Source organism: Chenopodium album, chromosome 3, assembly GCF_948465745.1.
Source record: "Chenopodium album chromosome 3, dcCheAlbu1.1, whole genome shotgun sequence".
Lineage (NCBI taxonomy): Eukaryota > Viridiplantae > Streptophyta > Magnoliopsida > Caryophyllales > Amaranthaceae > Chenopodium > Chenopodium album.
In genome coordinates this window covers 47,453,755-47,525,843 of record NC_137836.1, presented here as the reverse complement: position 1 = coordinate 47,525,843, position 72,089 = coordinate 47,453,755, and the positions used below count along the sequence as shown (strand labels likewise).

Here is a 72,089-nt window from a genome sequence, read left to right as displayed (position 1 = left end):
TTAGTCCTCACAACCTTTGATTGGCATGCTCTTCCCAAGTTGTTTCAATTGACGTGATTACTTGTTGATCCCCATTCCTAGTGTTTTATTTCCTTGGTTACTTGTTTTGTTAGTTGTTAGTATTCTCTCTTACCTTCGTCTTCGACCTAGCTTAGGCGCATAATTAAAAGTGCTTGAACATTACTGTTCCTTTAGGTTCGACCCTTGACTTGCCTCTATACTTGTATTTAGGTTTGTTAAGTGTTTAAAAATTTAGTTTGACCGAGGGAAGATTAGATAACGACCTAGTTTTCCCCTCGTCATGCATCCATGGTATCAGTTGGCTCCTATTATGATAAAATAAGTTTTTTAATTTTAGATAACCATGGAAAGACTATGGTGTCATTTTCATTATTATCATTGCTTTGAATACTTTTACTAACCTTCCAATAGGTGCATGTCTTTCGACTGTTGGACGTACTAGACTTTTTATTGATCCTGATATTGATGAAACTGATGATCTACATGGCTGGTGAGCCTAACAACATCATATTATACAATGTAAGTTTATATTGCATACTTATATACTTATATATATAACTCATATAGGTATGCGGATGATGGATATGTCCAAAAACATATCAGCTGGAGTCAGATATTAGGCAATAGTATCTCTGAAATGGAAATGGTGTTTAATGCAAAAAGGATAAAGTTAAATCAGTTTTCAGCGGCTCATAATGTATGTGTATCAACAATTATTGACTTCATTTTCTTATACATGAGGTATTTAATATTTGATGTGTGTTTCAAGGTAAAATACTTTCGAGTAGTAGCAAAGGTGTTATCATTGATTCTTCTATGCCTATTTGGTATGAATGATCGACACTTAAGGAGAGCTGATATGTGCGTGGAGTGTGACCCCTCTTTTAGTAGGCCAAGGTATTTTCACTTTTTTATTTTATTTAAAAAATATAATTATAACCTGCTTTACATGTCACTACACCTAATTATATCATATCAATAATAACAGATACAGAATCAATGTAAAAATTGGTGACGCTACAAATACAATAATGTCTGTTACACTCTTTGGCCAATATGCTGAGATGATTATAGGTTGTCCAATATCAAGTATTCAAGCGATGACAGATAATGTAAGTATATCCTTTAATCATATATATTAAGGAATTACTTACCGGCATAATGGCTACATTTGTTATTTATGATCAGGAATTTGGAGTCTACTTTCTAGAGGAGTATCTGAGTGAACGATTGATGAATACATTCACTTTCATACTACATGTTCCTAAGATAGGAAATGATGATATCATAGTTGCATCTGTTTTACAAGTAAGATGGGAGGAAGAATTTTATTATCTTAAACGAGAGATGCGTGGACAATCTAATTGAAGACTTAGATTCATTTAGCATAATATTTTAAGACTTTAATTTTTTTATTTATTTATTTTTTATTTATTTTTTTTATGAATTCAACACATAGTTTTTTTTTAATTTTTTTTTTTAATTTTGTAATTTGTAATCAATTTGTTTTTATTTTTTATTTTTTGGGTTTTTGTTGTTATTATTTTGGTTTTATTAAATACCATTTGTATCTATATACTTTTTATTTTTTTAATCCTATCTTAATTATAACCCGTGCATTAGCACGGGCACATTCTAGTCATCCCCAATCGAGCGGTCAAGTGGAAGTGTCTAATCGTCAAATCAAACTCATCCTTGAAAAGACGGTTGCGAGAAATCGAAAAGATTGGTCGGAGAAATTAGATGATGCTCTTTGGGCTTATCGAATAACTTTCAAGACCCCCATAGGTACGACTCCATACCGCCTAGTATATGGCAATTCATGCCATCTCCCGGTTGAAATTGAACACCGTGCTTTGTTGGCAATTAAGATGATAAATTTTGACTTGGCAAGTGCGGGGGAGAAAAGGTGGTTGGATCTTCATGAGCTAGAGGAGCTTCAGCTTGATGCTTATGATTGTGCTAGTGTGTACAAGGCTCGTTCCAAGGAAACACATGACAAACTTATTGAGAAGAAAGATTTTTGTGTTGGTGATAAAGTTCTTCTCTGCAATTCAAAAATGAAGTTGTTTCCTGGAAAATTTATTTCAAGATGGAGCGGTCCCTATTTAGTGAATAGTGTCTTTCCAAGTGGTGTTGTAGAGGTTTCGATGATGGATTCTTCTTCTTCGTTTAAAGTCAATGGCCATCGCCTCAAGAAGTATTTTGATGGTTCTTTTGTTGGCCTTGATCACTCATTGCTTCTCCGACAACCACCTTAAATGGGTGGTAATCATCGAGCTAACGACGTTAAACAAAAGCGCTTACGGGAGGCAACCCGGATTTTAAACCTCTCTTCTCATTTCTTTCTCTCTTTTATTTTTGTTGTTATTCTTTGTTTTTACTATTTTTCTTGTTTTTGTTTGTTTTGTAGGTTGTTTTCTATCATGAACTATGGATATAGGGTGAATGATTAGAAGAGTGCAAGAAGAAGAGTTTGTGATGCAGGGGAGAGGGCACCCCGCAGGCATGGAGAGGCTGCGGGGGTTTTGAGCTTCAAAATGACAAATTTTGCAAATTTCAAACAGTAACTCTTCGCGGTTGCCCCGCGGGCTGAAGGGAGAGGCCGCGGGTCATTCAGAGAGGGTGCGGCTCCTAGTTGAAGCAATTTTTTAAGAAAAACATTCAGTTTGTAGCCGCGGGCAACCCGTGGGCTCCCCGTAGGCGCGGCCATTATGGAGTGGGCGCGTAAAATTTGGGAGAGCACGCGGACCTTTATTTAGGTAAAATTCATGAAACTTTCCAGGAACTTGCCGCGGGCTCCCCACGGGCGCGGGTTCTGCCCCGCGGGCGCGGCGATGTCAGGCGCGGGTGCAGCCAGCTGGGTTTATTTTCTCTTGGCCGATTTCTTTTTTCTCTCTCCTCTCTTATTTTTACTATCTCTCATATTTTACACTCTTTCTCTCTCATCTTTCCTCTCAAACCCTAACCCCCAATTCATAATTTTCACATCAAATTTCTTGATTTTACTCAAATTTTCACCTTAATCTCTTACATCTCTCAATTGTCATCAATTTTGGAACATTTTTCTCGTGATTTTTCAGAAAAATTCGGGTTTTTGAAGCATTTTCAAGCTTGCTTGGTGCTAAGTCCGTTATTAGAGTTCTAGTGCTTCATTGTGTCTATAACTTGGTATAATCCTAATCCTTGCTCTATTTTTGTTGATTTTTATTGATTTTATGGATTTATTTTGGTATACCTTGGTTTAAAATGCATATGATGATTATGGACAATTGTTTGTTGATTTTGAAATTGTTTTGAGTGAATTAAGTTTACTTTTGATATTGATTGTTAATTGTGTTGGTTGTTGTTTGTATTTTGGTTGTTTTGTTGTTTGAAACAGGTACCTTGTAATATTGGGGGTGTTGTGTAGTTGTGTGGAGTATTGGTGGTGGAATTGGTGTTGAGAAGTTGTTGGTGTGATTTCCTTTGAGCTATTTGGTGTTTCTGATTAGGTTATCATGGATTTGTTAAGGAAAGCCAAAAGTAGCAAGAAACATTCCCATCAATCACCTGGCCAATCTTCTCATGGCCAATCTTCTCAAAGCCAACCTCCTCCTAATCTCTCTACTCAAGATACTAACCTACCTCCAGCTCTTCCACCTCTTTAATTCTACAATTGGTCTAAACAAGCTCCCAAATATAATAAAATGAAATCTCGAAATTTTAGACCGACTCGGAATTACTATTGTGATGATATGGTCCAGTTAGGAATTGAATCCGACCTTAACATCCTCCTCCACAACCTCCGTTTGACTGAGTTTGTTTGAATTGCTCCTAGAACATACTTGGAACCCACCATTGAATTTTTCTCAATATTTGAATAAAATCGGGTGGGGGATTCAAATTATCTCATTTCATTCCAGCTGTTCAATGTCAAACATACTTTAAACCTCTTTGAATTCAATGAAGCTCTCAGGTTCAACCCTCATGCAGATATTCATGAGCCACTCCTTTCAAACCCGACCACTTATAATGGAGTTTTGTGGTGGCGAACCATTGCTCATAAAAGAACGTTTGATTCCAAGAACTCAATTGCGAGTAATTCATTCATCCCGGCCCTTAGGATTCTTCATAGGGTCCTTGGTTATGTCGTATTTAACAAGCAAGATCTTGGTAAGCTTTTAAGAGAAGAGATCATGGTTCTCTGGATGGCCACCAAATCGGATCTTTGGCCACGGGTTAATTTTCGATACATTTTCATGGAGTGTTGTCGGGCGATTATTGGTGGGGTTAAACCGGTGAAATTCATTGTGGAGGGATGGTGACGAGGTTGATAAATCATTTCAAGCAAGACGGGTTCTTGAAGTCTTGCACTTAGATTGGAGGGAGTGAAGACACGTTACTAAATGTGAAGCAACTTGGCACCCTTCGCTTCATTAAGAGTACAAGGAAAGCCGATATTTATTCTTTGCTAGTGAGAAATGGGCACCACTGCTTGCTCCCAAACTAGCGCCCTATACGATGTTAGTGTACGTAGGGGGGAGGTCACTCCTCCGGTTAACTACCCATATGAGCCAGCCCAACTAGGGCACGTGCCATCTTGGGGTGGTGATTACATCCCTACATACACTTATTTGCAAGGGGTCTCAAACCCGGATGTGCCCGGGCGTGATTTCCCTGACGAATTCGGTCATTATGACTACCGGGTTTTGGGGGGGAGTGACTATTGGGGTGATCCCAACTACTCCTAGGTTCACCCCACTCACCCCGAGCTTTGCATCCAACTCGAGCCATATGAACAATTGTCCGCATCCCAACTCGACCTTTTTAAAGGTCATTATGGGTGGCCACCCGGTTACACCGGTGGTTTGGATCCCTATGCCCCCCCCCCCCATCGGGTTTCTCTTATGATGGGGATGCGGGTGATGGTGGTGCCGGGCCTAGTGGCCATTAGTCCCCCTTGGGTTGTTTATTTACCCCTTTTAGATACCTCTCCTATAGTTGCCTTTGTATGAGGAGAGGTGTCCAAAAGGATGTTTTAGGGTAGGTTTGGGGGAGGCACCTTGGACTTGTGGGGTATGTTTGACAAGGTTTTGGTCGGTTTTCTTGTTTTTCTTTTGGTAGTCCACTTGGTATGTTGTCTATTATGTTGTCTTACCTTTGATGTTGTTGTTTTGGGATTTCCACCATTGATGATGATGATGTTTTTCTAGGTTTTTGTACATAGTTTTCTATTGAGTTTTCTTTTGTTTGCTTTTATTTGGAAGTTACTAATAATTTTCTTTGTATATAGTTCTTTGTTTCTCACCGTGCTCTATTGCTTAAGCTTTGGATTTCAACGATTCGTAAGGTGCTCTTACACCTTGATTATGTAGCATAGCTTTGGCGCCCGATGACATCTTTCTATATCTCTTCTTTTTCTTTTCTCTGATGCTTAGTTTAGGATTAGCTTTAGGATGAGTTGAATGGTTCGAGGATGTTTGCTTTGTAATACCTAGCGTGTTTGGGGTCATTGACGTTGTTGCCGAATGACCACTTATTTGGCGATTGGGTATTACTTGTATTTTCTTGCATTCTTGTGCTTTTGTCTCTTTATTTTGATTTTTAATTCTTTTCTTTCTTTAAAATAAAAATAAAAACATTTTTTAGGCTATTCATTTTCTTTTTGCTTGTTTAGCTCTTTTCTTTGGACATTATACAACTCGGAATTTTGCCTTTGCATGTATGCTTTCCTATGTTTAATTGGTGTGCGGTTGACTCTAGGATAGGGTATGCTAAGGTAGCGGTTTAGACCTTTTAGGGCCTTGAAGCCGGATTCCGTTGGGTTTGTGGTAAGACGGAGTTGCTTCCTTTAATTGATTTGACACCTTTAGTGAGTTTTTGCTACATCCATGTGAGGTTCATTATTTTTCAAGCCTTCAACATATATTTGCATGAGTGGCATGGATCCTTGACTATTGAGGACCTAATCTAGAATCTTGACTCATAATTCTCAAACTTGAGACCGAACCAACTAGGAAGGACAAAGGCATCTTTTCAGGGTGGTAATTTTTCATTTCTAGGATTTTTTTTTTTTTAGTTCATTGGGTTTACATTTGCCTTCTTGCTAACCATTTGAGCATTTTCCCTTCTTTTCAAGCCAAATCTTTAGATCTTGAGCCTTTTGTTTCATTTTCGTTTCCTTTATTGGTTTTTGTGAAGCAATTGATCATTATTGTTGGAGTTTGTGGTGTAGAAGTTTGGGTATTTGGTTCTCTTGAAAGCAAGTTAATGTTGTGATATTTGTGTGAATAATGGCAAGTGAATAAATTAAAAGCCGTCCAAGTAAAACACAAGGCAAGGACAATGCAATTGCATATTTGTAAAATCCATCCTAAGTTTAAGAGGCATGGAAAATTGTTTTGATATAAATGAAAATACAAAAATAATACAAAGAAAAAAAAAAGAAGTGAAAATGAGAAAATCTGAAAAATATTTTGATGTACTTTCTTTTCCCTTTTCAAGCATTGAGGACAATGCTTCCTTTTAGCTTGGGGGAGAAGCGATTACGCTTGTTGTATATATATGCTTGTGTATATAGCTTTGAATAAGCCTGGGGGTGTTAGTTTGTTTTTGTTTGGTGACTACTTGATTGTGATTCTAAGAAAGGGCCCGTTCTTTGCTTCACTTTTAGGGATACCACCAAATTTTAAAATTTCAGCCTACCCCTAACCTTTTGCCCCTACATTACAACCTTTGGGAAAGTCCTTTCGACCTAGTGGTTGAGTCATATACCGAGGGAGGGCATTATGAGTTAAAGCCTAAGGAAAAAGGATGTAAGGTCAAGATGTCGAGAAACACTAATATTCTACTCTTTTTCCGGTTCCTTCAAGGAATCATAGAGACGCTTACTAAGGGAAGATTTGAAACCATAGGGAGAACGCGGCTAGATTGGTTGGGATGAAGGTGGATTGTGCCTCATTAGTTCTCTACGCTTAGCATACCTTATGTTTCAATCAACCGTGAATATCTTGAAGCATGCATACCCATTCCATATAGAAAATTTTCATGCATTTGCATTTGACTGTTTGTGAAAGTCCTTGTCAAGAGTTATTGGTTTGAATTTTTGTTTTACTTTCTTTTCTTTTTAAATGATTTTGCCTCATTTTATTTCAAAGAGTTGTGGGTTAAACTCTTAGGAAACCCTTACGAGACCTCACTCGTCCCCATAGGCGACTTTGGGATTTAAAGGGCTTGTTGTAGCTAAAAACAACCATGATTCCTACGTTAGTGAGTCTTAGTGTATATTCTTCTTCTCTCTTGTTATTTTCTAAATAAACCCTCCTTATTCCTTTCTAGCTTTTGTTTTCCTCGGGAAGAGAAAAAGTCTAGCTTGGGGGAATTTGATGAGTGTCATTTATGGCACTCATAGGGTAGTGTTTTAGGATATTTAACCTTATTTTTCATACTCTTCATTTATCATTTTGGTCATTTCTCCTTTAGTTTCTCTATTTCTTCTTCGTTCGTGTTTTACTTTCCTTTATGTGCTTTTCTTCGTGTTTTCCTTTTATATTGCTCTTTTTCTCTTCTATTTTCTCTCTTTGGTTTCTCTTGTAGGTGCTTAAGGTCTTAGCTTCGCAAAGGATTCAAGAGGAGCAAAAAGAGCTAAGAAAAGGAGATTCAAGATTCTTGGAGAGGGCGCTCTACATCTTCTCATTGCCGCGGGCGCGGGTTATATGCATCATTTTGGGCAGGAACTCTCCGCACCCTGGCCGCGGTCTAGCCGCGGATGCGGAGGATCTACATAGACCGCTCCAGAATAGAGAGACCGCAGCCCCCCTGCTTCACCTGGAACAGGGCATCTTCCGCGCCCTGAGCCGCGGGCGCGGGCTACAGTACCCGCGGGCGCGGGTTTTGCCCAGATATCCCGCGGAATTAGTTATGGGTTCCGTACCCATTCCTGCGCGCCAGCGAGGTCTTCTTAGAGAGGGCGCGACCGATCAGTTTTTCTTCTTTGTCTATAAATACTCTTGTAAATACTTTTGAAGGCTAACTTTTAGATAATATTTCATTTTCTTAGTTTTTAGAGAGAGATTTAGAGAGAAGTTAGAGAGAAAGTAGAGATTGTAATCCTCGGATTTGATTTGTAATTAGACATTGCTTCTTTAATCAAGTTTGGAATTCTTCTTCATATAAATGAAAGTTTGTGAGATTTCTTTCCTTTGAATTTACTTCAATTGCAATTTTCTTTTTGCTTGAATGTTTGGTTTGGATTTTGCTTTAGAATTGAGACTTTGTTGATTGATTGTACTTCATTTTGATTTAGATTGAGATGAATATGTTTGTAATTGAATTTGTTTTGGATTTCAATTTCACCATGATTAGTGAGTAGATTAGTTGCTAGGGAGAAGGGGAAGCATGCTTGATTGATGAATTTTGCTAGTTGATGATCCTTGATTGATTGAATTTTTGCAATTAAATTAGTTGACATAGTTGTTCATGTGATCAATTAGACTAGGAGTGATCAACCTATAAAATTAATCTAGATTTCATTGCAAATTTCAATGACACGAACAATTGATTTGGGAATTGCTTTAATTGATTGAATTTATTGTGATTCTTCTTGTTAACCATTCATAGCGAACCCTAGCTTGGTTTATAGGAGATAACCTTTGAATTCCTTTGATTGCAAGTATTCTTTGTCCTTTACAATGTTTGAATCAATTGGGTAATCTATCAATTAGCATGATTGTTAAGCTTGCATGTGGAACCTATATCCCTAGTGTTTAGCAATTTGATTGATTTCTTTGAATTGTCTTGATTCTTGTTATCTTAGTTACAAAACTCAACCATTGATAATTCTTTGATTTAGCTTAACATTAGACTATAGCATAGTTTCGATTCATTCCTTTGGGTTTGACCCTTAACTTGCCTCTATACTCGTATAAGGTTTGTTAAGCGTTTACAAATTTAGTTTGACCAAGGGAGAATTAGATAACGACCTAGTTCCAACCCTTGTCAGTGACAAGTGCGCAACATAACAATATAGATTGCCCGTGGTGATTAACACCTATGAAGTTGGCAAAAGGGAGCTCGTACTCATTAGTAAGGTAAGTTGCATCAAAACCAACAACATCACAAAATTCTTCATAATCCACCCTACTACGAGCATCGATCCACATTACGTCCTTCAATCGGCCTTCTTCATCTAAACGGTGTGCATGGTAGAAATTTTGATTATCCTCTTGCATACGATCAAAGTACGCCATCATTGCAGCAACGTCACCCCCTTCCATTTTCAACTACTTTTCCTTGTAAACTTCATGCTTAAGGTCCTTAATGGTAGGGATGTTGTCCACCCCGGTCTTGGTACCTATACACCCATGTATTTTCCTAATAGGGCTACCTTCTTCATAGTAATTCATAAGTTTCTTCCTAACATTCGACGTGTAATTCTTCATTCGATATTCCATCACCAACTTTGCAACACTAGGTTTAGGCTTATGGTTATCATGCTTATTTTTCAATTTCCTTATAACTCACAAGCCATCACCGTCAACACCGGCGTATAACATGGCACCACACTCACATTTCTTAGAGGTCCTTTTCACCCGCTGCATTATATCTTCCCCTATTTCACCATTAACTGTACCTCTTGTGCCACATGCCTCTATGGCATTTGCCCTTATCTTGGCCACCCTCCTTTCCCTCATATCCGGTGGAGCTCAACACTCACACCTCCATGTCACCCCTCTCCGCTCCTTACCCTTGGAAAAAGTAGAACCCACTCTGGTTACCCCAAAACCTTTATGTTCAGCGTACTCTTTGTAGTAAGTTTCTACATCTTCAAAGGATTTAAAAACCTTCCCTAGCTTTGGTGATTCAACTAAACAATACATGCTCACCTACTTTGTTGAAACAATGGTCTATACAGTTTTAATCGTCTTAATTGGAGACAAAGCAGCTAGTCTCTCAGTAGCAGAGGTCGGCCCATTCAATGTCATATAATTCAGAGCAAGAACATAACCAACATCATGACAACCATATGTTATCACTTGTCCTCCCTCAACATCATGAGACGAATCCTCAACATGCTCACCCATTTCCCTAGAATCAAATTCGAAATACATATCACAACTGCACTTTAATTCATTCATGTTTGTACAACAGTAAACACATATATCAATAATTCAAATCATCAACTACAACAGGAACACCTACCTACATACATAGTTCCAAGTTACCCCCTCCCCCATGTCACAACTTGTATGTAATACATTCATTTTTATAGTCATAAACTTTTACAGTAGTAAACACATAAAGCACTAATTCAAATCAGCTACTTGTAGACACCCAAATGTGTCTCCTAAAACAAAATCTAGTGATAAATACCTTTCATGTCATTTGATTATCGAACAAAGTGAAAGTGTGAAAAGTCTAGTGATAAGGATATTTTTATTAAAATATCTCTTCTTTCTGTTTTTGAAAATATTTCTTTTCTTACCCTATTTATGAAAAACGTGAATTCCAGTTTAGTTTGGTCCATGATATGAGTCCAATAATAGTGTATTTGGATGGGGATTTAAAATACCTTTCCAACAATATATTATAAGCCCAATTTCGATGAATAATAAGGAAGTTATGGCCAAAATACTAAAATGGGCCCAAACCGGATTTTGCCTACGACCCGATGATCATGTGGAGGGTCCAAAGGTTTAATACTATTCCTAAACTAATTAGGACTTATTATAAGCTTCTATGAGTTTCTACAAGATGTTAATTATCCTTTTTGAAAAGATAAAACCAAAGAGTTTGAAATTGAATAAAACTTTTCTTTTTTAAATCCTAATTCTGTTCGAATTTAAAGATGTTCAAAGACAGTAAGATATTATTTTTGTGCCTCATGATATTTATACAAATCTTATATGGTTCGATAGATCTTGAAATTATCTTTCCAATGATATATTATAATATTAATTCCGAGCTATAACGAAAAAGATATGAATAGAATACGAAACTCTATCCAAAACTGACACCCTTCCACTATTTCAACCATATATTTTTATCTAAAAATTTATATATTCTGATTCTTATTGGGTTAGAAAGTAGACTTCAAGAGCTTTCCAAAGACATATTATATGACTTATTTGGAGTTCTGGATAAAAAGATATGATAAAAACAAAATTCGCAAAAAAGTTGTCGCAATGCCAAACGACAAGGCGATCGCCCGGCGACGAGCTTGTCGTTGGCGATAGGAGGTCTTTTATTCCGAATAGGACTTGAACTCTTTTATTTCGATTTTCGTGCTATTTTTTTCTATAAATTGGGGTCGTATCACCCCGTTTTTAATCATTCACAGTCATCATCTCTCTCTATTCTCTCTCTAAAATCTAGAAGCTTTCTCTCTCTCTCTCTCTCTCTCTCTCTCTCTCTCTCTCTCTCTCTCTCTCTCTCTCTATTCTTTTTCTAAACCTTACCTTTTGCAAAATTCCTCATACATTAGTTTTAGACACATCTAGCCAAGTTCGAATTTGCCTTCGCCCTAGACGTGAAAGGTTGATAATTTCTGAGGGTTTGGTCTCAAATCCCTATCTTAATTATTTAATTTAACTGTTTGTTTAATATTTTCCTTGAATTTACTAACGTGTGCATTTTGTTATTTGAAAGAGATAAGAGGCATCGAAGTAAGTAATTTAATTGTCTAATTATTCTTTTGATATAGAAATCATGCTTTGATTATTATTTTGATTCCTAGTATCATGTTAGGATCCTTTTATTGCTTTCTAGTATCATGTTTAGGGTAATAATTAAAATTTCTAATATCAAGTATGATTATTATGATGCTTCCTATTTCTTTCCTAATATAATGTTAGTATCATGTTATGGCTAATTGATCTTTAATGTTTAATAACATGATAAGGTTTGTTATTAATCTTGTTAATATCATACCTAGGATCTCGCTATTAATATCATGTTTTAACATGATTATGATTATTATAATGATTATTGTTGTGTTGAATTATATAATTTGTTAATTATCGAATTTTTTACGTAATTTGTTAATTTACGAATAGTTTACATAATTTGTTAATTTACAAATTATTTAATGTAATTTGTTTATTTACAAATTGTTTTTTGTAACTTGTTAATTTACGAATTATTTCATATTATAATGACAAATAATATGAAATAATTCGTAAATTGACGGATAACTTATATATAATTTGTTATCATCATGTTACTTGATATATATTTATTGTTATTACTTGATCACGTCTTTTGTACATGTTTAAACGGAATTTGTACTTGTAATTACGCTTAATTAGATAATTAGTAATTTGGTTTAGGATAATATGATTATAATTCAAGTGATAGTCAATAATAGATTTTCTTGTGCTTTATAGATTAAACAGGTTTAGGGTTAACCTATTGATTGTATATTAGTTAAAAAACGCACATGAATACGAGAAGAATAAAGTAGATGCCTATTATTAGGACTGGTTCAATCTGTTTTAGGTTGAATTTTTACCTTAATCCCAAAACTTCCAGTCATGGTTCCAGACCTGTTGGAGTTAACGATCCCCTAGATCGTTAAAGGGTGTAACCTTCACCCTTTGAACGGTTTACAAATTCCTAAAACTTGTTGGCGACTCTTTTGCTCTAGCATACTTCCGTTTAGAAGCCACTATGCTTAAGTGTATGATCCCAGTGGAGTCACCAAAAAAAATGCGGGGAATATTTTAAGTCATCGCTGAAACTCAAAGAAGTTATTCAAGACCTGATCAATGACAATAAAACTTCCGAGATTCTGGCCATCCCTGAAGATCAAACATCTTTCGATCATTCACTTCTTATCACACCTATAGGAGAGTCCATGATTGAAATAGCTTATATAATCTCTATTGATGAAGTGGCCATGATTAAGGAGGATGAAAGGATTTTTTTTTAGATAATACCGGGGAAAATTTGTCAAGTCTAAGAGAAGACGTTCAAAAACTACAAGATGTCATTGCCATGCTCTTGAATGTGGTAGAAGGACTAGCAAATCGGACGATGGTTATCGAACAAAATTCCCACCAGGGATTCAATGAAGAACTCAATGCTCCTAAGCCAAGGGAAAAAGGACCATTGAAGAACACACAGTAATAGAATGACTTATGATGAAGCTATTGACATCTTCATGATCAAGAGGTCTTATTCATCCCGTCGGCCCTAGTCAAGACCCACCACCTGAGAAACGATCTCCCAATTGGGATCCAAACTTTTATTGTAAATATCATAGAGGCCATGGTCACACCACTGAAAAGTATTTTACCCTCAAGGATCGCATTCAAGACCTCATTGATTCAAATTACCTTAATCTTCCTCTTAGCAACAGGAAGGCCAAGAATAGTAACAATAGTAACAGTGGCTGGTAAGGAAAGAAGAACGACGATCCTTCTTCTTCCAAAACTACCCACTCAAGCAACATTAGCACGTTAAACTTGGATGAGGTCCTTGCCATGAACAAACGAGAGCAAATGAGAACCTTTACACCTATTAGCACAAGTTATGACACAACATTCAATCGCCTTCATTCTAAAGGTCTCATAACTCCCATTTGACCTATTCAAGATCCCGCACCTAAGAAGAGGTTACCTAGTTGGAATCAAGATGTACATTGCAAATACCATAAAGGTAGGGGTCACACTACTGAGAGCTGTTGGAAGCTAAAAGAAGTCATCCAGAATCTAATTGACAATAACAAGCTTTACATACCTCTAAACAGTAAGAAGTCCGAGTGATGATAAAGCACAAGACACAAGGCGGGCTTCAACGACAAGATTTCATGACCTTTTTTTCTATTTCTTTTTCATTCTTCCTATCCCCAATAAGTCTAGCATAGGCACCTTGCGTTTTCTTAGATTTACTTTGTAGGTTATCTTCTTTTTCCCTTTTAATAAAATGAGCATTTCTTTCCTTGCATATTATTATTGCGTTGCAGCAAAAAAAAAATGTCAAACTAAGCACAAGGTATATTAATGATTTGAGGCACCTTTTGTAGCCATATCATACCTTTCACCCTTCAAATATACAATCCTTTCTTGATAAGACACTTTGAGCCTCGTCTAACGGTAGACTTTTCTTTCTTCGACCCACATCTACCTAACCTTGGGATGGGATAGTGTGCAACTTATGCAAATTCTAAATATGAAATCTTGAGTGATTTTACATAGAACTCAATTTTTTTTTTTTTTAAATAAACAAAAAATAGAAATAATATAAAGTGTACAAAAGGGTAAGTGTTCCAATGTCATTGACATGAATCTATCTTTGATAAGAACACGTCTCAGATGGTGTCTCTTATCGAGGGCTCGGTACCGTGCCTAAGAAACATGAATGCCAAGTGAGTGATAGACCGCATGATCAGGATTGCCCACACTTATTCAAAAAAGATTCAAATATTAAAAAAAATGCAAAAGCAAAATAAAAAAGAGAGAAAAAATATAAAAGAGAATTCAAAAGTGAGAAACCTTAAGCATAAAAATATAAAGATTTCAAAAGCAAGGTTGCAGACCTTGGGGGTTTATCTAGAGTCTTGAGCCTTTATCCCCTTCTTCTTCTTCAAACCTGTAGCCTAAACACGTTACAACCCTTAAATGACCTCTTTGAGGTATACAGACACTTGTTTGCGGTTCGGCTAGAGCTACGTTCGGCATGATTCCTAACGGATACGTAGGCAAACTCACATTTGGGTGCGGCCGTGATAAAAAAAATGCATAATTGATTATATCAAGGGATATCCAATGCTCATCCTTATTCATGTAGGTCTAGACTTGGGGGCTTGAACCCTACATCATTAGCTTACCTAGTCTAAAGAGTCACCATCATTTGACTCTTCTTGAAATAATATTTTTTTCACATGCTTAGCCCTTGCGGCCTAACTTTAGTTTCACTATCACACACACCACAGATACATGACCAAATATACTTCCCTTAGGAACCCTTTGTCATGAAACCTTAACACAACACTGAAGCATGCCTTGTCATATCGACATCAATCATCATTACATCATAAAGTATGAAGTACTTGGCCTGCGCGCCTAAGTTACCTGAATACTTTCATTATCGAGTCAACTAGGATAGTCTAAGATGTTATAATCCTTGTAATATGAGAGACAACGTTAACAAATTAAGCTCATTCAACATGCACAATCAAACACTTCGATTCTTTTTTGCATCCTTCTCTTTCGGGAGAAAGTCGGTACCCTCCACAAAAATGACGAAATTTTTTTGAATTTTTGCCTTTTCGCATTTTGACTCAAGCACGTCACAATACTATGCACACACAATTCATGAGTCACACGTGTCAATTCACCTTGGGTTAACCTCAAGTCGGTTAGTCACATTGAGTCAACCTCAAGTCAGTCAATCACCTTAGGTCAACCCTTTGAAAAACATTAAGCCTTAGGTCAATCCTAAGAAAAACACCAGCAAAGTCTTTTGCAATCTTTTGATTTTTACAAGATACAACCATTCAGCAAAGCTCCTGTTCGCAACCAACCAAAAGATCGCAACAAACATTCAAGTATAAAAGCTCTATTGTTAAAAAACGCGTGGACAATCCTTCCAAGCTCTTTTGTTCAGAGACACGTTGACATATCATCAAAGCTCTTTTGTTCAGAGACGCGTGGATAATTCTATCAAAGCTCTTTGTTCAGAGACGTGTGGACATTTCTTTCAAGTTCTTTTCTCAGAGACGCATGGGCATCCTATCAAAGCTCTTTTTTCTCAGAGACGCGTGGACATTTCTTTCAAGCTCTTTTGGTCAGAGACACGTGGGCATCCTATCAAAGCTCTTTTGCTCAGAGACGCGTGGGCATCCTATTGAAGCTGTATTGTTTAGAGACGCGTGGACATTTATTTCAAGCTCAATTGTTCAAAGACGGGTGAACAATCCTAAAAAAGAAGCTCTTTTGTTCTGAGACGAGTGAACATCAACCGCGGCAAAGCACGACCACAACATCAAAACAGCAAGATGGCATTCCCTAGCTTGTGGAAGGTTGTCACAACAACAAATGAAGCAATAAGTTGATTACCTTCAGAGACGTGTGCTCGACAATGCAAGATACACGCTTCTTAACTCTCTTATCTGTTTTAACTAATTCTAGTTTGCTGGTATCGGCGTTACAAGAATGATTTAGAATTGCAGAACGTTCCGAATCATTCTCCGTCCCTATCGTTACTTTGACTTTTGTTTTCGAAACTTGCGTTTCTCCAAACTCAGTCAAAGTTAGGGCTTCTGTAGACACCCAAATATGTCTCCCCAAAAAAAAACCTAGTGATGAATACCTTTCATGTCATTTGATTATCGAACAAAGTGAAAGTTTGAAAAGTCTAGTGACGAGGATGTTTTTATTAAAAATATATTTTCTTTTTGTTTTTGGAAATATTTCTTTTCTTACCCTATTTATGAAAAACGTGCATTCTAGTTTAGTTTGGTCCATGATATGGGTCCAATAATACTGTAGTTAGATGGGGCTTGAAAATAACTTTCCAACGATATATTATAAGCCTAATTTAGATGAATAATGAGGAAGTTATGGCTAAAATACTAAACTAGGCCCAAACCGGATTTAACCTACGACCCGATTATCATGTAGAGGGTACAAAGGTTTAATCCTATTTCTAAACTAATTAAGATTTATAATAAGCTTCTATGAGTTTCTAAAAGATCTTAATTATCCTTTTGAAAAGATAAAATCAAAGAGTTTGAAATTGAATAAAACTTTCCTTTTTTTGAATCCTAATTCTTTTCTAATTTAATGATATTCAAATACAGTCAGATATTATTTTTGTGCCTCTATATCTTTATCCAAATCTTATATGGTTGGATAGATCTTGAAATTATCTTTCCGATGATATATTATAATATTAATTCCGAGTTATAACGAAAAAGATATGAATGGAATTCAAGATAATATTATAATTGTGTTAGAAGTAGACTTCAAGAGCTTTCCAACGACATATTATATGACTTATTTGAACTTCTAGATCAACAGATATGATAAAAACAAAATTCACAAAAAAGCTGTCTCGACGCCAAACAACAGGTCTGTCACCCGACGACGATACTTGTCGCCTGGCGACGAGCATGTCGTTTGGGGTTGCGCTTGTCGTTGGCAACATGAGGTCTTTTATTCCGAATAGGACTCAAACTCTTTTCTTTCGATTTATGTGCTATTTTTTCTAAAAATAGGGGTCGTATCTCCCCGTTTTTAATCATTCATAATCATCATCTTTCTCTATTCTCTCTCTAAAAGCTAGAAGTTTTCTCTCTCTATTCTTTTTCTAAACCTTCCCTTTTGCAAAATTCCTCATACATTAGTTCTAGACGCACCTAGCCATGTTCGAAGTTGCCTTCGTCCTAGACGTGAAAGGTTGATTATTTCTGAGGGTTTGGTCCCAATTCTCTATTTAAATTATTTAATTTAATTGTTTGTTTAATATTTTCCTTGAAGTTATTAACGTGTGTATTTTGTTATTAGAAAGAGATACGAGGCATCGAATTAAGTAATTTAATTGTCTAATTATTCTTTTTATATAGAAATCATGCTTAGATTATTATGTTGATTTTTAGTATCATGTTATGATGTTTTTATTGCTTTCTAGTATCATGTTTAGGTTAATTACTAAAATTTATAATATCAAGTATGATTATTATGACACTTCCTATTTCTTTCCTAATATCATGTTAGTATCATGTTAGGGCTAAATGATATATAATGTTTAGTAACATAATAGGGTTTGTTATTAATCTTGTTAATATCATGTCTAGGATCTCGCTATTAATATCATGCTTTAACATGATAATGATTATTGTTGTGTCGAATTATATAATTTGTTAATTACCGAATTGTTTACGTAATTTGTTAATTTACGAATTGTTTCCCTAATTTGTTAATTTACGAATTATATAACGTTATTTATTAATTTACGAATTGTTTTTCATCATTTGTTAATTTACGAATTATATCATGTTATTTGTTAATTGACGGATAACTTATATATAATTTGTTAATATTATGTTACTTGACATGTATTTATTGTTATTGCTTGATCACGCCTTTTATGCATGTTTAAAGGGAATTTGTACTTGTAATCACACTTAATAAGTTAAGAATTAATTTTGTTAAGGATAATATGATTATAATTCAAGTGATCTCAAATAATAGATTAATTTGTGCATTAATATTCAACCAACATAGATTAAACAGTTTTAGGGTTAACCTATTGATTGCATGTTAGTTTGAAAGAGCACATGGATATGAGAAGAATAAAGTAAAGGCCTATTATTAAGGCAAGTTCAATCTCTTTTTGGTTGGATTTGTACCTTCATCCCCGAATATCCAGTCATGGTTGCAGACCACTATAGAGTTAGTGATCTCATGGATCGTGAAGGGGTGTAACCTTCATCCTATGAACGGTTTACAAGTTCCTAAAACTTGTTGGCGACTCTTTTACTCTAGGTTTCTTCCCTTTGGACGCCACTATAATTAAGTGTATGATCATAGTGGGGCTCAAGTGTGGGATGCTTGAAATAGTCCCTACACTAGGGAAAAAGAGTACAATGATATTTATTATAGGCTTTGGTATACTGCTTCTAAAAAACCTTGTTAGGAAAAATCCAATGGGATAAAAACCTGATCAAAAGGAAAAAGAGTGCAGTACATATAATACTCCCCTGATTTTAGCATAGTTCGCGAATATGTCGCATTCCGATTTTGTGAACTAACTGCTCAAATTTCTTCGAAAGAAGTGATTTGGTGAACAGGTCAGCAAGATTGTTACAAGACTGAATTTGCTAGATATCTATTTCCTCGTCCTTTTACAAATCATGTGTGAAGAATAGTTTTAGGGTAATATGTTTTGTTTTATCTCCCTTAATATATCCATCAGTTACTTGAGCAATGCATGTTGTATTGTCTTCAATTATGATGATTGGGTCTTCTGTTATTGCGTTCATTCCACACTCCTTTAGGATATTACTGATCATCGACCTCAACCATACACATTCTCGTTCTACTTCATAGAGGGCTATCAATTCTGCATGATTTGAGGATGTTGCGGTCAATATATGTTTTGTTGAATCCATGATATTGCACTGCCGCCATAAGTGAACACATATCTATTTAGTGACTTGCCATTTTAAGGATCCGATAAGTATCCAGCGACTGCGTACCCAATGAGAGCAGCATCTTATTTCGGTTGATAATATAAACCAAGGTCTTGTGTCCCTCGTAGGTACCGGAGTAAGTGTCGAACTCCCTTCCAATGCCTATATGTTGGTTAATTGTTGTCTCTAGATAACAAGTTAACAGAGAAAGTTATGTTGGGTCTAGTGTTGTTAGCTAAGTACATTATGGCTCTAATTGCACTTAAGTATGATACTTCTAGACCCAGAATATTTTCATTTTCTCCTCGGGGTCTAAATGTATCATTTTTCATATTCAAATAACGAACAACCATTGGGAAGTTGGTTGGAGTTGCTTTGACCATGAAGAATCTTTTCAAAACTCTTTCTGTATAGTTTGTTTAATGGACAAAAATACCATGATTCAAGTGCTTAATTTGCAGTCCAAGGCAAAATTTAGTTTTCCCAAGGTCTTTCATCTCAAATTCTTTCATCAAGTATTTTGCAGTTTTCTGGAGTTCATTTGGGGTTCCAATGATATTCAAATCATAAACATAAACTGCAATGATAGCAAATCCTGATTGTGATCGCTTTATGAAAACACAGGGACTAACTTGGTTGTTCTTTAATCCTTCCCTCATAAGGTATTCACTAAGATGGTTATACCACATCCTTCCAGACTGTTTCAATCCATAAAGTGACCTTTTTAGTTTTATGGAAAGCAATTGTCTAAGCTTGTTGTTTTCTGGTAGTTTTAGTCCTTCCAAGACTTTCATGTAAATGTCTGCATCGAGTGATCCATACAAATACACAGTTACTACATCCATTGATCACATTTGTAGTTCTTTTGTGACTGTCAAACTTACCAGAATACTTAATGTAGTTGCATCAACTACTAGAGAACATGTTTCTTCATAATCAATCCTTGGAATTTGAGAAAATCCTTGGGCTACAAGTCTTGCCTTGTATCTAACTATCTCATTTTTCTTATTACGTTTTCTTAAAAATACCCATTTGCATCCAACGGGTTTTACAACTGTTGTTGTAAGGGTTATTTTTCCAAAAATTACTCGATTTTCAAGTGACTTTAACTCAGCCAGCATTGCCTCCTTCCACTTTGGCCAATCACTCCTACGTCGACATTCTTCTACTGTTCTTGGTTCAATATCATTTTCAACAGACACAATGTCGATTGCGATGGAATTTGCAAATATTTCATCCATGATAACATCCTTCCTATTCCACTGAGTCTTGGTAGAGACGTAATTCATTGAAATTTCATTGTTATCGATGGTTTGAACGTCTTGTTCATTCCGTGTAGGGTGGTCTTCTTGTTCGTGCTCTTTTGGATTATAATAATTTTCTTTACTTTCATCCACATTTGGTCTTTCTTGACCTTCTGACGGGGGAACATCATTAGTCTCATTTTCTATTCCATCCAATCATTTCAATTTTCATGGCCTTGAATCTTTTGAACCAAGTGGTTTCCTACGCTTTCTGCGTGCTTGAGATTCATTTTCTATAGCCTTATTACCAGTTAGGATTTCAATACGTGCAGGGGCATTTTCTTGTGGTATATGTGATTTTGTCACCTTCTTTGTGTTTACAAATGCATCATGTAACTGATTTGCAACACTTTGTTCGTGGGTCTAACATCAACAGTCGTGTTGCATTCAAAATAAGTTCAATTTCTTTCTTACGTGGATCCACTTTCTCTCCCCCTAAGGCTGGAATACTGTTTCATTAAAGTGACAGTCGCCAAATCTAGTCGTAAATAAGTCACCAGTCAATTGGTTTAGATATTTAATTATAAAGGGGGATTCAAACCCCACGACATAAATTCCCAGCCTTATTTGTGGACCTATTTTTGTTCGTTTGGTTGGAGCAATGGGAACATATGCAGCACAACCGAAGATTTTTAGAGTGAGATACTTGGTTCTCGACCACAAACAAGTTGTAGTGGTGAGAATTTATGATAAGCTGTAGGTCCCAATCTAATTAGTCTTGCTACATGTATTATAGCATGTCTCTAAGAAGATGATGCTAATTTTAACCTCATTAATAATGGTGTTGCAATCAATTGTAATCTCTTAATTAGTGATTCAGCTAGACCATTTTGTGTATGAACATGAGCTACTAGGTGTTCAACATCAATTCCAATTGACATACAATAATAATTAAATGTTTGGGATCTAAATTCCCCAGCATAGTCAAGTCTTATTTTCTTTATTGTAAGATTTAGGCAAGTAATTTTGTCAAGGCAACATTTCTACTTGAAAGCAGACTGACATGTGACAATGGTGTAGAAGCATTAATTTTTTTTTTGGTGTTTAGAGAGCCATAAGGGCGGGGGTGAGAATCGATCCAAGGATCTCCTAGATCCGGGAGGAAAGCTCTAACCACTTGAGCTATCCCTCACTCTCTATAGAAGCATTAATTAAAACCATGAAATATCGAAATGGTCTGCATGCTAGATTAATTGGCCTACACATATCCCCTTGAATTCTTTCCAAGAATTTTGGAGATTCAGTAGCAATTTTGTTCATAGATGGCCTTATTATTAATTTACCAAGTGAACATGTAGAGCATGTTAATTCATCTGATCGAGGGATTTCTACATTTCTTATTGAATGTCCAACTGAATGTGCTATTATTCTTTGCATCATCCCAGTTGTTGGATGCCCCAAGCGATCATGCCATAAAATAATCAAAATTTTGTGATCTAACTTCTGGTTAGATACCATATTGATTTCCACAGGTCGTATGTTTAAATGATATAACCCAGAAGAATATGCTGGCAATTTCTCATATATATGTTTCTTGCCATGTTTTTCTACCGTGAGGCATATATACTCTTTTTGATCTGTTATTGTTTCTAGATGACAGCCATATTGGCGTACATCTTTAAAGCTTATGAGATTTCTTCAAGATTTACTCGAATATAAAGCATTATTGATAATTAATTTTGTTCCATTTGGAAGCATTATACAAGCCTTTCCAGATCCTTCAATTAATTTAGTTGACCCGAAAATATTGTTTACATTTGCTTGAAACAACTTTAGTTGTGAAAAATATTTTCTATCCTTCAAAATAGTGTATGTTGTTCCATTGTCCAAAAGGCATTGATATTTGGAACTAACTTCAAGCAGATCCATATCTTCATAAAATAAATTTGAGATTAGTTTAAAATAAAATCATACAAAGTTTTATTGATGATAGGGATTAAAAGTACATGACTAGAAATTTAAAATACATGACATAAATAAAATACATTAAAACATAATATATGTTACATTAGTAGATGGGAAACCTAAGCATTGTTATTTTCTCCAATGATGAAATCATTTTCAATATCAGCATCATCCATGAAATAATCAGATACGTCAAGGCTGGGACAAGGTGCATTTTCTTCGTTAACATAATTTGCTTCTCCATTTTTCTCTTTGCCTTTCACAGAAGCCTGGTAAAGGTCTACCAAATGTTTAGCCATACGACAAGTACGTCCCCAATGCCCTGTCATGCCACATCTGTAACATGTGTCATTTCCTTTCGAAAGAGTTTGTTTGTGGCTTTCAAATGATTGTCCCTTCTGTTTTTCAAGATTTTAAAATTACTGTTTCTGTGAAAATTGTTTCTACCACTTCCACTCCAATTTCCACGAAGTCTTCCATGACCATTGTAATTTCCAAGTCAACCTCTTCGTGTAGCATTTGACTCGGGTGGATAAGAATTTGTTGCATTTGCCTCATGATGAGTGGCCAAAGACCCAGTTGGTCTAAGATTATGATTTTTCAACAAAAGTTCACTTTTTTTTTTCCACAACAAGCAATACACTCATTAATTCATTAAACTTTTTGAAACCTCTTTCACTATACCGTTCTTGCAACAATATGTTGCGTGCATGATAGATAGTGAGTGTTTTTTTAATCATTTGTTCATCCGTGACTAGATGTTCACAGTATTTCAATATAGATACTATCTCATGTACAGTTGAAATTATAATAAATTACATATTTGAAATCCTGGAAACGTAAATTTTTCCAGTCAAATAATGCCTTAGGAAGGAGCACCCTTTTGTGGTGTCCAAATCTTTCATTAAGGCAATCCCATAATTCTTTGGGATCTTCAACCCTCATGTTCTCACTTTTAAGGCCTTCATGTAAATGATGCCTTAACAACACTAAAGCTTTTGCCTTATCTTGTTCAGTAACAGGCTTTACAACTGTCATTGCAGAAGTGTTAGTATCAGTCGTTTGACCAGAGGGAATTTTATTTTCTTTCAAAGTGTGCTCCAAGCCTTGAGATTTCAAATTCATCATTACATCCACTTTCCATTCCATAAATTTCTTTCCTGATAAATCTAAGATGTTGAACTATCTTTACATCAGGTCTCCCATTTTACCTATAACAAATTAAGTGATAACTAGTTTATAATAATAAATTTTATGTACAACACATATGTTTAGTCTTTCCATAATTATAGTTAGGTTAATAAAATAAGTAATAATTAAATTTAACAATAATAAACCATAAATAATATAGTTCTTTTCTCCCCCTTGGTTTATTATTGTGAGTAATTATATGATTAAGAAAAAATTAATCATATTTGTTGAAAAAAAAAAAAAGCAAAACGACAACAATAACAGTCGTAACAATAATTATAATGAAAACAGTAATATTATACAATGATGATTAATAACAACAAGCCAACATAATAAAACAAAAACAAGCTTTTAATCTACTAAAACGACAAAATAAGTGGGTTTTACTTATACATAATGACAAAAATTAATATTGCTACTAATAAAACTGCAAGCGCCATAATTAGAAGGAAATATTGTTTTATCTTCCTTAAATCTTCCTCAACAGTGAAGGTGTGGGTATTTTGGTTGACGTCGCCGGGGAACATATCGGAGAAGAAGGGGGTGAAAAAATTTTAGGTGATTTTTTTGGATAAAAAGTAGGAAGAGATAAGGGATTTGTGGTGAAATCGGGGGAAAAATTTGCCTTTTATAGAGGTAGGTTTATCCGTACTATTCAGTATAACTGTAAAAATATCATAAAATAGTCTAATATACTGACAAAAATTATGGTCCAAATATATATATTTATAATTGTAAAAGGTAATCACACTGGGAATGCAATCCATAGTGATCCGAGAGCCCTAATATCTAAAAAAGATCATGGGTTCGAAAATGGAAAGAAACACAAAAGTATGTAAAAGTAAGATAAATAATAAGTATAAAAGGTTGCATCTTTTTGTTAATTTAGTTAATAATATGCATGTAGAATTACTACTAAGAAATTAGGAAATTTTTTAAATTACCACCCTAAAATATATCCATTTTCTAAATAACCACCTGTTAAATTTTATATTTTATTTTACCACCCCTTAAATTAAAAAACTACTCAGATTACCACCCATTTTAAAATTCAAGTGGATTTTTCTTATGTGGGCCCCATCCAACTACTCTTAGTGGTGAAAGGAAGAAGATGATTAGTAGTAGTGGCAATTCAGACATCACGCTATTGGTTTTTTTAGTTGTTTTCTTTTGGTTTTAGGTTGTCTTGTACTCAATAAATTGGTTTAAGGGGGAGGTGGAGTGAAGACATGACCGATTGTAATGCTTAGAAATAGCCGTTACTAGTTATTGGGTGGGTCCTCACAACAGAATTCCATCAGAATTTTGAAATGGGTGGTAATCTGAGTAGTTTTTTTAATTTAAGGAGTGGTAAAATAAAATAAAAAACAAAACGGGTGGTTATTTTGAAAATGAATACATTTTTGGGTGGTAATTTAAAAATTTTCCAAGAAATTACAATAACTAAAAATTAATACTTTACGTAAAAGATGAGCATGTAACATGCATAAAAAAAACAAAAAAAAAAACAATATAACAACATGAATAAAACAAGGAGGATATAATGATTTTACAAGTAAGATAATTGTTTTTCACCGTTGTTTTTTAGGTATATAATACAATAAATGTTTGAGTTTTTGGTATAGAGGGTCCCAAATATGGGCAACTATAGAGTATACTTTTCAAAACATTTAGAAGTAGATAGTATTTCTTGTTATAGATTTTTAGAAGTAGGTATAAATATACTTGACTAGAAACTGGTGCTGATAACATGATAAATATGTACCGATAAGAAGTTTTATTCATAGAAATAAAGAAGTAGTAAGTGAAGATAGGGAAATTGGTAGTGTTGCCCCGGTAAATTTTCATTGTGCCATTTACACTTGCATGACATTCTTTATATAGACATGAGTGTTCAACTAGTAGTACAATAATTACATACGTATAGCCATATGAGTTCACAAGGGTTTGGACTCATATGATCATTGTAACATCAAATGAATAATTGGCGTTCATATTATCTTCTAATAGCTAGAATATTTTGGTTGATGGATGATTGCAAAATGGTCTATTTTGGTAAAGATTTTAATGTTTTTCAACTTATTTTGAAATTCAAAAAAGACTAGATTTTCCAAAAAAGTTACCCCTTCTTTTATCAAATATGTAGTTTTTCATTTTGACTATGTAGATTGGTCAAGTTATTACTTTGACAATACGTATCATTAGTCATTTATTTGTATAAATAACAATTGAATACAAGTACTCCATATTAATAAACTGCTCTCTGAGACAAATTGATCGAACAAGACCTAACATATTGTGTCATACAAGTATACTATATTTTGAGTTTAATTTAGAATATTCTATTATATAATATGTAGTAGAGTATCAAATTTTCAAATAGAAAGAAAAAAAAGAGACAAATGGATTATTGTAATACCTCGTATTTTAAAATTGTATTTCTAATTTATTAATTAATTAGTATTCTCTTAAAAAGGGTATTTAAGTATTTTATTTTACTATTTGAATTTTGGCAGCAAAAGTATTTTAATGAAATTAGGGTTGATTATAGCCTTCTAGAATCTTCTAGAAGGTTCTTTTAAATACTAATATGATTAGCATTAATAATTGAGTTTTAAGAGTTTTATTTAAAATAAAAGAAGTGTTTTTAAGGAAATTACAGTTTTTCCCCTCGTATGCTTAAATTTTATCAAAATATGAAAACGCATGGAAAAACTGATTGTAGCGCCGCACTACAGGTTGTCGCCTGGCGATTGGCCTGACGTCGCGGCGACACGTCTGTCGCCTGGCGACATGTCTGTCGCCTGGGATAGGGGTGTGTTTGGCGACAACGTCGTGTTTTATTCTTTTTCGAAACTTTGATTCTTTTTTATCATAATCCGACTGATTATCTTTATAAATAGCCTCCTAAAACATTCGTTTTCAGATATCAACTCTCATCAAGAACTTCTTGATACTCTCTCTCTCTCTCTAAACTAGTCTTCTCTCAAATACTAAATTCCGCATTCACAAGATCTAGACACACCTAGCATAATTCGAAGTTATCTTGGCCATAGACGTGAAAGGTTTGATTTCTGAGGGTTTGGTCGCAAATCTAGTCTAAAATTTCTTAATCTTTATTTCAATTATTTAATTCTTTTATTCTTTGTTTTATTATTTTTCTTGAAGTTACTAACGTGTGTATTTTGTTATTCGAAAGAGATACGAGGCATCCAAGTAAGTGTTTTAAATGTTTATTGATATTATGAGATAGAAATCATGTATAGGTTGTTATTTTGATTCCTAGTATCATGTTAGGATGCTTTTCTTAATTTGATGTTTAGGGTGACAACAATAAGTTCCTAGTATCATGTTTAGGTTAAAGAATATAATATCAATTATGATTTCTATGATGTCTTTGATTTTCTTTCCTAATATTCATGTTAATATCATGTTAGGGCTAAAGCTTTGTTTTTTTATATGTTTACTGACATGCTAGGGTTTGTTATTAATCTTGTTAGTATCATGCCTAAGATCTTGCTATTATGCTTTAACATGATGATGATGATTATTTAATATAATTTTTATTATGATTTTATTATTATTATTATTATGATTATTATCATGTTGCTTGATTATATTTATTGTTATTGCTTGATCACACCTTTTATGCATGTTTAAAAGGAATTTGCACTTGTAATCACGCTTAATAAGATAATTAATAATCTTGTTTCAGGTTAATATGACTATAATTCAAGTGATCGCCAATAATATTTTTATTTGTGTATTAGTATTCAACCAACATAGATTAAACAAGTTTAAGGTAAACCTATTGATTGCATGTTACTCAGAAAGCGCATATGAAAACGAGAAAAATAAAGTAGAGGCCTATTATTAGGGCAGGTTCTTTCTCTTTTAGATTGAATTTGTACCTTCATCCTCGAACTTCAAGTCTTGGTTCCAGACTTATTGGAGTTAACGATCTCTTAGATCGTTAAGGAGTGTAACCTTCACCCTGTGAACGATTTACAAGTTTCTAAAACTTGTTGGCGACTCTTTTGCTCTAGCTTCCTTCCCTTTCGACGCCACCATGCTTAAGTGTATGATCGCAGTGGGGTTCAAGTGTCGGGTAATGCTTGAAATATTCCCTACAGTTTTTTCACGACTCCACTGGGGAGGCTTTCTATTTTAATTCCTAAAATTTATTTTGGCAATGATTTAGAATGAGTGGATGAGACTCAAAAAGTTCTAACTATTTCATGTGCATTATTTTGATTAACATTATAATCATATGCATAAAAAATATCTCATTGGAAAGACCGTCTGTAATGAGTTAAAAACATAGGATTTTTTACACATAGGAAATTTGAGGAATATCTTTCACAACTAGAACCGAAATAAAGCTGCGAAAAACAGGAAAAATTTATCGAACACAGAAAGCTGCTTAGGCATGTAGGAACTAGCGTCTAGCAAACAGAGCCTGTCGCCGATGATATGGCTCTGTCGCCGAGCGACAGGGCTATATTGCGGCGACGGTCTCAATTGGCTGGCGGTGCGTTCTTCCAATACCGAGCCAGAAATATGAGTTCTAATTTCGACCAGTTCTAACACTGTTGGCTCGATTCTACTTCATAATTGAGTTTTTCTCACTTTTCTGAAACCCATATGTGTTCTACATATGGACATAATGATGTATTTATTTTATATAGTATTTTACCCCCATCCCTTGGTCATAATTAGTAGTGTTTTTTGCTCTTTAGAGCCACTTTTATTACTAATTGGTGTTTTCCAGTATTTTCGTAGATTTGGTTGACTTTTGAAGGGATTTGCACTTTTGGAGCATTTTCCCGATATATTATGGAGCAATTACGAGCATTAGAGAAGCACGACCAATTTCTATAGCCCAGGGCCAGTTAGAGCCATCGAACTGGTGATTAAGGGCTCGATATATGTGATACCGGGGCATTTGGACCGAGTATTCAAGACCCGAAGAGGAAACCCAGATTGGCCCGAAGAATTGGAGCCCAATCGTAGTCCAAAAAGTGGCCCAAGAGAGCCGCCCGGCCAAAGTGGCAGGCGCCCGGAGGCGCGCCCGGCCGGGCGAGGGAAGCAAAGGTCGACGCCCGAAGATGCGCCCGGCCGGGCGCGAGAAACGTACCTGATGAGCAAAAAGGCGCGCCCGATCGGGCGCGTATTATTATTAGGAGTTAATTTTGACGTTTAAGTTTGTTTTAGTTTAGGATTCTTACGGAGTATAAAAACTTCTCCGTAAAATTAGTTTAGTACGTTTTCTTAACTCTTCTTTACCTTCTTTTACTCTTTCTTAATTAATCCTTAGATTTTCTCTCTCTACTTAGCTTTTAGATTAGTTTCTCTCTCTTATACTTTGTTCTTAACTCTATTCTTAATCCCAGATTTCTTTGGTAACAATTTCTTCTCTCTTAATCTTAGTTATTTTATTTTATTCTTTTGATCATGTCTTGTTTTATTGCTTTGATTAGTTTAGTTTTTATTATGTGTGGGTAGTTCTATTTCTAGGGTTTGTGGAGATCCATAAATAATATGAAGGGGTAATTTATGGTTGTTAATTGTCAATGCTAGATTAATTTCCTATTGATTGATTTAATGCTCTGTGACTAGATTTGCGCAGATATTTTATGCATGAGTTTAACAATATTGATTCGAGATTCGACAAATGAGAATTGATGTTTAGGTCTAGTTTCAATAGGCAGGTTCATTTATAAATGGTTAAGTCGAGATTCGAAAGATGAGATTTAATACCGGTAAATTAATTGTCTGATTGTAATACGTAGCGAAAGCCCTTTATTATCTGATTAATGTATGCATTGATGATTGATTATTATATTTTACCCTGGAATATTATTTATTGGTGAACCTATGCCCTAGATCCTTTTATTCATTGTTTTCTCCTTATTCTTAATCTTCGTAGTTTAGTTTCATATCCAAATTTACATATTGGTTACTTTATAATTTAGATTACTTTAATTAATTAGGAATAGAAAGACTCGTTTCTCTGTGGATTCGACCCTACTTCCCTATCTACATTAGGTAGAGGATTTAGGAATTACTTTTGATTAGGGGATACGACTTTACCCTGTCAAAATTTGGCGTCGTTGCCGGGGAAACGGTTTTATTTTTATTTCTGATTATTTTTGTAGTCTAGGTTATTTCTTTTTGTCTCAGAGAACGTTAGTTCTTTGAGGCAAATCTCATATTTGCTTTTAGGTTTTTTTTTTTTTTGTTTATGCCCAGGTGTTCCAGATCAGGGTACATCCCATTCGATCTGGAGATCGAACGATCCTTCCATAGACAGAAGAACCTTTACAAGAAAATTCTGGCGGACTCTGGTGATAATAATAATCATCGCGATCCTCCAACTGGTTCTAGCGATTCAGAGGTATCATCAGATCCAGAATCGGAGCTAACGGCTCCAAAGAAGCTTAGTGATTACTCACAACCAAAGCTTACAGATTTTCCACATCTCACTCCCACTCCGGCTCTTGATGGGGTACAATTTGAGATTAAACCTCAATTTATAACGATGATAGAGAGGAAGCAATTTAGTGGAGCTAAGGGTGAAGACCCAAATCTTCACATTGCAGACTATTGTCAATATTGTAATACCATCAGGCAAGCCGGGGTCACGCAAGACCAAATCAGGGAGATTCTTTTTCCTTTCCCTTTAACTAGAAAAGCCAAATTATGGTTTAATGGTTTAAATAGAACTGCACTTGGTATAACTGACTGGGAAACTCTTGTTTTGAATTTTTATAACAAGTATTATCCTGTAGAGATAACAGCCGTACTATGGAGTGCAATTCAGAACTTTGCCTAAGAAACCGATGAAACTTTATATGAGGCTTGGGAGAGGTTCAAGGACCTACAAAGAGAATGTCCCCATCGTAATTTGGCACAATGGCAGTTAATCCAAGCCTTTTACAATGGCATTGGAAATTCATCTAGAATAATTTTAGATTCTGCAGCTAGTAGGAGGTTTATGAATCTTAATGTTTATGATGCTGTAGACACCCATTTGTGTCTCCCCAAAACCAAACCCAGTGATGAGTACCTTTCATGTCGAATCATAATCGAATGAAGTGAAAGTGTGGAAAGTTTAGTGTTGCGGATAGTTTTAATTTCTTTTCTCTTTTCTCTGTTTTTGAAAAATTATTTTAAGAAAACAGCCAATCCATTTTGGTTGGTCCTTGATATGGGTCCAATAGTAGTGTAGTTGGATAGGGCTTGACACGAGCTTTCCAACAATATATTATAAGCCCAATTCCGATGAATAATGAGGAAGTTATGGCCAAATTACTGAACTGAGCCATATTCGAAGTTGCCATATTCCGCATTCGCAAGACTTAGATACACTTAGCCATATTCGAAGTTGCCTCCGCCCTAGACGTGAATGGTTTAATTTCTTAGGGTTTGGTCCTAAATATCTATTTCAATTATTTTATTTAATTGTTTTGTTTTTATTATTTTCCTTGAAGTTACTAACGTGTGTATTTTGTTATTAGAAAGAGGTACGAGGCATCCAAGTAAGTACTTTAATGATTTTTATTGGTATTATGATATAGAAATCATGCTTAGATTGTTATTATGATTCCTAGTATCATGTTAGGATTATTTATTGCTTCCTAGTATCATGTTTAGGGTATAGAATAAGTTCCTTAAATCAAGTATGATTGTTATGATGCTTCCTATTTCTCTTCATTGTTCGTGTCATGTTAGGGCTAAATATTTTATTTTTATTGTTTGGCGACATGCTAGGGTTTGTTATTAATCTTGTTAGTATCATGCCTAGGATCTTGCTATTATTATTATTCTTTAACATGATTATGATAATTAAGATTATGATTGTTATAATTTATGATCATGATTATTTTAATTATTATTATTTATGGTTATAATTATTATTCTTATAATAGTTTTAATTATTATGATTTATTATGTTGCTTGATGATATTTATTGTTATTTCTTGATCACACCTTTTATGCATGTTTAAAGGGAATTGATATTTGTAATCACGCTTAATAAGATAATTAATAATCTTGTTTAGGGTTAATTTGATTATAATTCAAGTGATCGGCAATAATAGTTTTATTTGTGCATTAAATTCAACCAACATAGTTAAACAGGTTAAGGGTTAATCCTAATGATTGTATGTTAGTCAGAAATCGCACATGAATACGATCTGAATAAAGTAGAGGCCTATTATTAGAGCAAGTTCAATCTATTTTAGGTTGGATTTGTACCTTCATCCCCGAACCCTATTTGGTTCTAGACCTTATGGAGTTGACGATCTCTTGGATCGTTAAGGGGTGTAACCTTCACCCTGTGAACGGTTTACAAGTTCCTAAAACTTGTTGGTGACTCTTTTGCTCTAGCTTCTTTCCCTTTGGGCGCCACCGTACTTTAGTGTATGATCACAGTGGGGTTCAAGCTAGGGGATTAACGCTTGAAATATTCCCTACAGATGCAGGTCAGGTTATTGAAGATATAGCGATACATAATTCCCAATATGGGAATCCTAGAGGCTTTGCTAACAAAGGGAAGCATAGTGTTGACTCCGTATCCTTTTTGCAAGCTCAATTAACTTCTATCCGCCAAAAATTAGATAATCTTAGCACTGCTAATATAGCTAATATTTCTGCAATTAATAATAATGCTAATGAGGCTTTCTGTGAAAATTGTGGAATTATAGGTCATTGGGAACAAGATTGCAAGAGTTCCGTGGAGCAAGTTAATGCCTTTCAAGCTTATATGAAGAATAACCCATACTCCAACACCTACAATCCTGGGTATCGGAATCATCCGTACCTTTCCTACCGGAGTACTAATGTTCAAAATCCACCACCACAAGAACCACAGGTGCCACAACAACAACAGCAGAAATATTACCATCCCAATGCCGGCCAGAAAAACCAACCACAACAATCCTCCTCATCTTCCGACCCTGCTTTGGTAGAAATTAGAGCGATACTGGTTAATATGCAAAAGCACATGGAGAGTAGAGATGCACAATTTGATTCAATTCTAGCACATAATAAAATTGTAGATAATCAAATTGCGCAACTTTCCGCTACTCTACAAGCCCGCCAACAGGGAGCTCTGCCAGCACAGCCGACCAGGCCTACAGATCAAGCTTATGCAATTACTCTGAGGAGTGGTTCGAACTATGAAGGGCCCCCTATGCCCAGAGTTGATGAACCTGTTTTATTAAATAATACTAATCTTGACTCCGTTAAACCAGACAATGTAGCTAATAGCCCTGCAGGGCTAAAGCATAGTACTAATACATTTAATTCTACATTGCTGGGTACGACCCCAGAGAAGGTGGCCACTCCAGATAAGAGCAATAATGCTCCAAAGCCAATTATCAAACTTCCATTTCCCAATCGTCAACTGAAAACAAATTTGGATAAGCAGTTTGGTAAGTTCCTGGAGATGGTAAAAGATTTGAAGGTAACAGTTCCCTTCAATGAATTAATCACACAAATTCCGGCATATGCAAAATTTATGAAAGAAATATTGACAAGAAAAAGGTCTATTAGTGAGGTAGAGACAGTAGCTTTCACTACAGAGTGTAGTGCCGTAATTCAAAATAAATCTCCACCGAAATTAAAAGATCCGGATAGTTTTTCTATCCCTTGTAATATAGGCAATCTAATGATTGATAATTCATTATGTGATTTGGGTGCTAGCGTTAGTGTTATGCCATTATCTGTGTGTTCCAAGTTGCATACGGGTAAATTAAAAGCTACTAATATTACTTTACAAATGGCCGACCGTTCTTTCAAATACCCCTTAGGTGTTTTATAGGATGTTCTCGTTAGATTAGGTAAATTTTATATACCTGTTGATTTTGTTGTTCTTCATATGGCTGAGGATATGCAAACCCCGATTATTTTTGGTAGACCATTCCTTAACACTGCAGGAGCAATTATAAATGTGAGAAGTGGTAAATTAAAACTATCAGTAGGGGACGATGAAATTATTTTTAATCTTAATAATACCCCTAAAAGCCCCATGACAGAGGACAAATGCTTTAGTGTTAATGTGGTTCGGAATTATTCTAACAAGCCCCAAGCTCTTGAAAATGATCCCTTGGAGGCGGTATCTTGTGTTGCATCCCTTTCAGATGAGTTAGACAAATGGCACAAGGAATTTGATGCAATAGAATGAGCCCTCTACACTGTTGGTCTAGGCTTTGAGGACGAAAAGGTGGAATCAATCAAGCAAGTTGTGCAAATTGAGCCTACGGTAAGTGTTCCGCCAGATCGAGTTGCAAGTGTTTAATGCAATGATAATTTGAAGCAACCCTCGATCAAAGAAGGATATTTAGTGCGTAGCATTAAAAAACCCCCAATCCAAGTCATGGAGGATCCACTAGATAAGGTGAATTGGCGTCCCAGAGGGCATGTTAGGAACTGCATCGTAGCCAAAACACTGCTCGACCGGGTGAGAAACCGCCCGATCAAGCGTTAGGCCAAGGGTCCTAATTCTTGTACTTGGTAAGAAGGTCGTGCGGGACCTAGATAAATCAGCGCTTTGCGGGAGGCAACCCGTATTTTTAATGCTTTTTAGACTAGTTTTTCTTTCTTTTTCTTATGAGAGGAGAGATGAGGGAATTTAATGATTTTTTTGAGTTTTTGTACAGTTTTGAAGGAAAAGAGTTAGCCAAAAATTGAAGAAAATAAGAAAGCAACAAATTCGCCAAATAGCCTCGGGCTCGACCGGGCGAAGCTCGCCCGACAGGGCGCGAGAGCTGTGTTAAAAAATCGAGGGTTTTTTGCCCGACCGGGCGAAGGGCGCCTGACCAGGCGCGAAAATTGACGTTTACGGACATCTTCGATCGCCCGATCGGGCGAATCTCGCCCGACAGGGCGCGAGAAGAGACAAAAATTTCAGCATCAGATCGCCCGACCGGGCGAAGCTCGCCTGATCGGGCGCGAGAGTATATGAAATCGGGTATTTTTTATCGCCCGATCAGGCAAAGGGCGCCCGACTGGGCGCGAGAGCATAACAGAATTAGAAATTTAGATAGCCCGATCGGGCGAACACCCGCTCGACCGGGCGCGACACACCCGACCTCCTTCTTCTTCTTCGTTCTTCGTATTTTTCTGATTTCTATCTCTTTCCTCTATAACTTCCTCTCTCTAAAAAACTTAAATCCTCTACCTTCTCTCTAAGTTTTGTTCTCCATTTCTCACCCAAATCCAAAACTTTTTACATATTATTAATCTTCTCTTCAACCTCTACATTTCTATATCAAAATTTTTGAATTCCATTCAAATTATTTTTCATACCCATTTTTACCATGGCTTCAAAGAGGGCTCGATCTATTTTCGGTAGGAGTTCTAGGTCGAGGGAGGAGTATGACCCGGATTTACAACTCCCGTACTGGCTAACGATCCGTATTGCTAGCCAGGAGCAAAAGGAGCGGCTAGAACACCTAGCCGGGTGCGAGGTAATTCCTTCACGGTGGTTACACCGCCCTACTTTAGAATCTTATGGTTTGTATGATTTTTTGAAACGATTTTTAAATGACATAGGCATGAGAAAATTCGTTGATATGCATTATCCTACATACCGTGAATTAACTTGTGAATTCTTGTCTTCTTTGAATGTTGTAAATAGTAGAATTGGACCGAATTTTATTTTGGGATATTATCAATGGTACACCCGTGGTATTGACTTTTATCAATGATACACCTGTGTTTTTATTATTTATCAACGGTACACCTGTCGTTTGGACTTTTCTCACTAATACACCTATTCCGTTTGAAAAGTTAAAAAACCGTTAAAATTTTAATTTTTTTTATAATCTAAATTATTCTAAAATCTTTTAAAAAAAAAAATAACCCAGCCTCCCTCCCCACCCCATTGCCACCCCCTCCTCCCCGTCACCATCGGTCCCCCTCCCCCCCAGCCAGCGGCCGACGCCTAGAGGGTCGCCCGGCCTACGCCCCCTTTTCCCCCATTAAGGCAGCCTACCACCCTCCATTTCCCCCTTTTCGTTTCCCGACCCCAATCCCAAAACCACCCCTAACCACCGTTTTCCCGTCGAAAACGCCCCCTTCCTCTCCCCCCTCCCCCGGAAATCTCCCCTCACCTTTCCCCCTCCCTTAATTGACCCCCTATGGGTCCTAACCCTAAACCACCACCTTATTGAAACCCTAAAACCGCCAGCGAATTAAGGGAGGGTTAGGGCGTTAGAGTCTTTAAGGGGTCGATTAAGGGGGGGTTTCCGGGGGAGGGGCGGTTTCCGGGGGGAGGTGAAGAGGAGGGGGGCGGTTTCGAGGGGAGGACGGCGTTTAGGGGTGGTTTTGGGATGGGGTTCGGGAAACAAAAAGGGGGAAAAAGAGGGTGGTGGGTTGCCTTGGTGGGGGAAAGGGGGGTGTGGGTGGGGTCGTCGGCTCTGGGCGCTGGCCGCCGGCTGGGTGGGGGAGGAGGGACTGGTGGCGACGGGGAGCAGGGGTGGGGGACGGGTGGCAGTAGGGTGGGGAGAGGGTGGCTGGTTTTTTTTTTTTTTTTTTTTTTAAAAGTTTTTATAATAATTTTTTATTAATCTTAAATTATTATAAAAGCTTTTCCCTTAAAAAAAAATTTAACACTTTTTTAACGGAATTAACGGAAGAGGTGTATGAGTGAGACAAAGTCGAAACCACAAGTGCATCTCTGATAATTATTAAAAACACGAGTGTATCATTGATAAAAGTCAAAACTACGGGTGTACTATTGATAATTTCCCTTTAATTTTTAGGTTGAACAATAGGAATATTAGTTTAACATGTGGAATTTTGTAAATTGTTTGAATTAAATTCTGAATTACCACACCAATGGCATGCTGTATATAAAATGGGTGACATTTGTTATGCTCTGACTGGTTTGCCTACTCCCGACCCCCAACATGATAGTACCAAACCTATTCATCTCCCTATTCAAAAAATTTGGCAAAGATTTGCGGGATTATGTTTTTTTAGGTAGGAATGAGCCCCATAACTCCCAAACTAACGAACTAGCTGTTATAGGACACTATGTGTATGGGTTTTGGAAATTGAACATAGGTAGGTACATTATTCACCATCTGAGCAGACATGCCATAGCCAGTACCCAATCTCGAACCCCCATTCGTATAGGAGGCCTTATCACTAGAATAACAACTAAAAAGGTCGGTTTTGTTGAGAGTGGACCCCACCAACTGACCAACTGTGGACCGGATACCTATATGACTGCTAGGTATTTTGAGGAGTTGGGGTGGGTACGACTGGACAGTGAGCAGACACCCCACTGGTGTATTAGGACTGGGACCGAGCAGCCTTTGCCCATCTTTTTCCTACCTAGTCCTGACTTGACCGCCTTTCCCCCCGGGCAAGCATCTTACACATATGACCTTTTTGTTGCCAACGCTAGGGGGCAAGCACCGCCAGTTCCACCACCTTAGCCTCAGCCCGAGGTAGCGTTTTCTCCACCTTGCATGTCTTACTCCGTCCCCCATGTTGACTCTGACCCAGTTTGGGACCTTCAGAGTATAGGTCAGGCTTTAGGCCGTATCGAGCATTCCCACACTGACGTTAAGAGGATGGTAGGCTCTATAGACCACAGGTTAGGGTACCTGGAGAGGAACCAGGGTAGAGCTCTCTACCCTATGTACGATGATTATGCTCGTCGGGGCAACATTCACGACGATGCTATTTACCCTGACTGGTTTCAGCCTCCACCCTAGGGTTACGATAGGGATCCCACTGCCCATGGCATTTATACTGACTATTCTGCCTTCCATGGGTACGGCCAGGACATTCCTTTCGGGGGACCGGCGGGGGGGATTTTTCATGCTGATAATTTTGGTGGTAGCTCTTCTGGTGCAGGTGGTGCAGGTGGCAGTGGAGGTGCAGGGTTCGGCTCCATGGATGAGGATGATCAGGACTAGCAATGCTGGGCTAGTTTCCGGGCCAATGAGGACATTGTCTAATTCTGGCTTGGGGGAGATTTTGGATTTGGTATCTTTCTTTTTCTCTTTTCTTTTATTTTTGGTGTGTTTTCTTAGTTTAGATTTATTGCTTTCTAGGCTAGTTTTATTGCTTTCTTATACATGAAAAATACAAAAAAATTGAAAAATAAAAAAATCCAAAAATACGTTCCAATGAATTGTAAATCATGCTTCCCTGTGCCCCTTACTTGAGAAAAATTGTTTGATTCTTGGTATATGATGATAAGCATTGTGGATTAGTTGATCATGATTTGATGTTTGATTGCTTGGAACCTTAACATGAGTCAATTTTGCCCAACTACTTGTGAATATAGTGCTTGACTAGCTGATTTGGTTAGGAATGTGTGTTAGTTCCTAGTATGTCAATGAATTTGAGTATTGATTTGCAACTATGAGTAGTGGTTCATGACTCATTATTATGCACATTGACGAGGACGAAGGCATTTGTTCTTTTAGGTGGCCTCCAGATGATTGTAGATACATTTGTTCCCTTCTTGCTACCCATGTTGTTGCCTTGACTTTTTGTTTTTTATTAGCCACATTACAAGCCTATTTTGCCCCATTAGTTACTAGTCCCAAGCTTGGCTTGGGGGAGCTATTAGTGAGTGAGGTGAGGGAGTTTGTAGTGTGCTTATTATTTGCACAATTTGGGTGGGATTTGAGAAGTTGTTTTGTTTTTTATCATGTTTTTTTTTTTGAGTTTAAGAGTTATATTTTCTTAAAAATAAAATAAAATATGATGTTATGAAAAAAAAAAGAGAAGTTCAAGAAAAAAAAAAGTGGAAAAAAATAAGTGAACTTCAATAGAAAAAAAAAAAAAAGCAAAAGAAAAAGAAAGTGTTCAATGTTCAAATGTTCTAGTTGGAGGTTGATCAAAAGGAAAAAATAAGAGCTTCAATAAAAAATTCAAGTTTGGAAATAAAGTTTGTTTATTCACTCCACTTCTTCATTATTATATCTTATGAGTTATATTGTAAGAGTTGGGATTATTTATATTGTTTGGAGTATATTTGGTGGATTTTCGTTAGAGTTAATTATGTAGGAGATGATGATCATTATTTATTTTGATCATGGGTTTTATTAGGATTTTCTCCCTTTAAGCATATCTTTTCTCTCACTTGTTCCCAAATGATTCCTACCCTTTACCCTAGCCTTACATTACAAGCTTTAAAGACCTTACGACCTTTGTGCATAGAGTTGTATGAATGTGAAAGTGTTGTTTATCAATGCAAGTTATGAATTGACATATTTTGAGTCGACTAGTAAGTTGAGGTTACATTTTTTATACACACGAGAGTGTGAGTTGGGAGGGCATTGTTCACAAATAAAGGGGTTGGTTGGAGAGCGATCGAGTACATCTTTTACTCGCCACATAAACGAGAGTTGAGTGTGTGAGCACTAGTATTGAATTCTATATGCTCTTGTGGTTTGCTCTATTTGACAATTGTTAGGGAAGAAGGGCAATTGGATGGATTTGATTGGTTGATTTTGAAGCTTGTTTATTTGATTTGCCCTAAATTGTTTGTGCTTGATTTTTACTTTTTGGGGTGAAGCATATTTATTTATTCATTGATGAGATCTTTGCTTAGGGACAAGCAAAGGTTTGGCTTGGGGGAGTTTGATGTATCTATTTTATATAGTATTTTACCCCCGTCCCTTGGTCATAATTAGTAGTGTTTTTGGCTCTTTAGAGCCACTTTTATTACTAATTGGTGTTTTTCCAGTGTTTTCGTAGATTTGGTTGACTTTTGAAGGGATTTGCACTTTTAAAGCATTTTCCCGATATATTATGGAGCAATTATGAGCATTGGAGAAGCACGACCAGTTTCTATAGCCTAGGGCCGGTTAGAGCCATCGAACCGGTGATTAAGAGCTCAGTATATGTGATACCGGGGCATTTGGACCGAGTATTCAAGACCCGAAGAGGAAACCCAGATTGGCCCGAAAAATTGGAGCCCAATCGTAGTCCAAATAGTGGCCCAAGAGAGCCGCCTGGCCAAAGATCGGCCGGGCAAGGGAAGCAAAGGTCGGCGCCCGAAGACGCGCCCGGCCGGGCGCGAGAAACGTACCTGTTGAGCAAAAAGGCGCGCCCGATCGGGCGGTGCCTCGCCCGATTGGGCGCGCATTATTATTAGGTGTTATTTTTAACGTTTAAGTTTGTTTTAGTTTAGGATTCTTACGGAGAATTAATACTTCTCCGTAAAACCAGTTTAGTTACTTTTCTTAACTCTTCTTTACCTTCTTTTACTCTTTCTTAATTAATCCTTAGATTTTCTTTCTCTTCTTAACTTTTAGATTAGTTTCTCTCTCTTATACTTTGTTCTTAACTCTATTCTTAATCTCAGATTTCTTTGGTAACAATTTCTTCTCTCTTAATCTTAGTTATTTTATTTTATTCTTTTGATCATGTCTTATTTTATTGCTTTGATTAGTTTAGTTTTTATTATGTGTGAGTAGTTCTATTTCTAGGGTTTGTGGGGATCCATAAATAATATGAAGGGGTAATTTATGGTTGTTAATTGTCAATGCTAGATTAATTTCCTATTGATTGATTTAATGCTCTGTGACTAGATTTGCGCAGATCTTTTATGCATGAGTTTAACAATATTGATTCGAGATTCGACATATGAGAATTGATGTTTAGGTCTAGTTTCAATAGGCAGGTTAATTTATAAATGGTTAAGTCGAGATTCGAAAGATGAGATTTAATATCGGTAAATTAATTTTGTGATTGTAATACGTAGCGAAAGCCCTTTATGATCTGATTAATGTATGCATTGATGATTGATTATTATATTTTACCCTGGAATATTATTTATTGGTGAACCTATGCCCTAGATCCTTTTATTCATTGTTTTCTCCTTATTCTTAATCTTCGTAGTTTAGTTTCATATCCAAATTTACATATTGGTTACTTTATAATTTAGATTACTTTAATTAATTAGGAATAGAAAGACTCGTTTCTCTGTGGATTCGACCCTACTTCCCTATCTACATTAGTTAGAGGATTTAGGAATTACTTTTGATTAGGGGATACGACTTTACCCTGTCACATAACCCTCTGGGAATTCATGCTCTATCTACCTTATTGAACGCTATGAGCAACAAAGGGTACATTCGAGAAGGTTGAATTCACCAAACCATGGAAGCAAGTTTTTAACTCGCGGGGCCTCATCCACTCGCGTCAACCCTTCTAAAGGTAAGGCTTCTGCGCGGTTCATGCGGACTCATAACCATGGAACCTCTTTGACGAACCCATATCTGGAACTTTAGAGAACTAGATCCATGGTTAGGTTGCAAACTCATTGCATCATATTGTGCCTACTTGACTAATTGTGCATTATTTATTGTGCATACTCTATGTGTTTTTCCTAATTGTTTGTTTAACTTGTGTTTAAGCCTTAAATAAACTAATTAACGACTAAAAGGACTTTGCCTAATTTATTAATTAATTAATTTGAGTAATTAAAGTCTAATTATTTAATCAGAATCGACTTAGTACGACTTTAGGCATGACCTGTAGAGTAAAAATAATGAAAGTAGTCCCAGATTAATGCTCCAGTAATGGCGCAAAAATTTGGGCTGCAGCGCCACACGCTGTTGTGCAACGCCGAGTGACAACGCTGTCGTCTGGCGCTGCACTACAGTATGCGGCGACAGTCCTGTTGCTTTGGCGACAATTTAGTACTTTGCTCGAGTCATCACGACGAGTCCGATTCAAGAGTTTGCTAATCAGTTCGATTATTTTGTTAATAACAGTACCCTTGTCTAGTCTTTGCTTGATTCTAGTCATATAGTCTAGCCACATGGTCATGAAACGAGTCAAACATGTCATATACACTCACTAGTCTTAGCACACACTTTGTGTATATGTCACCATGACCATGTCTTAGATTCATGCATGAGTCGGTTTTTTCCGTCGTTTGAGTTGGGGGTACATTCTATTCCTATTTTTTTTTTTGTCATATCTCTCCATCTACATCATCTTTCCATTTTGTACATGCTTTCCCCATATCACGATATTCATTCTTCCGACCTCCTTCAATCTATTGCATGTTGAATAGAGTTTGAGTCAAATAATTAATAGTGAATATCCCTAATTCCCCTTTTCACAGTACTTGGTCAAGGAGAGAAGGGCGATTAATCAAGGACAACACCTTCATTCAAGTTCAACTTTTGGATAAACCGGTGAGTAAAAAAAGGAAAGCTAAGAAGACAATGTCGAGTCAAGAAGAAGTCAATGAACTCAAGAAGCAAATGGCTGGTGTCACTGAGTTGCTAAAGACTTTAACCCTCCAAATCAATGACCTTGTGAAGCAACAACAAATGGAGCTCATGCAAGAAAGCTTGAGCAAAATATCCAATAACTATAGATTCCAGGGCATTAGCTCACAAGGGGTCTCAGTGGACAAGGAGCTTCGTCCGCAGAAGTTCAATGCCACTAACATCCCTAAGTTTAAACCAACTAACAATTCTTACTTTCATTTAAGGTCCTTTGAAACTGTAATGATTATTAAAGGGATTGACAAGAAGAGAGAGAAATATATATATAAAAAAATGAGCAAACAGAGCTAAAAAAGAGTTAAAAGCCTCAAGCATAAAAATATAAAGATTCAAAATCAAGGTTGCACACCTTGGGGGCTTATCTAGGGTCTTGAGCTTTTATCCCCTTCTTCTTCAAACCTTTAGCCTAACCACGTTACAACCCTTCAAAAGACATCTTTGAGGTATACACATAATTGTGCAAGGTTCGGCTAGAGTTACGTTCGTCCTGATTCCTAACGGATACGTAGGCAACCTCACATAAAGGTGCGACCGTAATAAAAAGACATTCATATTCACATTCACACACTCACACCATGATCATATCAAAGGATCTCCAATGCTCATCCCTATTCATTTAGAGCTAGACTTGGGGGCTTGATCCCTACATTATTAGCTTACCTAGCCTTAGAGTCACCATTATTTGACTCTTCTCAAAATAATATCTTTCCTTACACTTAGCCTTTGCGGCCTAACCTTAGTGTCACTTTCACACACTACACAGATACATGACCAAAAATACTTCCCTTAGGAACCCTTTGTCATTAAATCTTAACACAACGCTGAATCATGCCTTGTCATATCAAGATCGATCATCATTACATCACAAAGTATGAAGTGCTTAGCCTCCGCGCCTAAGTTACCTAAATAAATTCATGGTCGAGTCAACTAGGATAGTATAAAATGTTACAATCCTTGTACTATGAGAAACAACATTTGACTAAGCTCATTCAACATGCACCTTCAAAAACTTCGCTTCTTTCTTTTTTGGCGTCTTTCTTTTTCGGGAGAAATTAGGTACCCTCCACAAAAATGACGGAAATTTTTTGCTGTTTTTGCATTTCCGAGTCGCACGATCACATTACAATGCACACACAAGTCATGTACACATTGATCCATGTCGTATTATCACATTGAGTCAACACTATGCAAACACGAGTCACATGAAGTGAGTCATCATACCTTGATTTATGTCAAGTCAATGAGTCATGCAACACTAAGTCTTAGGTCAATCCTAAAAAAGATAATTAAAGTTCTATAGTAAAAAATATAAATGTAGGTACATCCCAGCAAGCAAGAACATTCCCGCATTTTTTCAAAAAACCGCAAATATGACACATGAAATTCTTCCAAGATGAGAGGAGTTTGAGCAAAATTATATAGATTAGTAAATTAGAGATGAAGAGCTTTAATTTACAAAATATTTGAGCGGATTTGGTTAAAAGGAAATAACCAAGTTCAAAGAAAAACCGAGTAAAGAACAACAGCAGCAGAAGCAAATAAGGAAGACTCGACTCCAGCGCCAAATGACAAGGCTGTCACCTGGCGACAATATCTGCCGCCTGGCGTCAGAAGAAAAGTGCGGTGCGAGATAGTTCCAGCGAGCGCTGGTGCAACGACACAATGCGTGGCCCCCATATTAGATTATGCGGACCTAGTGCAGTAATTTTCGGGTTCCTTGGTACGCTAGTTAGCCCCTATAAGCAGTTTGACACGATTGAGTAGTCGGTTTGATTACAATCGCAAATAAGTGATCGACCTGACAAAAGGTCGTCTCACTTAGCTTAAAGCGCATAAACATTGGCTCATCGCAAAGGCACCAACACAATGGTTCATAAACAGCAAAGCACCGACATACTGGTTCACAAGCACCAAAAGCACCGACGCACTGGTTAAAGCAAAGTTCAAGCAAGCTTTAAAGATCGACAAGCGTTGGTCTTCGGTAATTTTCTTCGGAATATTATCGCAATAACCGAGGATGACCTTAAGAAAAGTTCTTTTCGACAACTTTCGCTACGATTTGAGAAGATAGCACGAGATGGGCGGTCTTCGACAGTATTCACTAAGATTGTGGAGGTTGTCACCAAGATTTGAGAAGATAGCAAGCGATGGGCGGTCTTCGACAGCATTCGCTAAGATTGTGGAAGTTGTAACTAAATATTTGAGAAGATAGCACGAGATGGGCGGTCTTTGACAACATTCTCTAATATTGTGGAGGTTGTCCCCAAGATTTGAGAAGATAGCACGAGATGGGCGGTCTTTGAAAGCATTCGCTATGATTGTGGAAGTTGTCACCAAAGATTTGAGAAGACAGCACGAGAGGGGCGGTTTTCGACGACATCCGCTAAGATTGTGGAGGTTATCACCAAGATTTGAGAAGGGCGGTTTGTGATGAGACGGTCTTCGACGACTTTGCTATGATTGGGAAGGTTGTCACTATGATTCAAGGAAAAGGCTCAAGATGTAGCAGCATTGATCGACGGCGTTCCCTAGCTTGCGGAAGGTTGTCACCAACAACTGGAAGTGATTTAAAGAGAATTTATCTTCGATGGAATTCCCTAGCTTGTGGAAGGAAGTGATTTCAAGAGAAGTTACCCCTACAGATGTGTACTCGACAGTGCAAGATACATGTTTCTTAACTTTCTTATTTGTTTTAACTAACGCTAGTTTTGCAGGTATCGGCGTTAGAAGAATGGTTTAGGATCGCAAAACGTTCTAAATCATTCTTTGTCCCTATCTCTACTTTGACTTTTGTTTTCGAAATTGCGTTTCTCCAAACTAAGTCAAAGTGGGGGCTTCTATAGACACCCATTTGTGTCTCCCCAAAACCAAACCCAGTGATGAGTACCTTTCACGTCAAATCATAATATAATCGAATGAAGTGAAAGTGTGGAAAGTCTATTGTTGGGCTTAGTTTTTAATTCTTTTCTTTCTCTCTGTTTTTGAAAACCTATTTTATGAAAATAGCCAATCCAGTCTAGTTTGGTCCAGAGCAAGGGTCCAATAATAGTGTAGTTGGATCGGGTTCGGAAAGAGCTTTACAACGAAATATTATAAGCCCAATTCAGATGAATAATGAGGAACTTATGGCCAAATTACTAAACTTGGCCCGGTTTGATTTTTATATGCGGCCCAATGATCAAGAGGAGGGCTTATTATGATTTATCATTCCTAATGCAATTAGGATTGGTTATAGTCTTCTAGAATATTCTAGAAGGTTCTTTTGAATCCTAATGTGATTAGCATTTATAAATGAGTTTTAAGAGTTTTATTTAGAATAAAAGAAGTGTTTTTAAGGAAATTACAGTTTCGCCCCTCGTACGCTTAAATTTTATCAAAATATGAAAACGCGTGGAACAAATGATTGTTGCGCCGCACTACAGGCTGTCGCCTGGCAACAGGCCTGGCGGCGCGGCGACACGTCTGTTGCCCGGCGACGGACCTTGTCGTTTGGCGACAATGGTGTGTTTGGCGTCAGCGTCGTGTTTTATTCTTTTCGAAACTCTGATTCTTTTTTATCATAATCCGGCTGATTTTCTTTATAAATAGCCTCCTAAAACTTCCGTTTTCAGACACCAAATCTCATCAAGAACTTCTTGATACTCTCTCTCTCTCTCTCTCTCTAAACTAGCCATCTTCCAAATACAAAATTCCGCATTCACAGGATTTAGACACATCTAGCATAATTCGAAGTTATCTTCGTAATAGACGTGAAAGGTTTGATTTATGAGGGTTAGGTCCCAAATCTATTCTAAACTTTCTTAATTTTTATTTCAATTATTTAATTATTTAATTCTTTGTTTTATAAATTTTCTTGAAGTTACTAACGTGTGTATTTTGTTATTAGAAAGAGATACGAGGCATCCAAGTAAGTGCTTTAATTGTTTTATTGATATTATGAGATAGAAATCATGTCTAGGTTGTTATTTTGATTCTTAGTATCATGTTAGGATGATTTTCTTAATTTGATGTTTAGGGTGACAACAATATATTCCTATTATCATGTTTAGGGTATAGAATATAATATCAATTATGATTTCTATGATGTCTTTGATTGTCTTTTCTAATATTCATGTTAATATCATGTTAGGGCGAAAGCTTTGATTTTTATATGTTAAGTGACATGCTAGGATTTGTTATTAATCTTGTTTATTTCATGCCTAGGATCTTGCTATTATGCATTAACATGCTTATGAGATTATTGATTATAATTATTATTATGATTTTTATTATTATTATTATTATTATGATTATTATCATGTTGCATGATTATATTTATTGTTATTGCTTGATCACACCTTTTATGCATGTTTAACGGGAATTTGCACATGTAATCACGCTAAATAAGATAATTAATAATCTTGTTTAAGTTTAATATGATTATAATTCACGTGATCGCCAATAATAGTTTTGTTTGTGCATTAATATTCAACCAACATAGATTAAACAAGTTCACTGTAAACCTATTTATTGCATTTTAGTCAGAAAGCACACATTAATACGAGAAGAATAAAGTAGAGGCCTATTATTAGGGCATGTTTCTGTATCTTTTAGATTGAATTTGTACCTTCATCCCCGAACTTCCAGTCTTGGTTCCAGACCTATTGGAGTTAACGATCTCTTGGATTGTTAAGGGGTGTAACCTTCACCCTGTGAACGGTTTACAAGTTTCTAAAACTTGTTGGCGACTCTTTTGCTCTAGCTTCCTTCCTTTTGGACGCCACCATGCTTAAGTGTATGATCATAGTGGGGTTCAAGTTTGGGGTAATGCTTGAAATATTCGCTACAGCCGACCACTTCCTTTCTCTTCCAGTCGGATAGGAAGATTAATCCGTCCGACTGGATGCACAGCTCCTCTCCTAAATAAAACAAGGGGATGGGAGATATCCATCATGCTATCTAGCTTGTACTTGAGGTCGGACATACATTTGCGGCTGATGATGTCTAAGGAGATTCCTGCGTCTATTAAGATGCGGCCAACCAACTGGTTGGCAACTTTGCATTCTATGACTTTAGGGTCATCATGCGGCCGATGGACTTTGACTCTGTCCTTTTCGGTGATGATGACTTCGGGGAAGGCAGATGTGCTAACTGCTTGTCCCTCTTTAACATAATGGACCATCTTTCTCAGATGGTCTTTGGTGCCTTGGATGGTCGGTGTAGACACCCATTTGTGTCTCCCCAAAACCAAACCCAGTTATGAGTACCTTTCGATTCGAATCATAATCGAATGAAGTGAAACTGCGGAAAGTCTAGTGTTGCGTATAGTTTTTTATTCTATTCTCTTCTCTATGTTTTTTTGGAAACCTATTTTAAGAAAACAGCCAATCCAGTTTGGTTTGGTCCATATCAAGGTTCCAATAATGGTGTTGTTGGATAGGGATTGAAAAGAGCTTTCCAACGATATATTATAAGCCCAATTCCGATGAATACTGAGGAAGTTGTGGCCAAAATACTGAACTGGGCCCGGTTTGATCCTTATGTGCGGCCCAATGATCTAGAGGAGGGCCTAATATGGATTCCAAATGTAATTAGAATTGATTTTAGTCTTCTAGATTCTTTTAGAAGGTTCTTTTCATTCCTAATTCAATTAGCATTGATAAATGGACTTTGGTTGACTTTTTGGAGTTTTAATTAGAATAAAAGAGTGTTTTTAAGGAAAATACAAATTTGCCCTTCCGTACGGCTAAATTTTATCAAAATTAATAAAACGCGTGAAATTAATTGTTAGCGACTGACGACATGGATTAGCGCCTGGCGCTAATGCTTGGCGCCTGGCGCTAGCCTTAGCGCTTGGCGCTAATGATCAGCGTCTAGCGCTAATCTGTTTTATTCTCGTCTAAACTCTAATTTGTTTTTTTATCCGTTTGGATGATTTTCTTTATAAATAGCCTCCTAAAACCTTTGTTTTCCATTATCAAAAATAATCAAAATATCATATATTCTCTAGTCTGAACATTGTCCGCCTTCATATTGTGTAGGTGATGTTCAAACATCTATGGAAGCTTAAGCTTGGTCCGTCTTCACATTATGCAGTCACAATAGTACTAAAACTTGATCAGGGTCCGTCTGCACATTCTGCAGGCGGCATCTTGCAAAATTGTGAGCATGATCCATCTGCACATTGTGCAGTCGATACTAAAAAAAAAATTAAAGACAAGTCAGGAAATGAAGGCAGATTTTAATTAACAAGTCAAAAATTTAAAAAATTTCAGAAGTAGTACTTTTTTTAAGTTATCTACATTCCAAGTTCTAGGTAGCTTCCTGCCGTCTGGTGTTTCTAGGCGGTAGGTGCCGCCTCTTACTTCATTATGGATATGGTAGGGACCTTCCCAATTTGGGGTTAGTTTCCATTGCTCATTCGCCCTACCGACTGCTTCCATTTTCCGTAGCACAAAGTCCCCAACTTTCAAAGGGTACATGTGTACTCTTTTGTTGTAGGCCCGAGTCATTCTTAGGCGGTAGATCTCATGGCGCAAGGAGGCATTGCCCATGCGCTCTGGGAGTGAGTCCAATGTCAGTCGCATGGCCTCCCAGTTCGCCTCTTCATCATATAGTATGATCTGAAGAGTCGGGTCATAATGTTCAATGGGAAAGACGACTTCTGCCCCATACACCATGCGAAATAGGGTTTCTCCAGTTGCCCCTTTTGGTGTTGTTCTGATGGCCCATAGGACGTGTGGTAATTCATCTACCCAAAGGCCACTAGCTTTTTAAATTTTCTTTTTTATACCGTTGGACATTAACTTGTTGAAGGCTTCGACCTGGCCGTTTTCTTGGGGTCGGTCGACTGATGCGAAATAATTTGGGATCCCTTGATCTCCCAACAAAGTCTTAAGTTAAGGCATCTTAAACTGAGGACCATTGTCAAAAACCATGGACATAAGATCCCCAAAACGGGTAATGATATTCTTCCAAATGAAGGAGATGACGTCCTTTGTCTTGAGGTTTTTGACCGCCTCTGCCTCTACCCATTTGTTAAGTAGTCCACAGCCACTAGGATGTAGCGCTTGCCACCTGGAGCAGCCGTATATGGTCCCAGGATGTCCATGCCCAATTTAGCAAATGATACTGGACTGTGGATTGTCGTCAGGTCAGTGGCTGGACGATGGATTAGCTTGCCAAATTTTTGACACTTGTCGCACCTTTTTACTATCTCCATAGCATCCGACTCAAGGGTTGGGCAGAAGTAATGCCTCCCGGCCCTAACAGCTAAGGATCTACTGCCTATATGAGAGGCGCAGTATCCGATATGCAATTCTTCGAGAACTTTCTACCCCTTATCTAGGGTGATGTCTGGCATTTCTTCCACTTCAAAAGTAAAAATATCTTTAAACTCTTTCACCAGTTGTTGCAAGATTGCACCCAACTTAACAAAAGCACTCATCCCCACCTTAACTATTTGCTCTGGGCGACTTTGGTCCCGAGGAACATCAATGTGCTCTCCAGCCGGCTAGGGACGGAGGTCGTCTGATCTGATCGCTCCCCGGTGAGTGATTGCTATTGCTTTTCTTTTTTTACCACCACCAGGTGATCAGTTTTTCTTTTCATGGTAGCTGAGAGGGTCAGATGGTCATCCTTGATTGCATTAAGGTCTATTGGCTATTTGCCCTGACCGGCTACAGCCGCCGCAGGCTTGGTGTCTGTAAGATAACACTCTCGAGCCGTCATCTGATCCTCGTTCGGGGAGCCAACAATTCCATCATCCTTCTCATACTTGACCAGCATGAGGGCAGGGATGATGACGGCCTTGCACTCTTCTAGAGTGGGTCAGCAAAGAATGAGACTATAGGCGGTCAGCTCTTCAACCACAAGAAACCGGATAGTCCTGTGCCGATGTAGACACCAATTTGTTTCTCCCAAAAACAAAACCCAGTGATGAGTACCTTTCACGTCGAATCATAATCGAATGAAGTGAAAGTGTGGAAAGTCTAGTGTTGCGGTTAGTGTTTAATTATTTTCTTTCTCTCTGTTTTTGAAAATCTTTTTTATGAAAATAACAATCCAGTCTAGTTTGGTCCATGGCAAGGGTCCAATAATAGTGTAGTTGGATCGGGTTCAAAAAGAGCTTTCCAAAGACATATTATAAGCCTAATTCCGATGAATAATGAGGAAATTATGGCAAAATTACTAAACTGGACCCGGTTTGATTTTTATATGCGACCCAATGATCTAGAGGAGGGCCTATTATGATTTATCATTCCTAATGAAATTAGGGTTGATTATAGTCTTCTAGAATCTTTTAGAAGGTTCTTTTAAATCCTAATGTGATTAGCATTGATAATTGAGTTTTAAGAGTTTTATTTAGAATAAAAGAAGTGTTTTTAAGGAAATTACAGTTTTTCCCCTCGTACGCTTAAATTTTATCAAAATATGAAAACGCGTGGAAAAACTGATTGTGGCGCCGCACTAAAGGCTGTCGCCTGGCGACTGGCCCGGGGTCGCGGCGACACGTCTGTCACCTGACGACATGCCCTGTCGTTTGGCGACAGGAGTGCGTTTGGCGACAACGTCGTGTTTTGTTCTTTTCGAAACTGTGAATCTTTTTTATCATAATCCGACTGATTTTCTTTATTAATAACCTCCTAAAATTTCCGTTTTTAGACATCAACTCTCATCAAGAACTTCTTGATACTCTCTCTCTCACTCTAAACTATCCTTCTCTCAAATACGAAATTCCACATTCACAAGATCTAGACACACCTAGCATAATTCGAAGTTATCTTTGCCATAGACATGAAAGGTTTGATTTCTGAGGGTTTGGTCCCAAATCTAGTCTTAAATTTCTTAATCTTTATTTCAATTATTTAATTCTTTAATTTTTGGTTTTATTATTTTTCTAGAAGTTACTAACGTGTGTATTTTGTTATTCGAAAGGGATACGAGGCATCCAAGTAAGTGCTTTAATTTTTTATTGATATTATGAGATAGAAATCATGTTTAGGTTGTTATTTTGATTCCTAGTATCATGTTAGGATGATTTTCTTAATTTGATGTTTAGGGTGACAAAAATAAGTTCCTAGTATCATGTTTAGGGTAAAGAATATAATATCAATTATGATTTCTTTGATGTCTTTGATTGTCTTTCCTAATATTCATGTTAATATCATGTTAGGGATAAAGCTTTGATTTTTATATGTTTACTGACATGCTAGGGTTTGTTATTAATCTTGTTAGTATCATGCCTAGGATCTTGCTATTATGCTTTAACATGATGATGATGATTATTTTTTATAATTCTTATTATGAATTTTTTATTATTATTATGATTATTATCATGTTGCTTGATTATATTTATTGTTATTGCTTGATCACACCTTTTATGCATGTTTAAAGGGAATTTGCACTTGTAATCACGCTTTATAAGATAATTAATAATCCTGTTTAAGGTTAATATGATTATAATTCAAGTGATCGCTAATAATAGTTTTATTTGTGTATTAATATTCAACCAACATAGATTGAACAGGTTTAAGGTTTACCTATTGATTGAATGTTAGTCAGAAAGCGCACATTAATACGAGAAGAATAAAGGAAAGGCCTATTATTAGGGCAGGTTCTTTCTCTTTTAGATTGAATTTGTACCTTCATCCTCGAACATCAAGTCTTGTTTCTAGACCTATTGGAGTTAATGATCTCTTGGATCGTTAAGGGGTGATACTTCACCCTGTGAACGGTTTACAAGTTCCTAATACTTGTTGGCGACTCTTTTCCTCTAGTTTCCTTCCCTTTGTACGCCACCATGCTTAAGTGTATGATCGCAGTGGGGTTCAAGTTTGGGGTAATGATTGAAATATTCCTTATAGTTTTTTCACGACTCCACTGGGGAGGCTTTCTATTTTAATTCCTAAAATTTATTTTGGCAATCATTTAGAATGAGTGGATGAGACTCGAAAAGTTCTAAGTATTTCATGTGGGTAATCTTTATTAACATTACAATCATATGCATAAAAAATATCTCATTGGAAAGACCGTCTGTAATGAGTTAAAAACATAAGATTTTTTACACGTAAGAAATTTGAGAAATATCTTTCACAACTAGAACACAAATAAAACTGGAAAATTTTATCGAACACAGAACGCTGCTGAGGCATGTAGGAACTAGCGTCTAGCAAATAGAGCCTGTCACCGATGATATGGCTCTGTCACCGAGCAACAGGGCTATATTACGACGACGGTCTCTATTGGCTAGCGCTGCGTTCTTCCAATAACGAGCCCGAAATATGAATTCTAATTTCGACCAGTTCTAACACTGTTGGCTCGATTCTACTTCCTAATTGAGTTTTTCTCACTTTTCTAAAACCCATATGTGTTCTACATATGGACAAAACCCTCTGGGAATTCATGCTCCATCTACCTTATTGAACGCTATGAGCAACAAAGGGTACATTTGAGAAGGTTGAATTCACCAAACCATGGAAACGAGTTTTTAACTCGCGGGGTCTCATCCACTCGCACCAACCCTCCCAAAGGTAATGCTTCCACGCGGTGCATCCGGACTCATAAGCATTGACCCTCTTTAACTAACTAATATCCCGAACTTTAGAGAACTAGAGCCATGGTTAGGTTGCAAACTCATTGCATCATATTGTGCCCACTTGACTAATTATGCATTATTTGTTGTGCATACTCTATGTGTTTTTCCTAATCGTTTGTTTAACTTGTGTTTAAGCCTTAAATAAACTAATTAACGACTAAAAGGACTTTGCCTAATTTATTAATTAATTAATTTGAGTAATTAAAGTCTAATTATTTAATCAGAATCGACTTAGTATGACTTTAGGCATGTCACGTAGAGTAAAAATACTGAAAGCAGTCCAAGATTAATGCTCCAGTAATGGCGCAAAAATTTGGGCTGCAGCGCCACACGCTGCTGTGCAACGCCGAGCGACAACGCTGTCGTCTGGCGCTGCACTACAGCATGCGGCAATAGTCCTGTTGCTTTGGCGACAGTTTAGTACTTTGCTCGAGTCATCACAACGAGTCTGATTCAATAGTTTGCTAATCAGTTCGATTATTTTGTTAATAACAGTACCCTTGTTTAGTCTTTGCTTGAGTGTAGTCACATAGTCTAGCCACATGGTCATGACACGAGTCAAACATGTCATATACACTCACTAGTCTTAGCACACACTTTGTGTATATGTCACCATGACCATGTCTTAGCTTCATGCATGAGTCGGTTTTTTCCGTCGTTTGAGTTGGGGGTACATTCTATTCCTAATTTTTTTGTCATATCTCTCCATCTACATCATCTTTCCATTTTGTACATGCTTTCCCCATATCACGATATTCATTCTTCCGACCTCCTTCAATATATTGTATGTTGAATAGAGTTTGAGTCAAATAATTAACAGTGAATATCCCTAATTCCCTTTTTCACAGTACTTAGTCAAGGAGAGAAGGGCGATAAATCAAGGACAACACCTTCATTCAAGTTCAACTTTTGGATAAACCGGTGAGTTAAAAAAAGGAAAGCTAAGAAGACAATGGCAAGTCAAGAAGAAGTCAATGAACACAAGAAGCAAATGGCAAGTGTCACTGAGTTGCTAAATACTTTAACCCTCCAAATCAATGACCTTGTGAAGCAACAACAAATGGAGCTCATGCAAGAAAGCTTGAGCAGAATATCAAATGACTATAGATTCCAGGGCATTAGCTCACAAGGGCTCTTAGTGGACAAGGATCTTCTTCTGCAGAAGTTCAATGCCACTAACATCCCTAAGTTTAGACCAACTAACAATCCTTACTTTCATTTAAGGTCCTTTCAAACTGTAATGATTATTAATGGGATTGACAAGAATATTTTTCACTCTTTATTCTCACTATCTCTTGAAACCATTTGTCAACATTGGTTGTTCTCCCTTAATAGAGAGAAGACCTCTACCTGGGATGAAATAAAGAATGCTTTCATTGATCGATATAAGTGTAATATTCAAATTGAAACCGACCATAGACAACTTGAGATGCTAAAACAAAAATAAAACGAAGTGTTTACCTCCTTCTTCAACAAGTGGAGGGAAACTTCCGCTAACATGATCGAAGTCCCTACTGAAAAAGAATCCGTGAGGATGTTCATCAAAAATTTACAAGAAAAATATTCAAAGCACTTAAAGTATCAACACAACTTGAATACTTTCAAGGCCATCTATGACATAGGCATCGAGATCGAAGATGACCTCACAAAGAAAAAAGCTACTAACAATAGCAACCATAGTGGCTGGAAAGGAAAGAAGAATGACAATCCTTCTTCTTCCGAAAACGCCCACTCTAGTAACAACGTTAGTACCTTTGATCTCAGTGAAGTTTTTGCCATGGATGACCAGGGATCTAAGAGACAACTAAGGAAATACTTCACCTCCATTGGGATGAGCTATGATACTGCGTTCGATCGACTCCATATTAAGGGACTCATTAATCCCATTGGACCTATTCAAGATCCCGAACTTGAAAAGAGATTGCCTAGTTGGAATCCAGATGCACATTGTAAGTACCATGAAGGTAGGGGTCATACTACTGAGAGCTGTTGGAAGATAAAAGAGGCTATCCATCATTTGATCGATAATAACAAGCTTCCCATACCTCCAGCTATCACGAAGAGCGAGTGATGATAAAGCAAACGACACAAGACAAGAGGCGAGCTTCAACGACGAGATTTCGTGACCTCCTCTTTTCTATTTCTTTTATTTATCCTTTCCCCAATAAGTTTAGCATAGGCACCTTTTTATTCTCCTTAGATTTATTTTGTAGGATCATTATTTCTTCTCCTTTAATAAAAAAGAGCATTTTTTTCTTGCATATGATCATTTCATTACATTTCTTAAAAAAAATACAAATAAATAAAACCATGCCGAACTAAACACAAGATATACCATTGATTTGAGTCACCCCTTGTAGCCACATCATATCACCTTTCACCCTTCAAATATGCAATCCTTTTTTGATAAACTACTTTGAGCCTCATCTAACGATAGACCTTTTATTTTTTCAACCCATATCTACCTAACCTTCGGATGGGATGGTGTGCAACTTATGCAATTTTCAATTTCATAAAAAGATTGAGTGACTTCAAAGATTAAAATAGCAAAAAATAAGCAAAAAAATAAATAAAAGTGTACAAAAGGGCAAGTGTTCCAATGTCTTTGACATGAACATGTGTTTGACATAAACACGTCGCAGATTGCGTCTCTTATCGAGTACTCGGTAACGTGTCTGAGAAACATGAATGCCAAGTGAGTGATAGACCGCATGATCGGGATTGCCCACACTTATAAAAATAAAATAAATGTTAAAGCAAAAGAGAGAGAAAAAATATATAAAAAAAAGAGCAAAGAGAGCTAAAAAAGAGTTAAAATCCTCAAGCATAAAAATATAAAGATTCAAAATCAAGGTTGCACACCTTGGGGGCTTATCTAGGGTCTTGAGCTTTTATCCCCTTCTTCTTCAAACCTTTAGCCTAACCACGTTACAACCCTTCAAAAGACCTCTTTGAGGTATACACATAATTGTGCAAGGTTCGGCTAGAGTTACGTTCGTCCTGATTCCTAACGGATACGTAGGCAACCTCACATAAAGGTGCGACCGTAATAAAAAGGCATTCATATTAACATTTACACACTCACACCATGATCATATCAAAGGATCTCCAATGCTCATCCCTATTCATTTAGAGCTAGACTTGGGGGGCTTGATCCCTACAATTTTAGCTTACCTAGCCTAAGAGTCACCATTATTTGACTCTTCTCAAAATAATATCTTTCCATACACTTAGCCTTTCCGGCCTAACCTTGGTGTCACTTTCACACACTACACAGATACATGACCAAATATACTTCCCTTAGAAACCCTTTGTCATGAAATCTTAACACAACGCTGAAGCATGCTTTGTCATATCAAGATCGATCATCATTACATCACAAAGTATGAAGTACTTAGCCTCCGCGCCTATGTTACCTAAATACTTTCATTGTCGAGTCAACTAGGATAGTTTAAGATGTTACAATCCTTGTATTATGAGAAACAACATTTGACTAAGCTCATTAAACATGCACCTTCAAAAACTTCACTTCTTTCTTTTTTGGTGTCTTTCTTTTTCGGGAGAAAGTCGGTACCCTCCACAAAAATGACGAATTTTTTTTGCTTTTTTTACATTTCTGAGTCGCACGATCACATTACAATACACACAGGAGTCATGTACACATTGAGCCATGTCGTGTTATCACATTGAGTCAACACTATGTAAACACGAGTCACATGAAGTGAGTCATCATACCTTGATTCATGCCAAGTCAATGAGTCAAGCAACACTAAGTCTTAGGTCAACCCTAAAAAAGATAAGTAAAGTCCTATAGTCAAAAATATAAATGCAGGTACATCCCAGCAAGCTAGAACATTCCCGGATTTTTTTGAAAAACCGCAAATATGACACATGAAATTCTTCCAAGATGAGAGGAGTTTGAGCTAAATTACATAGATCAGTAAATTAGAGATGAAGAGCTTTATTTTACAAAAGATTTGAGCGGATTTGGTTAAATGAAATGACCAAGTTCAAATTAAAACCGAGTAACGAACTGCAGTGGCAAGAGCAAAATAAGGAAGACTCGACTCCAGCGTCAAATGACAAGGCTGTCACCTGGTGACAATATTTGCCGACTGGCAACGGAAGCAAAGTGCGGTGCCAGATAGATCCAGCCCAGCGCTGGTGCAACGACACAATACGTGGCCCCCATATTAGATTATGCGGACCTAGTGCAATAATTTCTAGTTTCCTTGGTACGCCAGTTAGCCCCTATAAGCAGTTTGACACGATTGAGTAGTCGGTTTGATTACAATCACAAATAAGTGATCGACCTGATAAAAGGTCTTTTTACATAGCTTAAAGCTCCTAAACATTGGCTCATCGCAAAGGCACCAACACAATGGTTCATAAACAACAAAGCACCGACATACTGGTTCACAAGCAGCAGAAGCACCGACGCACTGGTTAAAGAAAAGTTCAAGCAAGCTTTAAAGATCGACAAGCGTTGGTCTTCGGTAATTTTCTTCGGAATATAATCGCAATAACTGAGGATGACTTCAAGAAAAGTTCTTTTCGACAACATTCGCTACGATTGTGGAAGTTGTCACCAAAGATTTGAGAAGATAGCACGAGATGGACGGTCTTCGACAACATTCACTAAGATTGTGGAGGTTATCACCAAGATTTGAGAAGATAGCACGAGATGGGCGGTCTTCGACAACATTCGTTAAGATTGTTGAAGTTGTAACTAAAGATTTGAGAATATAGCACGAGATGGGTGGTCTTTGACAGCATTCTCTAAGATTGTAGAAGTTGTCCTCAAGATTTGAGAATATAGCACGAGATGGGCTGTCTTTGACAGCATTTGCTAAGAATGTGGAAGTTATCACCAAAGATTTGAGAAGATAGCACGAGAGGGGCGGTTTTCGACGACATCCGCTAAGATTGTGGAGGTTATCACCAAGATTTGAGAAGGGCGGTTAATGATGAGACGGTCTTCAACGACTTTTTCTATGATTGGGAAGGTTGTCACTATGATTCAAGGAAAAGGCTCAAGATGTAGCAGCATTGATCGACGGCGTTCCCTAGCTTGTGGAAGGTTTTCACCAACAACTGGAAGTGATTTCAAGATAAGTTTTCTTCGATGGCATTCCCTAGCTTGTAGAAGGTTGTCACAACAACGACAAATGCAAATCGGTTACCCCTACAGATGTGTACTCGATGGTGCAAGATACGTGTTTCTTAACTTTCTTATCTGTTTTAACTAATGCTAGTTTTGCATGTATTGGCGTAACAAGAATGATTTAGGATCGCAGTCATTTGTGTCTCCCCAAAACCAAACCTAGTGATGAGTACCTTTCACGTCGAATCATAATATAATCGAATGAAGTGAAAGTGTGGAAAGTCTAGTGTTGCGATTAGTTTTTAATTCTTTTCTTTCTCTCTGTTTTTGAAAACCTATTTTATGAAAATAGCCAATCCAGTCTAGTTTGGTCCATGGCAAGGGTCCAATAATAGTTTAGTTGGATCGGGTTCAGAAAGAGCTTTCCAACGATATATTATAAGCCCAATTTAGATGAATAATGAGGAAGTTATGGCCAAATTACTAAAGTGAGCCTGGTTTGATATTTATATGCGGCCCAATGATCTAGAGGAGGGCTTATTATGATTTATCATTCCTAATGCAATTAAGATTGGTTATAGTCTTCTAGAATCTTTTAGAAGGTTCTTTTGAATCCTAATGTGATTAGCATTTATAATTGAGTTTTAAGAGTTTTATTTAGAATAAAAGAAGTGTTTTTAAGGAAATTACAGTTTTGCCCCTCGTACGCTTAAATTTTATCAAAATATATAAACGCGTGGAAAAAATGATTGTTGCGCCGCACTACAGGCTGTCGCCTGGCAACAGGCCTTGCGTTGCGGCAACACGTCTGTCGCCCGGCGACGGGCCATGTCGCTTGGCGACAGGGGTGTGTTTGGCGTCAGCGTCGTGTTTTATTCTTTTCGAAACTCTGATTATTTTTTATCATAATCCCGCTGATTTTCTTTATAAATAGCCTCCTAAAACTTCCGTTTTCAGACACCAACTCTCATCAAGAACTTCTTGATACTCTATCTCTCTCTCTAAACTAGCCTTCTCTCAAATACAAAATTCTGCATTCACAAGATCTAGGCACACCTAGCATAATTTGAAGTTATCTTCGTCATAGACGTGAAAGGTTTGATTTCTGAGGGTTTGGTCCCAAATCTAGTCTAAACTTTCTTAATCTTTATTTCAATTATTTAATTATTTAATTCTTTGTTTTATTATTTTTCTTGAAGTTACTAACGTGTGTATTTTGTTATTAGAAAGAGATACGAGGCATCCAAGTAAGTGCTTTAATTGTTTTAGTGATATTATGAGATAGAAATCATGTCTAGGTTGTTATTTTGATTCCTAGTATCATGTTAGGATGCTTTTCTTAATTTGATGTTTAGGGTGACAACAATAAGTTCCTAGTATCATGTTTAGGGTAAGGAATATAATATCAACTATGATTTCTATGATGTCTTTGATTGTCTTTCCTAATATTCATGTTAATATCATTTTAGGGCTAAAGATTTGATTTTTATATGTTTAGTGACATGCTAGGATTTATTATTAATCTTGTTAGTATCATGTCTAGGATCTTGCTATTATGCTTTAGCATGATGATGATTATTATTGATTATAATTATTATTATGATTTTTTTTATTATTATTATGATTATTATCATGTTGCTTGATTATATTTATAGTTATTGCTTGATCACACCTTTTATGCATGTTAACGGGAATTTGCACTTGTAATCACGCTTAATAAGATAATTAATAATCTTGTTTAAGGTTAATATGATTATAATTCACGTGATCGCCAATAATAGTTTTATTTGTGCATTAATATTCAACCAACATAGATTAAATAGGTTTAGGGTAAACCTATTTATTGTATGTTACTTAGAAAGCGCACATGAATACGAGAAGAATAAAGTAGAAGCCTATTATTAGGCCAGATTCTTTCTCTTTTTGATTGAATTTGTACCTTCATCCCCGAACTTCCATTCTTGGTTCCAGACCTATTGGAGTTAACGATCTCTTGGATCGTTAAGGGGTGTAACTTTCACCCTGTAAACGGTTTACAAGTTTCTGAAACTTGTTGGTGACTCTTTTGCTCTAGCTACCTTCCATTTGGACGCCACCATGCTTAAGTTTATGATCACAGTGTGGTTCAAGTTTGGGGTAATTCTTGAAATATTCCCTACAACCGACCTCTTCCTTTCTCTTTTAGTCAGATAGGAAGATCAATCCGTCCGATTGGATGTACAACTCTTCCCCCAAATCTAATAAGGGGGTGGGAGACATTTATCATGCTATCCGGCATGTACTTGAGGTTGGACATACATTTGCGGCTGATGATTTTTGAGGAGCTTCCTGTGTCTATTAAGATGTGGCCAACCAACTGGTTGGCCACTTTACATTCTATGACAACAGGGTCATCATGCGGCCGATGGACTTTGACTCTGTCCTTTTCGGTGATGATGACTTCGGAGAAGGCGGATGTGCTAGCTGCCTGTCCCTCTTCAACAGAATGGACGATCTTTCTCATATGGTCTTTGGTGCCTCGGATGGTCGGTGTAGACACCCATTTGTGTCTCCTCAAAACTAAACCCAGTGATGAGTACCTTTTGCGTCAAATCATAATCGAATGAAGTGAAAGTGTGGAAAGTCTGGTGTTGCGGATAATTTTTTATTATTTTCTCTTCTCTATGTTTTTTTGGAAACCTATTTTAAGAAAACAGCCAATCCAGTTTGGTTTGGTCCATAGCAAGCGTCCAATAATGGTGTAGTTGGATGGGGCTTGAAAAGAGCTTTCCAACGGTATTTTATAAGCCCAATTTCGATGAATATTGAGGAAGTTATGGCAAAAATACTTAACTGGGCCCGGTTTGATCTTTATGTGCGGCCCAATGATCTAGAGGAAGGCCTAATATGGATTTATCATTCCTAATGTAAATAGAATTGATTTTAGTCTTCTAGATTCTTTATAGAAGGTTCTTTGCATTCCTAATTCAATTAGCATTGATAAATTGACTTTGGTTTACTTTTTGGAGTAAAGGAGTGTTTTTAAGGAAAATACGATTTTGCTCTTCTGTACGGCTAAATTTTATTGAAATTAAGAAAACGCGTGAAATTAATTGTTAGCGACTGACGACAGGGATTAGCGTCTGGCGCTAAGATCAGCGTCTGGGGCTAACCTGTTTTATTCTCGTCGAAACTCTAATTTGTTTTTTTATCCGTTTGGCTTATTTTCTATATAAATAGCCTCCTAAAACCTCCGTTTTCCATCATAAAAAATAATCAAAATATCATATATTCTCTAGTTTTCTTATTCTCTCTAGCTTTTAAGAATTCTCTTCTCTCTCTAGCTTTTCTCTACAAAATTCCGCATTTACAAGACCTAGAAGCACCTAGCCAAATTCGAAGTTACCTTCGCCCTAGACGTGAAAGGTTTTAATTTCTAAGGGTTTGGTGCCTAATCTCTCTTTCAATTATTTAATTTAATTCTTTGTTTAATTTTTTTTCCTTGAAGTTACTAACGCGTGTATTTTGTTATTTGAAAGAGGTACGAGGCATCCAAGTAAGTGCTTTAGTTGTTTACATTGTTATTATGATATAGAAATCATGCTTAGGTTGTTATTTTGATCTTCCTAGTATCTTGTTTAGGGTAATTTCTAATATCAAGAATGATTTAAAGAATGCTTCCTAGTATCATGTTTAGGGTAACAACTATAATTTCTATTATCAAATATGACAATTGTGTTTCCTGCGATGCTTCCTATTTTCTTTCCTAATATTAATTTTAGTATCATGCTAGGGCTAAATCATTGATTTTTGATGTTTAGGGACATGCTAGGTTTTGTTATTAATTTTGTTAGTGTCATGCCTAGGATCTTGCTATTAATATTATGCTTTAACATTATTATTTTTATAATTGTTATAATAATTATTATGATTATTATTATGTTGTTTGATGCTTATTATTATTGTTATTGTTTTATCACGCCTTTTATGCATGTTAAAAAGGAATTTGTACTTGTAATCACGCTTAATAAGATAATTAATAATCTTATTTAGGGTTAATTTGATTATAATTCAAGTGATCGCCAATAATAGTTTTGTTTGTGCATTAATATTCAACCAACATAGATAAACGGGTTTAGGGTTAACCTATTGTTAGTTGAGACAATAAATACAAGAGGGGGGGTGAATTGTATCGAGTTCCTATTAACTACTTTTGCGGAATAATAAAACAATGCATATAGGAACTTGCAAAGACACAAAGATTTTACGAGGAAACCTTCAAGGGCCCAACTGAAAGAAAAACCTCGACCCTACCTTAGGGATTTAAAACACAAACCACTTCACTATAATAGGGCAAACACCTAGTTACAACCTATTATGCACAGACCTTTACTCACAAGTTCCACACTGAACTTGCTACTCGATAAGACCCTATCCTACCCAATATAGGTACCACACTTAGATTCACTCGTACTGCCAAAGTACAAAACTCTCAGCTTCACACTAGAAGCTTACACAATCTGTATGCAATGTAAAAATAACAGACTCACACAAATAACCCAACCAATACAAATGTATGAAACGTAGTATATGACAGGCAAGCTATGCACGAAATCCGAAACAAATATGACAAGTTAGAAGCTTGGTAAACTTACTCCATTAATGCTCAGTGATTTCTCCACGCATAAACTCACAAAAACCTTAAACCATTTCCATCTCTACTATTTATACAAGTATGACTTGTATAACAAGTAGGTTTTCTAAAAGTTAAATAAGTTAACTTAACTTATCTTTAAAACACGGTTTTATGTAAATCATATTTGAAGAAAATCTTTTCCGAAAAATAAGATAGAAAGATATTGTTAAAGAGAATCATATCTTTTAACAAACCGATTTTAAGAAATAAAACATTTTAGAAAATCTTTCCTAAAATCTATCTTTTATATTTTCCTTATTAATTTGTTTACCAAGAAAACTTGCCACGCTTCTAATAAATCTCGTGCATTAACCTACTTAACAAATTAACAATAATCTAGAAGATAAAAACCTTAGCTAAATAAAATTGCTGCGCCGCGCTTCTGTGCAGGTAGGTTACTTGGGCTCCACGGAGACTAAGTTCCTTTAGGGACCTTAGCTTTCTGACTTCAAGTTTCTGTTAGGGAACGTTCCTTTTAAGGAACTCAGTTATTGTTAGAGAACTCTTCTTCTACTTTTTTTAACCTTTTGAATAAAGATCTCTTCATGTCTTCTTAGTTCAAGTTACTTCTTCCATCACCATGATCAACTTCACATAAACTAATCAAACACTTGAAAACCTTTATTAGTTGATTTTGCTTTAGTTTAAGTTCCTCATCATCAAAACCTTTAGGCATCAACACCTATTGATTGCATATTAGTCAGAAAGCGCACATAAATACGATCAGAATAAAGTAGAGGCCTATTATTAGGGCAGGTTCAATCTCTTTTAGGTTGGATTTGTACCTTCATTCCCGAACTACCAGTCATGGTTCCAGACTTATTGGAGTTGACGATCCGGATCATTAAGGGGTGTAACCTTCAACTCGTGGACGGTTTACAAGTTCCTAAAACTTGTTGGCGACTCTTTTTCTCTATCTTCTTTCCCTTTGGACGCCACTGTACTTTAGTGTATGATCACAGTGGTGTTCAAGCTAGGGATAATGCTTGAAATATTCCCTACAGTTTTTGGCGACTCCACTGGGGAGGATTTCTATTTTAATTCCTGAAATTTATTTCGGCAATGATTTAGAATGAGTGGATAAGACTCAAAAAGGTGTAAGTATTTCATGTGCGTAATTTTGATTAACATTATTGTCATATGAATAAAAATGATCTCATTGGAAAGACCATCCGTAATGAGTTAAAACATAGGATTTTTACACGTAGGAAATTTGAGGAATATCTTTCGCAACTAGGACGGAAATAATGCTGCGCGAAACTTGAAAATTTTATCGAGCACAAAAAGCTGCTGAGGCATGTAGGAACTAGCGTCAGGAAACAAAGTCTAGCGCCACTTATTTGACTTTAGCGCCAGACGACAGCTTATGTCGCCTGGTGCTAAAGCCAAATTGTGGCGCCAGCCTCTGTTTGCTGGCGCCAAGTTCTTCCAATACCGAGCCAGAAATATGCGTTCTAATTTTGACCAATTTTTAGCACTATTTGCTCGATCCTACACCTGATTGTGGCTAAAGCCAAATTGTGGCGCCAGCCTCTGAGGCATGTAGGAACTAGCGTCTAGCAAATAGAGCCTGTCACCGATGATATGGCTCTGTCACCGAGCGACAGGGCTATATTACAACGACGGTCTCTATTGGCTAGCGCTGCGTTCTTCCAATAACGAGCCCGAAATATGAATTCTAATTTCGACCAGTTCTAACACTGTTGGCTCGATTCTACTTCCTAATTGAGTTTTTCTCACTTTTCTAAAACCCATATGTGTTCTACATATGGAAATAACCCTCTGGGAATTCATGCTCCTTCTACCTGATCGAATGCTCTGTGCAACTAAGGGTACATCCAAGAATGTTGAATTCACCAAACCATGGAAGCGAGTTTTTCTTAACTCGCGGTGTCCAATCCACTCGTGCCAACCCTTCACGGTTAGGCTTCCACGCGGTGCATCCGGACAATCAACCATGGACCCTCTTTGACTAACCCATATCCCGAACTTTAGAGAACTAGAGCCATGGTTAGGTTGCAAACTCATTGCATCATGTTGTGCCTATTTGACTAATTGTGCATTATTGGTTGTGCATACTCTATGTGTTTTTTCCTAACCGTTTGTATAACTTGTTTTAAGACTAAATAAACTGATTTATGAGTAAAAGAACTTTTCCTAATTTATTAATAAATTAATTTGAGTAGTTAAAGTCTAATAATTTAATCAGAGTTGACTTAGTACGACTTTAGGCATACGTTGTAAAGTAAAAATACCGAAAGCAGTTCCAGATCGACGTTCTAGTAATGGCGCCGTGATTTAGACTCTACGGAGCATAGCGCCTAGCGACAGTCATGTCGTCTGGCGCCACACTGCAAAGAGATGCGCCAGTCCTATCGTTTTGGCGACAGTTCGGTTTATTGCTCGAGTCATTACTTTGTGTCTAATTGAACAGTTTTTTGATCAATTTGTTTAAATTTTACTGGCAATAATACCATGTCAAGTCCTTAATCGAGTCTAGGCACTAAGTCCCATGGTCTTACACAAAAGTCAAAGCATGTCAATTGCACTCATCATATAAAGCACACACTAATGCACACTTTGACCATGTCTAAAAGAGTTTTGTATGCGCGTATTTTCCGTCATGTTTTTAGGGGGGTAAGTCGGATATTAATCCTCTAATTTAAACTACTTGTTTGAACCCTATACTTGATTCCCAAAAATATACACCTTATTTTTACCAAAAATATGTACCCTATTATGCACCCTATTTTTTCTTTTTTCTTTTTCAAACCCCGTAAAGTCAAAGTCAATTTGAGTCAAGTCATTAAAACAAAAAGGAAAAATTGAAAAGAATAATCCCACCTTTTGCACATCTTCTCGAAATAATCCCACCTTTGCGTATTCCCGAAATAATCCCACCTTGACCCCCAATCTGCTCAAAATAGTCCATTTTACCTCCAACCTGTTTTACAGGTTAAAACTTTTTTCTTTTTGAATTTGTTTTTTGTTTTGTTTTTTTTTTTTTTTTTATCTCTTTTACAACCTCACCCCCTTCATTCAACCACCATGACTATCACCACTAAACCGGTCACTTTCCCACCATCACCACCAAACTGACAATTAAGATTATGGTGAAGATTTGGTGGTGATTCACCATTAACTCAACCATCTGCCCAATTCCCTGCTCAACTCAGCCGCAATCAACCACCAGTTTGACTCCCAAAATCGCACATATAGCAACCATTAACAACCACATCTTCAAAGACACTACTCACGCAATTGACGCAAGTGGCAGTGAGCATTTCACTTAATATCCACCGATTGACGCAAGAGCAAGGAGAGGGTTTCGTGGGTGGCTGAGATACCAAGTTTAGGAGGTTTCTAGGGTAGCTGGGTGGACGATTAAGGGGGGTTTCTTGGGTGGATGAGTGGTTAGGTTTAGGGGGCTGCCATTTCCAACCTTTAAATCGAAACCCACCTCGTTTTGGTGTGGTGTATGGTCCCGACGGCAAAGGGATTCAACCATTTTTACGGCTTAGAACTCGATCAACGCACTAGCTGGGCAGCGGATTGAATTGGCGTTTATGCTTGGTTCGTAGAGGAGGGAATCGGGGAGGGGGAAGGGGAAGTGGAAGGGGAGGGGAACGGGGAAGGATGGCTAGTCCGTCGGTTGGATGTGGTTGTTCCGGCTGACAGTTGGGGTTGAATGGTCGGCGGCGGCTGCCGGTTGGGTCTGGTTGTTCCGGTGGACAGCAGGGTCTAACGGGTATCCGGCAAGGGAGAGGGGAAGGAAGAAGTTGGGTTTTTTTTTTTATTCTTTAATTTTTTAAAAAATTATATATACAACCCAATTAAAAGGTGACATGTGTCAAATTACCTTTTAAAACAGGTTACAAATTCAAACAGCCGGTCAACAAATGAATAAGGATCATTTTGAGAATATAGGGTACAAAGGTGGGATTATTTCTGGAATACGCAAAGGTAGGATTATTTTGAGAAGATGTGCGAAAGGTGGGATTATTCTTTTCAATTTTTCCAAACAAAAATGGTTTAATTTATAGCGCGTGGTCAAGAAAGGAAGGGCGCTTGATCAAAGACAAACTTTTTATTCAAGTTCAACTTTTCGACAGACCAATCACCCGGAAAAGGAAAGCTAAGAAGATAATGACAACTCAAGAGGAAGTTAATGAGCTCAGGAACCAATTGATTACTGTGACTGAGGCGTTAAAGGTTTTAACCCTCAAAATTGATGATCCTGAAAGCTTGAGCAAGTTGTCTAGTGACATTAAGTTTCAAGGAATTAGCTCACAAGGGGTCTCGGTTGACAAGGATCTTCTTCCGCAAAAGTTCAATGCCAACGACATCACAAAATTCAAAGCAACTGATAACCCTTACTTTCACCTAAGAGATTTCGAAACAATCATGAGCATTAAGGGTATTGACAAGAAAGTGTTTCCCTCTTTGTTTTCTCTATCTCTTGAAACCGTTTGCCAACAATGGTTGTTCTCCCTTGAGAAATAAAAAACCTCTACTTGGGAGTCAATAGTAAACGCTTTCATTGGTAGGTACAAGTGCAACATTCAAGTTGAAACTGACTATAGGGAACTTGAAATTCTCAAGCAGAAGGAGAATGAAGGTTTCAATTCTTTCTTCAACAAATGGAGAGAAACCTCTGCTAAAATGATTGAAGTACCAAGTGAGAAAGAACTTGTGAGGTTATTCACTAAGAGCCTTCAAGAGAAGTACTCCAAGCATCTCAAATACCAGAATAATCTCCATACCTTCAAGGCCGTCTATGACATTGGAATTAACATTGAAGACGGCCTGGCTAAGCTGAAAGCTGCTAACAGTAACACCAATAGTGGCTGGAAAGACAAGAAGAACGAGAATCCTTCTTCTTCCAAAACCACCCACTCAAACAATGTTAGTACCTTTAACTTAAATGAAGTCCTAGCTATGAATAACCAAGGACAAAAGAAACCATTTAGGAGGAACTTTACTCTTATAGGTATGAGTTATGACACCGCATTTGACCGACTAAATGCAAAAGGTCTTATAACTCCTATTGGACCATTTGGGGACCCATCGGTCGAGTAGAGGACAGCTAACTAGAACCCCAATGCACATTGCAAATATCACCAAGGTAGGGGCCATCTTACCGAAAATTGTTGGAAGCTTAAGGAAGCTATCCAAGATTTAATAGATAACAACAAACTGCCATTGCCTCCTGCCAGTAAAAAGCCGAGCATTGACAATGCACCTCTTGTTCATTCCCTGGCAATCTCTGATGAAGAAAACGAGGTTGATCTCTCATCTCTCATCAAGCCTATCTAAGAAATCCATGCTATTGAAGAAGAGGAGGAAATCTTTTTCGATGCCACGGATGACTTTCTTGAACTAGCAAGTAAAGAGGATGTACGGTTGCTTACATTGTCCATGTGGGAGGGATCAAACTTTCTACGTGAAGCTCTCGAAGTCGCAAAGAAACAATTAGAAGAGCTTTAGAAAAAGTGTGACAAGGTTCAACCCACGAAGAAGAAACCCTTCTCTCTACATGTAATTGACAGACCCAAGAAGATTAAAAGACTCTATACTTCAATTGGGATTTCATACGCTAAAATGTTCAACATGCTCTCCGAGAGTGGCAAGGTCAAACCTCTCGAACCAAGACCATTTGAATCGCTAAAAAGAACATATAGGTTCTACTGTCAATACCATCAATCAGGGGGTCACACTATTGAGAACTGTTTTAAATTCAAAGATTTGATCAGTTAAATAATTGATGACAAAAAGCTAGTCCAAATCCCACAAGAGGAAGATATTAGCATCAATAGGGTTTGGGACAGCGATGATGAAGACGTCTATCTTAAGGATATGGAAGAACCTCCACTTCCAGTCATATACCCAACAAGCAATTTTTGGGATGAAGAAGACTCATCTATAGACGTCCTCACAAGATCTGGGAGAATGCAACCTCCCATCTCAACACAACCTATACCGACTACGCAGCAAGTTCCCATACCTGTCATAGAAGACAATGATATTGTCAAACAGTTCAAGAAAACCAAGGTTGAGATGAATGTATGGAAGCTTCTAGCAACATCTCGAGAACATAGGTTGGCAGTGATGAATGCCTTGGATAAGATAGGGATAGATTCTGACACCACTCCTGAGGGGTTGGCTAACTTCCTTACGAGTGATCTCCCTAATCCTATCAACTTCATCACCTTTTCCGACAAAGATTTACCTCTAGAAAGTGACAAGTGTTATAAGGTACTAAACCTCACAGTAGTTTGCAAGAGGATGAACGTCCCTATGACTCTTGTAGACAATGGATCGACAATTAAGGTCTATCCACTTAGAAGTGCGAGGGTGCTAGGCATAAGGGATGAAGACTTAACCCCGTCAACGCAAGGAATAAGACCTTCTGACAACACTCGTCGTCAAGCTCTTGGCAAGATTACCATGAATATAACGGCGGGAGCGATAGAACATGCTACTTAATTTCAAGTAGTAGATATCAAAGCTTCGTTCAACTTACTGTTGGGACGCCCTTGGCTTCATGACCTAAAGGTCGTCCCTTCATCGCTCCACCAACAGGTAAAAGCCATAGTTGGAAAAATTCTTATTACGATCGATGCTTCACCCATGAGTATTAAAGCTATAGAAAATCCAATAATTAATGTGGAGCACGATGAGACGATGAAGATTTGTAGGGCTTTAATGAAGAGGTCTCCTTAATCGAGGAGGATGAAAGGACCCCTCTCTGCCAAAACCCCCACTCCAATATGATAGTGAACACTATTCTGAAGAAACAAGGGCATTTTCCTGGAATGAGTCTAGGAAAGAAGAAAAAGGAAGCAAAATCACTAGAATTGCTTGGCCTCCCTAAGTTAGACACTTTCTGACTTGGTTTCAAACCGACTCGGGAAGATCTCAAGCGAGCCCAGGAAAAGTCTAAGGCGCGTAGGAACGCTCGCATCCAAAAGAAAGCAATCTCAATGGATCAATATCCTCTTACTCTCAATGGACAATTCATAAAAGAAGGAGAGGACTATCCGTGCTACGAATTTCCCGAACCTTTTGTTGTAAATGGCATAAGGCAATCGGGGTTCGAAATTTTCCTAGATTTGTATTTTCTAGATGAAATCCTAACTCCTATCCAAAAGGAGAAAGCACCCCCATGCTTTGACTTTAATGTCATGGGATTATTATTTTGGCGAGAAAAAGATGAGCCGAAGTACATAGAGGATAACTCCTTGCTCATCAAAACGGTCCTACAAAGCGAAAGCTTTGACCCCTCAAAGCTCATCACTCCAGTAGAAGGATCACTACAAGGATGGCGCAAGATAGTCATGGTGACTACTCCAAGTGGAAGGAGAACCACCATTACGACAGGGCAAGGACCGATGTTCGAAGAGTCGTCTGAGTCAGAGTAAGAGTCAGAGTCTTTTCCTGTAAAGTCATCTAAATCCTCAGTTGTAGCTCCCCCTTCTTCTATCTCTTACCCTAGGATAGTTAGCAATCAAGACCCTGAGGACACATCTCTTTTCGATGTAATGATTTCTGAGTTATGTCTTCTTCCTCTTACTCCTCGTGCTTTTCTTTAACCCAATATGACGAGCATTGCTTAATTAACAATGAAAATGACAAAGAACTTATTAAAGCAATGGAAACACTTGAAAAGAAAACACCGATAATTGAGGAAACTGAGACGGTTGATATCTTAAATGATTCAACCATTAAAAGAGAAGTTAAAATCGGATTAACACTTAATGAACAAGAAAGAACCGATTTAATGAATCTACTTAATGAATTTATCGATGTATTTGCTTGGTCATATGAAGATATGCCAGGTATTAATAAAGAAATAGCTTAACACACCATATCGCTAATTCCAGGAATGAAACCTGTAAAACAAAAGTTGCGTCGAATGAAACCCGACGTAGCTCTTAAAATAAAAGAAGAAGTTCAACAACAAATAACTGCAAGTTTCATCAGGGTATCCAAATACCCCGAATGGGTGGCGAACACCGTCCAAGTCCCGAAAAAGTATGGAAGGGTAAGAATGTGTGTCGACTATCGAGATCTAAATAAGGCCATTCCAAAGGACGACTTCCCTTTACCACACATCGATATTTTGGTAGATAATACAGCGAACCATGCACTTCTCTCGTTCATGGATGGATACGAGGGGTACAATCAAATTCTCATGGCAGAAGAAGACATGGAGAAAACAACTTTCATAACACCATGGGGTACTTACTGCTACATGGCAATGCCATTCGGGTTTAAAAACGCGGTTGCTACTTACCAACAAGAAGCGACTGCCTTGCTCCATGACATAATGCACAAAGAAGTTGAAGTATATGTGGACGATATGATTGTGAAGTCAAAAGATCGCCCAGGCCATCAAGTAGCCTTGAGAAAAGTTTTCGAAAAGCTAAGAAAATACAACATGAGGTTGAACCCATCCAAGTGTGCTTTTGAAGTCACCTCAGGCAAGCTTTTGGGTTATGTCATAAGCTCTATAGGAATAGAGATAGACCCAACCAAGATCAAGGCAATCATGTCAATGCCACCGCCCAAAACCGAAAAGAAAACTCGAGGATTTATTGGCCGGTTGCAATATATAAGTAGGTTCATATCAAAATTGACAACAATATGTGAACCAATATTTAAAAAGCTTAAAAAGAATGTGCCAGTAATATGGGATGATGAGTGTCAAAAATCCTTTGAAAAGATCAAAGTCTATCTTGCAAATCCTCCCGTATTAGCACTAGCAATTCCAGGAATACCTCTTAGGTTGTACCTAACAGTCACCAAAGAAACAATGGGAGCCATGCTTGCACAAGAAGTAAAAGGTAAAGAAAATGCAATCTACTATCTAAGTAAAAAGATGCTCGAGTATGAAGTACGCTATACACCACTTGAGAAATTGTGCCTCGAATTGGTGTGGGCCACAACCAAGTTAAGACATTACATGCTCGTGCATACGGTCTTTGTAGTTTCCCGAATGGATCCACTCAAGTATTTATTCGAGAAGTCTATACTCAATGGGCGCATATCGAGATGGATAGTCAACTTAGCCTAGTTCGATGTAAGATTCATGCCTCAAAAAGCTATCAAAGAATCTGTGGTCTCAGATTTTCTAGCGGACTTTCCAATAGAAGATTTAACGCCAATACACGACAATGAATTTCTAGACGAAGACTTGATGGTCAAGGAAGATGATACTTGGACCTTATACTTCGATGGAGCCTCAAACCAAAAAGGATGTGGCGTTGGAGTATTACTAGTATCACCTAAAGAAGAGCATGTTCCAATCTCCATAAAGCTAGATTTTAATATTACCAACAACGCTGCTGAATACGAAGCATGCGTGGTAGGCCTTGAAACAGATTTGGCATTGGGAGTGTAGAAATAACAAATATTTGAGGACTCTTCATTGATCATCAACCAGATCTATAAGAGATGAAAAGTAAGGAGCGAAAGTCTAGCCCCTTAGCAAACTTATCTGGAAACTCTCACTAATCACTTAGAGAAAGTAGAATACATGTATCTACCTAGAGAGCTAAATCAATTTGTTGATGCCTTGGCAAGGCTACCCTCAATGGTTAGGATTCCTACAGAAATCGAGCAAATGCCTCTAACCATAGAAAAAAGGCATAAACCGGCTTATATTCAAGCTCTAGAAGATAACGAAGTGATCCAAGATGAAGAAGAAGAAGAAGAAGAAGAACAGTGGTATACGGATATACTTAATTATGTCACCAAAGGAGAGTACCCTCCTCATACTGACAAAAGAGCAAAACAAGCATTAAGACTTTTGGCTTCCCAATACGTACTCATAGACATCGAGTTACATAAAAAGGTACCTAATGGTCGAGCTCTCTTATGTGTAGGAAAAAAGGATGCTCAACGAGCAATGAG

At 37.2% G+C, this 72,089-nt stretch overlaps 1 non-coding gene across 1 annotated transcript; it reads right to left on the bottom strand.

The window, feature by feature from the left end:
* Nucleotides 1-30,340: 30,340 nt before the first annotated feature.
* Nucleotides 30,341-30,447, bottom strand: LOC145626028 (small nucleolar RNA R71). Its single transcript, XR_014110911.1, has one exon. It is a non-coding gene; the product is annotated as a small nucleolar RNA R71 (small nucleolar RNA).
* Between the last annotated feature and the right edge of the window lie 41,642 nt (nucleotides 30,448-72,089).